The sequence below is a fragment of the Lontra canadensis genome, unplaced genomic scaffold, assembly GCF_010015895.1.
Source record: "Lontra canadensis isolate GAN:19392208 unplaced genomic scaffold, GSC_riverotter_1.0 scaffold176, whole genome shotgun sequence".
In the NCBI taxonomy this organism is placed as follows: Eukaryota; Metazoa; Chordata; class Mammalia; order Carnivora; family Mustelidae; genus Lontra; species Lontra canadensis.
This window is the reverse complement of record NW_022631170.1, coordinates 1902607-1966967: the sequence shown is the minus strand read 5'-3', so window position 1 is coordinate 1966967 and position 64361 is coordinate 1902607. Positions and strand designations below refer to the sequence as shown.

The following is a 64361-nucleotide window of genomic DNA, read 5'->3' as shown; positions in this document are numbered from 1 at the left end:
CATCTCTGAGGTAGGAAATATACTCACCGTGGTCACTATCACTGCCAGCCCATTGTTGGGGTCTCCCATGTACTATTTCCTTGCCTATCTCTCTTTCATTGATGCCTGCTATTCTTCTGTTAATACCCCTAAACTGATCATAGATTCACTCCGTGAAAAGAAGACCACCACATTCAATGCATGTATAATACAAATCTTTGGGGAACATTTCTTTGGAGGTGCTGATATCATCCTACTTACTGTGATGGCCTATGACCGCTATGTGGCCATCTGCAAGCCATTGCACTACACGACCGTCATGAATCGGCATGTGTGTGGCCTGTTAATGGGAGTGGTGTGGGTGGGAGGCTTTCTTCATGGAGCCATACAGATCCTCTTTATCATCCCTTTACCTTTCTGTGGCCCTAATGTCATAGATCACTTTATGTGTGATCTGAACCCTTTGCTCAATCTTGCCTGCACTGATACCCACACTCTAGGGCTCTTTGTTGCTGCCAACAGTGGTTTTCTCTGTGTCTTCCTCTTCCTCCTCTTGATGGTCTCTTATGTGGTCATTCTGCATTCCCTAAGGAACCACAGCTTGGAGGCAAGGCGCAAAGCCCTCTCCACCTGTGTCTCCCACATCACAGTAGTTATCCTATTCTTTGTGCCTTGCATTTTTGTGTACATGAGACCTGTGACTACTTTATCTATTGATAAAGCAGTCTCAGTGTTCTACACTATGATAACGCCGATGTTAAACCCGTTAATCTATACCTTAAGAAATGATCAGATGAAAAACGCCATTAGGAAATTGTGCAGTAGAAAAGTTATTTCAAGTGAGAAATAAATATGCCTGGAGCTCAGAACTGATTCAATGAAAACAAAGGTCAAAAGGACATTTTGGAAGTTCTCAGAAAGGAATACCTACCAAATAAAGAGTAAATAAACTACTGTGAATGCTAACTTCTGAACTGAGTGGAGCAGAAATGTGTGCAAGAAAGAAAAAACTAACCATAGTTTTTCATATATATATATACACATATACACACATATATGTGTATATATATATATATATATATATGTGTATATATATATATACAGCATGTACTATAGGCATATATATATTCATTCACTATGAATTTTCACTATATATAAAATCTAACATATTTTATTAAGAATTCTGCTCATTGTTATATACCATAATTGATGATAACATGCCTCCTATAAAATTAGAGTCTAAAATGTCTATAGCATTGCAAAAGTGAGCCCTTTAACCTCTGAGGGGTAACTAAGATTACCCCAAGTTTCCAAATTCACTTGTAGACTTCACAGTCATATTGTATTGTTCATATTACCTGTCTTAGGCTGCTAACCAATTAGAAAGAATTATGACCCAAATTAATGAACATCTTATTATCTGAGAGGAATTTTTATTAAATAAAGTCACACTCCATAGAGTACTTGACTGTTTGTTAAAAATAGTTTCTACAAGTCAGCACAATGTCTCAGGCACAATAAATATTGAATGAGTGAATAATGGCATGAAGGAAGTTGAATAACATCAAGAAAATTTAGACCAAAGAAATAAGAGTGGGGACAAGGGACTTTCTTTCCTACTTTTATCTGATTCAGACTGAGATTTCTAGCAAGATCTCTTTGAGAAATGACAATTTTTTGAAGTCCTGATTAAATTATGTGCTTACAAAGACTGAAACTGAGATTCTCAATGAAGGAACAAATATCTTACATTGATATTTTCCCTGCTTTCAGCAAGATTTCATCATCATATGAATGCGAGCTCTTCGTGACATTTTTCTGTTAATTAGATTATTTCTAGGTAACATTTCATTATGAAAAGTTTTTAAAAATATGTAGTTCCATCTATACACAAAACAACTTCAGGAAAAATATATTCCATTTATATATCTCTGTGTGTGTATGTGTGTGTGTGTGTGTGTGTGTGTATTATTCCCTATTCATTAATCATTAGATATTTCTAGACAGAAAATATATTACACACATTGATGATTGCTGGGCCTTCAGTGGTGAATAGAGCAGAATAAAGTTCTCGCCATCAAAGCTTCAGATCTACTGAGAGATATGCAGAGGTGAGCAGAATATGATAAGACCATGTTACAAATGGGAAAGTAGTGGCAGCACAGGGGGACTATGAAATCATGTTTGAGGGACACACAACAAAGACCAGGGGGTCAGGAATATTTCCTAGATGAAAACATCAAAAATGGGCACAAAGAAGGAAAGGGAATCATGAGATAGACATATGTTAGGGTGAGAATATTCCCTTTATTGCATAACAAAGTCCAAGGGTGAAAAAGAGTATGCAGAAAACACAATAATTTCAATAGGCTTGTGGCTATTGGCTCATCTCTTCATTTAATAATTAATTATTTAGCTTCTTCTGTGTGTCGGGTTATAAGCTGGACACTGAGCTCCTAAAAGTCTAGTTAGTAAGACATGAAACTAGGAAATTAGTGACAGGGAAGATCAAAAAGAGTCTCATATTTGTGACTGAGCTGAATGCCAAGTACCATGGGGAACACATTGGAAGGGTCTTCATAACTTTTCATGGCCTGGAACTCATTTCTCTTGGCAATGAATAATACTCCATTGTCTGATGTTGCAGTTTACCTATCCTCACCTATTGAAGGACATCTTGGCTGCTTCCAGTTGTATGGACAATTGTGAATAAAGATGCTGTTAAACATGTGTGTGCAGGTTTTTTTGTAGACATAAGTTTTTAATTCCTTTGGGTAAATGACAAGGAGTGGGATTGCTAAATTGTTTAAGTTCTGTAACAAAATGACAAAGTGTCTTTCCAATTGGCGGCACCATTTTGCTTTCCCATCAGCAATGAATGAGAGTTCTTGTTCCACATCCTCACCAGCATGTGTTGGTGATGATGTCCCATATTTTGGCCATCCTAATGGATGTATTGTTAAAACCTCCTTTGAGTCATTTGCTTATCCAAAATGTGCAGATTAAGTAATTCAAGAAGGCCCATGGACTTGAAGCCAATTGGTGTAAACCTCCCAATTAAAATATCACAGGTTCAGAATCATTGGCATGCATGTTTGACCTGACATAAAGATATGAAGCCCCACATATCACTGAGAATTCTAAGATGGAAAGAGTGTGCTCTGGTCAACTTACAATGAATTCTACATACAACAAATGCTTACGTAAAGTTAGATGATTCCAGGGACACTGGGTCATTACCCACAGTTACTGAGGTGTGAACGGAATCAGAATTGTCTGTTAGAATACTGTTTCCTTTGTTCTTCAAGTCTAAGGACTCACATGTCACAAGTCAACCCTTTACCATTCAGAGAAAAATGTGAATGACAGTTTTGTGGGTGGGAAGGAGTGACATAACAGACAGGTGTTCCCACATGATAAGATAACAAAAATGGAAAAGAAAGAATCATCTCTTTCATCTCTGGACAGCTACTAAGGGAAGAAGAAGTAGAGGGGATGAGATTAAAAATGTTGGGTAAGGGGACCTGGGTGACTCAGTCATTAAGGGTTTGCCTTAGGCTCAAGTCATGATCCCAGCGACCTGGGATCAAGCCCTGCATTGGGCTCCCTGCTTGGCCAGAAGCCTGCTTCTTCCTCTCCCACTCCCCCTGCTTGTGTTCTCTCACTTGCTGTTTCTCTGACAAATAAATACATAAAATCTTTTAAAAAATAAATAAAATAAAAATGGGGGGTAAACAGCTGAGAAGAAATCTATACATTTACCAGGAAAACTTTCATTTCTGAAAGGAACTAAGAAAGGAACTACAAAAAGGAACTAAGGATCCAAGTTTTATGCACATTGACCGCTACTGTTGGGACATAATGAATTTGCAGAGCTTTGGGCAGAGATCTAGGGAATCTCAAGGACACCTCAATTTTTCCTTGATCCATTTATGATACCACATGATATAACCAGGAGAGAAATAGACTTTTTAAAAACAATACTTTTAAAAGATGATACTATCTTCTCCCTTTATCGTACTGTTTTAGAGGTTTATCACATTGTATTATTAGCAGTTTGTTCCCCCTTAGAAAGAATAATATCTCACTGTATGGTTTGTATACTTATTTGTATACTTATTCACTAGCTGGTGGACATTTGAATTGTGTCCATGTAAGGACCATAGTGAATTATCCTACTGTGAACACTAATGTAGAAGACTTAGGGTGGACATAAATTATCATTTCTCTTGGGTTGATACCTAAGAGTGGAATTGCTGAGTTATAAGTGTATGCTAGCATTTTCAGAAACTGACAAAGTTTTTTCAAAAATGGTTGTGCTATGTTACATTTCCACAAGCAATGTATGAGCATTCCCATTTCTCCACAACCTCAACAACACCAGGCATTTCATTTTAAAAAATATATATTTAGCATTTATTTAGTATTTATTTATTTATAAGGAATATTGCTAGCATTGTTACAGTTAGGGTTTTTTTTTAAGTTTTTATTTAAATTCCAATTAGTTAACATAGAGTGTAATATTAGTTTCAAGTGTAGAATTTGATGATCCAACACTGATATTCAACACCTCTTGCTGTGGCTAATCTCAAGTGTAGTAACAATTAGATGGTAACAAATGTTCTATTGATGTAATAACGTATTTTGTGTTTGAACACAAGCTAGAGATTTACCTCTAAGCATTGGCATACTTTTTTGACAAATAGTGTTTGTATTAACTTTATTTATAATTATTCTCTAATTTCTATTATGATTTCTTTTCACTTTTTATTTAAAATGTTTCTAAATTAGAATACATTTGCAATTGAAAGTTATCCTTTTATTATTGTTTCATACCTTATCTGCATTGTCATTAAATATGTTGCCCTAAGTGACTCAGATATTTTGACACTTTTTGAGAATATACTTGTGGCATTAAATAGGATGAATTATTTTAAATAACCCATACTCACTCAAGAGCTGATGAGTGTAGTGTTTTTATATATCTATTTATATATATGATATATATTATATCAATATATGCCACTTCCTGGCGGCCCACGAGAGAAGAATGTGTCACAAACAAGTCAGCTGCAAGAGAAAGGGAGCAGGGGACAACAGTAGAAAATAGACTGTTGCCCTGAACAACTCCTCAGTCCCGTTTTTGTTAGATATAGAAAGTAATCAACAGAAGAGCCGAAGAAGGCTGAACATTAATTGTATGCCTTGTAGATAAACAAGAAGGAAGGCAAAATATGTCTGGTCAAGGGGTGCCTGGGTGGCTCAGTGGGTTAAGCCTCTGCCTTCGGCTCAGGTCATGATCTCAGGGTCCTAGGATCGAGCCCCGCATCAGGCTTTCTGCTCAGCAGTGAGCCTGCTTCCCCCTCTCTCTGCCTGCCTCTCTGCCTACTTGTGATCTCTCTCTCTCTCTGTCAAATAAATAAATAAAATCTTAAAAAAAATGTCTGGTCAAACAGTATAAAGTTTATAGTTGTACAAGCACATTCAAAGGACTTATGTAATTAGCCACAGGTGCTCTCGGGGTGGGTGGGGGAGATAACAGAAAAATGAAGCAGGCGGCGTTCTGCCCTGAGCAGGCCTGGCATTCCCAGCTGCTCAGCTTCCATGAAGCAGGCAGCACTCCGCCCTGAGTGAGCCAGGCATCCCCAGCTGCTTGGCTTCAAGGCCCTATGTCGTCCTCTCCCCAGAGGCCTGTTGCCAAGTATGTGTTTTTCTTGAGGCTATATCTAAACATGCTTGGTAACTAGTAAAATTTCCCATGAGTTATATTTTAAGTAATACATTGTTCTGAGAGACAGTTACAAATATCTATATCTATATTTATAGATATAGATATTTATATAAATAAAAGATATAATAACAAAATTACATATGTATATAATTTTGTGTATATATATGTGTGTGTGTGTGTATATATATTCTGGCCACTTCCAACACTCCTGCATTTTGGGTGCCTGGGTGGCTCAGTTGGTTGGTTAAGTGTCTGCTTTCAGCTCAGGTTCTCAGGGTCCTGGGATCCAGCCTGCCATAGGTCTCCCTGCTCTGCGGGAAACCTGCTTCTGCCTTTTCCTCTACCTGCCACTTCCCTTCTTGTGGTCTCTCCCTCTCTCCTTCAAATAAGTAAATAAAATAAATCTTTTAAAAATAAAAATAAAATAAAAAACAAATACAACTGCATTTTGACTATCCTATCTTTTTCATGCTTTCAGTTAAAATTTTTTCATGCCCTAGGAGTTACGTGTATTACGTGTATGTTTTGTAAAAAGCACGTATCAAGAGATGATGTACAGTCAACAAAAGACATGTTTTAAAATATTCAAAGCAACTGTACTCACAATATCCTTGCAAACGAAATGCCTGAATGTCTAGCAATGAAGGAATGGGTCAGTTGTCACATATCCATGCAGTGAGATACCCCAGATCAATGAAAATAATCAGGAAATAGATAAATCATAAAGAATGAGTCTCATGAACATACTGAGAAAACAGACACTGAAGAGTAAAATCTGCATTACTGATTTTCTACAAATTCAAACACTAGATAAACTTCATCTGTTTTATAGATAAAGATAGTGATTACTTTCCAAAGGTGGTCATTTTAAAGAAGTGTGAAGAGGCCTTCAGGTGTACTGGTAATTTGTGACTGTTTGTTTTTTTTTTTAAGATTTTATTTATTTATTTGGCAGACAGAGATCACAAGTAGGCAGAGAGGCAGGCAGAGAGATGAAAGGAAGCAGGCTCCCTGCTGAGCAGAGAACCTGAAGCAGGGCTAGATCCCAAGAGCCTGGGATCATGACCTGAGCCAAAGGCAGAGGCTTTAAGCCACTGAGCCACCCAGGTACCCTGTCGTTTTTGACTTTTAACCTGATTGCTGATTCCACGATATTGTTCTGCCCATTTATTGATCTATCCATTCTACACATGAAGATGATCTTTATTCTGGTAACAAAGTTGGTCATTTTAAGCACATCCCCTTTCAAACTTTAGACTGAGAAATGTCTTATGATGTATTTTCCAAACATAAATCTTGCAATAGATCTGCTTCTCTATTATGGGGTGCCTGGGTGGCTCAGTCATTAAGTGTCTGCCTTCGGGTCAGGTCATGAGCCCAGGATCCTGGGATCGAACCCCACATCAGCCTCCCTACTCAGCAGGAAGCCTGCTTCTCCCTCTACAAATTATGTGCTTTTGTTCCCTCTGTTTCTCTCTCTGTCAAATAAATAAAAATACAATATTAAAAAAGAATAAAAACGATTCACTTCTTTATTAGTAGCTGCTGAGAAGGCAGTTTGCCCAATTTCTCTTTGTTATAAAAACTCTGTATCCAAATGTTCCTAGCAGCAATGGCCACAATCACCACACTCTGGAAAGAACCAAGATGGTCTTCAACAGACAAATGGAAAAAGAAAATATGACCATATAAACAATGGAATATTACACCCCCATCAGAAAGGATGGATACCCAACTTTTGTATCAACATGGATGGGGCTGGAAGAGATTATGCTGAGTGAAATAAGTCAAGCAGAGAAAGTCAATTATCATATGGTTTCACTTACTTAAGGAGCATAAGGAATGACATGGAGAACATTAGGAGAAGGAACGGAAAAGTGAACTGAATAAATTGGAGTGGTGAAGAATCTTGAGAGACTGTGGAATCTAAGAAACAAACTGAGGGTTTTGGAAGGGAAGGGTTAGTCTGGTGGTGGGTTTTAAGGAGGGCATGTATTGCATGGAGCACTGGGTGTGTGTGGTGCATAAACAATGACACTTGGAACACTGAAAACATAAAAAAAAGTTAGTTTATATATTATTATCTCTTAAGTATATAAACCTATATGTTCTGTTTTATGATGCTAAGAAGGAATAAAATTTAATCTGTAAACATAAAAAAAAAGAAAGAAAGAAAGAAAGAAAGAAAGAAAACACTGTTTGATTTTTCTTCCGCATTACTTTTTCCTGTTATTCATGTTTCTTTGCACAGTGCCTCCAGAATGCCTGTAGTTCCTGTATCGCATGTGTATAGCACTAAACAGTTTCAGGGACACCTGAGTGATTCAGTCAATTAAGCCTCTACCTTCAGCTCAGGTCATGATCTCTGGGTCCTGGGATCAAGTTCCACATCTGGCTCCCCACTCAGTGGGAAGTCTGCTTCTCCCTCTTCCTCTGTCCTCCACCATGCTTGTGATGTCTCTCCCTCTCTCTCTCTCCCTCTCTCTCTCTCTCTCTCTCTCTCTCACACACACACATATACTCTCTTGCTCACTTTCAAATAAATAATAAAATCTATAAGAATAAAAAATAAGAGTCTTAAAAATGATATTTTCTACTTATGATGGGTTTACTGGAACATAACTCCCTTGTAAGTGGAGGAAGAACTCTAGTTGAAATCATACAAAAAGGGGCCCCTTCACATTGGCTTCTTTCACTCTGAAACATGTATTTAGGATTCCTGCATTATGTGTACATTTTGGATTATGCTATTTATAAAGGAAAAGAACCTACCATATTTTATTTTTTACCTTTTAAAAAAAAATTAACTTCTTTTCAGTGTAACAGAATTCATTGTTTATGCACCACACCCATGTTCCATGCAATACGTGCCCTCCATAATACCCACCACCAGACTCCCCCAACTTCCCACCCCCTGCCCCTTCATAACCCTCAGATTATTTTTCAGAGTCCATAGTCTCTCATGGTTCATCTCCCTCTAAAATTTGCCCCAACTCTCTTCTCCTCTCCACCTCCCCATGTCCTCTGTGTTATTTCTTATGCACCACAAATAAGTGAAACCATATGATAATTGACTCTCTCTGCTTGACTTATTTCACACAGCATAATCTCTTCCAGTCCCATCCATGTTGATACAAAAGTTGGGTATTCATCCTTTCTGATGGAGGCATAATACTCCATATGGACCACATGTTCCTTATCCATTTGTCCGTTGAAGGGCCATCTTGGTTCTTTCCACAGTTTGGTGAATGTGGCCATTGCTGCTATGAACATTGGAGTACAGATGGCCCTTCTTTTCACTACAGCTGTATCTTTGGGGTAAATACCCAGTAGTGCAATTGCAGGGTCATAGGGAAGCTCTAATTTTAATTTATTGAGGAATCTCCACACTGTTCTCCAAAGTGGCTGCACCAACTTGCATTCCCACCAACAGTGTAAGAGGGTTCCCCTTTCTCCACATCCCCTCCAACACATGTTGTTTCCTGTCTTGCTAATTTTGGCCATTCCATCCATTTTTTGACATGATTATTTGTTTTGTGTGTGTTGAGTTTGAGAAGTTCTTTCTAGATCCTGAATATCAGCCTTTTGTCTGTACTGTCATTTGCAAATATCTTCTCCCATTCCGTGGAACAATGTTTTGTTTTGCTGACTGTTTGTTTTGCTGACTGTTTCCTTTGCTGTGCAGAAGCTTTTGATCTTGATGAAGTCCCAAAAGTTCATTTTTTGCTTTTGTTTCCTTTGCCTTTGGAGACATATCTTGAAAGAAGTTGCTGTGGCTGATATCAAAGAGGTTACTGCCTATGTTCTCTAGGATTCTGATGGATTCTTGTCTCACATTGAGGTCTTTATCCATTTCAAGTTTATCTTTGTGTATGGTGTAAGAGAATGGTCGAGTTTCATTCTTCTACATATAGCTGTCCAGTTTTCCCAGCACCATTTATTGGAAGAGACTGTCTTTTTTCCATTGTATATCTTTTCCTGCTTTGTTGAAGATTATTTGACCATAGAGTTGAGGGTCCATATCTGGGTTCTCTAGTCTGGTCTATGTGTCTGTTTTTATGCCAGTACCATGCTGTCTTGCTGATCACAGCTTTGTAGTAAAGCTTGAAATCATGCAATGGGATACCCCCAGTTTTGTTTTTCTTTTTCAACATTTCCTTAGCATTTCGGGGTCTCTTCTGATTCCATATAAATTTTAGGATTATTTTCTCCAGCTCTATGAAAAAAGAACAACATGTTCCTCTCAATTGATGCAGAAAAAGCATTTGACAAAATCCAGCATCCATTCCTGATTAAAATGAATGTATAAAAATCAAAGTATAAGGATAGAAGGAACATTCCTGAACTTCATAAAATCTATCTGTGAAAAACCCACAGCAGATATCATCCTCAATAGGAAAAAGCTCACAGCCCTCCTGTTGAGATCAGCAACACAACAAGGATGCCCACTCTCCCCACTCTTGTTCAACATAGTATTAGAAGTCCTAGCAACAGCAATCAGACAACAAAGAGAAATAAAAGGTATCCAAATTGGCAATGAAGAAGTCAAACTCTCTCTCTTCACAGATGACATGATACAGATGTCATCATCATATGATGACATGATATGGAAAACCCAAAGGATTCCACCCCCAAACTAGTTCTCATACAGCAATTCAATAATGTGGCAGGGTACAAGGTCAATGGACAGAAATCAGTTGCTTTCTTGCACACTAACAATGAAAACACAGAAAGGAAAATTAGACAATCAATTCCATTGACTATAGCACCAAGAACCGTAAGATAACTGGGAATAAACCTAACCAAAGAGGTAAATGATCTGTACTCGAGGAACTACAGAACACTCATGAAATAAATTGAAGAAGAGACAAAAAGATGGAAGACCATTCCATGCTCTTGGATCGGAAGAATAAACATTGTTAAAATGTCTATACTGCCTAGAGCAATCTATACTTTTAATGTCATTCTGAAACTGCCATATTTAAAACAAGGTTCTGCCCACACATTCAAACTTTCCCTTATTATAACAGAATATAGAGTGCTATAAACTTACCATGTTTGACTCAGAAGAAATTCTCTGTTTTAGGAATACAGATGATTTGAAATATTAGAAGTCTTTGCTATTGTACATATTAAAGTGTTTACTGGTCTTTTAAAAAAAGAGTTCATTTATTTACTTGACACAAAGAGAGAGAGAGTGAAAGAGAGGGAGAATAAGCAGGGAAGCAGTAGAGGGAGAGGGAGAAGCAGGCTTTCATCAGAGCAGGGAGCCCATATGGGACTCGATCCTAGGACCCTGATACCATGACCTGAGCCTAAGCCAGACACTTAACCAACCGAGCCACACAGGCACCCAAACTAGTCTTTTTAAAATAGGAATATAGAGGACTGCTTATATTGAAGAGTTGGGGAAACAATGAAATTCACTGCCTACTTGAAGACTGTTTATCTAACTCTACTGTTTTGCTCCACAAAAGGCAGAATTTTGCTTATAACAAATGTGCCATTGAAACTAAGGTATGGTAAAACTTCTTTAGAGTAATAAAATTTTCATATGCTGCAAAAGAAGTTAGATGCTTTAGAGTGAAACTATATGAAATAAATATTTTAAAAACCCACATAATTAGCCTAGCACATGTGTGGTGGGACCCTTCCCAAACCAAGGTGACAAAGGTAATTCACTAACCATAAGTTCTGAGTGGCTGTCTGGTTAGATTTGGGACTGCATCAAGAAGCATTTCATTCTCAGATACTCACTCTGCCAATTTGTCTCTAGTACCAAAACCTGGAGTCAAATGCAGAGAGTTACAAACCCAGAATTCAAATAAATCCACATGAATTCTCTGGAAATATTTTCAAATATCTTAATCTTTCTACAGTTTATAAGGGACGTGGCTTCCAATAGTCACCAAGACTCGGTGGTGCAAGAAGTGGATCTTCATCCCTCAGGAAAGCAGCCTGAGAATTTCAAAAGCTGATTTAGCTGCTTAATGATAGCTCAGAAGGAAAATAAGCAAAATGAGTTTTTATATTCTTGCAAAAGCTAATATGAGTATAACGGTTCTAGGAATCATCCCTTTATTTTATGCCTATTCCTGAAGACAATTTTGTTCAGAGGAACAGAATACAAATTTATATGACTATGTGAAAATTAATAGGTCTTTGAAATATTTATGTAATTATAACCCCAAAGACATTTCTAGACAGGTCTTGGCCCAAGAGTTGCAAAACCATTGTCATATTAATGTGCTTGGTGCTCTGGGGTATAAACTTTCTGCAGTTGCCTCTATGGGACAAAATTGGTGCCTTTTCCCTGAAGGCCTCAAAAGGCTATAGAGTGTGACTGCCCTGTGCTCCAGCTTTCTGAAGAATAGAAGGGAAATTGTAGCCTATAATAGCATCAGGCAAGTGCAGGAAAAGCTGAGATGAAGCAGGACAAGGAGACAAAGATGACAAGTTTCAGTCCTTTTTTAGGAAACTATCGAGATCTTTGGTGTGCAGGGTAGGTAGATAAAAGAAATCAATGACTTGTGATATTTTATTGGTTTGGTGTTAACACTGATGAATGAGCTGATGGAAAACAGTAGACCAAAAAATAAAGAAACAAAGATATAAACAGCTCTTCTCCAAAATTTGGGAGGGAGGAAATGCACAAATAATGTGGAAATATCAGATGAAAGAAACCAAGTACAGCAAAGCCTTTACTGTGTTTCCCATCTGGTTCCTTCTCTGCTCACTCATTAGTCACAGATAGTTTAGACTCAGCCTCATCTGCCTGCACCGAAACCAGTCAGTCTCTCTCTTCCACATGCCAACCCATGCAGGTGACATTTTTGCATGCAAGAAGGGTCAGGAAATAACATTTTATAATATTTAATCTGTTTCAGATCAATCTACTTAGCCAAAGGATAACAAAAATCCGCTGAGAGATTGTTCGTTGGATTAAGCTCATTATATTACTTCTTGTTCATGATAATGCATATTTCAACGCACATATTATTAGCTTTACTATGTAGATAAAAACACAGAAAATTCTAAAGTTTGAATAACTAGTTCAAATAACCAGTAAGCAACTGGAGCAAGAAAATATTTTATTCTAGTTTACTGCTTCCTTTGGGGCTGAGGAAATGAGAGATTCTAGCACTTCTAGCACTTTGTCTTAAAGGACATGATAACCCAGTGATTTAGAGCTTATCTATACCAGTGTCATGTCCAGTGTTGACCAAGCTACGCTCCAGAGCTAGCCTGCACAGATCCACCACAGGAGACAGCTGGTCATATCTCTAACCTTCTCCTGTGCACACACTTGGAAAACACTTAGAGAAGGATACCAGTTAATTCACATCCTCAACTGTTCAGCTCATCCCTCTTTGTATACTAGTTCTGCTGCATAGTTGTAATTTTGGTGAAGTGCAAATCATCATGTGTTATGAGCACTTTTTTTTTTTTTGATATATTTATTTATTTTAGAAGGGGAGAGAGATAATGAGCATGGTAGAAGGGCAGAAGGAGAAAGAGAGAAATTCTCTAACAGACTGCACCCTGAGTGCTGAGTCCAGCAAAGGTGCTCCACCTCAGGACCCTGAGGTCACCATCTGAGCCCAAACCTGGATTCTGATGCTCAACCAACTTCTTCACCACTAAGGCACCCCTATGTGGGCCACCTTTGTTCCACATGTTTAGAAAATTTTTCTTGTAGTCCAAGGCCATGAAAATCTTTCCCTGTGTTCACACCAACATTTTTTAACGTTTACATTCCACAAATAGCTCTAAATCCATTTTAAATTAATCTGTACAGTTATGATATACAGATAAAAGTTCATTCTGTTTTGTTTTGTTTTGTTTTGTGCAGTAAAGATGCCCAGTATTTCTACCCTCATTTTTTGGCAAAAATATTTTTTCACCACTCAATTGATTCCAGACTTTTGCTAAGAGTAGTCAAACGTATAAGTGTGGGTCTACTACTGGGCTCTCCAGTCTGCTTTGTTGGTCTTCTCAGGTATTTTTATGAAAATACCACATAATTTTGAACACAGCAGTTCTGTAACATCACTAGAAATCAGATCATGTAAGTTCTCCAAATTTTTTCTCTTTTAATGTTGTGAGACCTAATTTAGGGCCCTCGTATTTCCACATGAGTTTTAAAGCTGTTTGGAAAAGTTTTGAGTATGTTCCTGTAATTATGCTTAAGAAAATGGGAATCTGGAAATGCCTTTGGGGAGAAATCACCTCTTAATAATGTTGAGACATCTGTCCACAAACAGTATTTCTTCTATATAGTAAGGTGTTTATATTCTCTTGACAAATGTTTTGCTTTCAGAGTACATTTTCCTTTTATCTTGCTACATTTATTCTCTTTTAAATTATTTTTTAAAGATTTTATTTATTTATTTGACAGACAGAGATCACAAGTAGGCAGAGAGGCAGGCAGAGAGAGAAAGGGAAGCAGGCTCCCGGCTGAGCAAAGAGCCCAATATGGGGCTCAATCCCAGGACTCTGGGATCATGACAGCCAAAGGCAGAGACTTTAACCCACTGAGCCACCCAGGTGCTCCTATTATTATTTTTATTAACATAATTTACTATTAGCCCCAGGAGTACAGGTCTGTGAATCATCAGGCATACATTTTCACAGCACTCACCACAGCACACACGCTCCCCAATGTCCATAACCCAACCACCCTCTCCACAAGCTACATTTATTCTTAATTATTTTATAATTTTAAGACAGTTCAAATGGATTTTTAAAATCCAATTTATATTTGTTAGTTACTAGTACAAACTATTAAATTGAACTGTGTATATATTGATGTTTTGTCTTGAAATTATGCTAAACTCACATTATCAAGTAGGAGAGCTAAAATTGTCTGTACTCATAGTCAAATGATTACCTATACAAAAGTTCTAAGTGTCTATGCGTGTGTCTGCTAATGTAATAGTGTTATATACACTTGCCTCCAAAGTAGTAATCAAGCAATTATAATTATTATGGTTATGTAAGAAAGAGATTACTAGTTCAGTGTTGTTAATTATAACAATATATAGCATGGTTAAGAACTTCAAGGAAAATCATTAACTATTATAACCTGAAGGAATCTTGGTTCTGCCCTTAATTAGCATCTTGATCTTCCCAGGATCTTTAACTTCTCTATCTTTCTATTGCATAATGTATAAAATAAGTATGAAAACAATAGCAGGAATTACCTTAAAGGTTTGTTGTTGGGATTAAATCAGCAAACGTCTGCAAACCATTCAGAGCCACTAAATATTCAATTTAATAAATATGGTCATTGTTATTATTACCATTAACCTAAGTCTCTGACACTGTTTTCTCATCTCACAATGGATGGAATAATGCCAGCCATAAAGGATATTATCAGTATTTAATGGGATCCTGTGTACAGAGCACTTGTTACTATGCCATGAATATAGCAATCAGTTATAAATACATACATATCTATATATCTATATATACATATATTTATATCTATATATATAATAACATTATGTATTTAGACAAAAGCATTGTGATTTATTAACGGTCACTTTTGTGTACTTTCTTTACAGATCCACCACCAATGCCCTGTAAGTCTTCTGTTAAGTATTAGAAAGAGCATCCTAAATGGGGTTTCTTTCTCCAGCTTCCGTCCCCTTCCTGAACCTCACCCCACTTCATCCAGACACATGTAGATCTTTATTAATATTATATTTCTTATTTCCCCTTCCTCATATTCTACTTCACTTTTCCATCGATAGTCTCAATTTCTGCCATTTGTCCCCTGTTCGTAAGAAGAGGGAAAATTCCTTAACCTTGCATTCATAACATTTACATCAGAAACTACCCTCCCTTTTCACTCAGCTGTCATTATGTGTAGGATCCACTACTTCATGTTAGGGTTAGTCACCACAGATGATGACGTGTACACACATGTTCTCTTGCCTCTCTGTTTACAAAGTTCCCTTGGCCACACTCAACAGAAACTTCATCAAGGAGATAATTTTAGTAATCAGCAAACACTTAATTTCTGTCTCAAAAAATTACATGAGATTCCACAATTCACTAGAATCTAGGTAATTTTTATTTTCTAGATTAAGAAGCTTAATAAATTCAATGTCACATTAATCAAAAGTTGTTGTTTTTTCTTTTCAGGTAATGCAATTAATCCTAAAATGACATAATGGAGAAAAGGAACAGTGTGACAGAGTTTGTTCTACTGGGCCTCACAGAGAATCCAAAGATGCAGAAAATCATATTTGTTGTGGTTTTGGTCACCTATATTGTCTCTCTGGTGGGAAATGTGCTCACTGTGGTCACTATCACCGCTAGTCCATTATTGGGGTCCCCCATGTACTTTTTCCTTGCCAATCTCCCCTTCATTGATGCCTGTTATTCTTCTGTTAATAACCCTAAACTGATCATAGATTCACTCCATAAAAGAAGACCATCACATTCAATGCATGTATAACCCAAGTCTTTGGGGAACATATCATTGGAGGTGCTGATGTCATCCTACTCACTGTGATGGCCTATGATCACTATGTGGCCATCTGCAAGCCATTGCACTACACGACCATCATGAATTGGCAGATTTGTGGCCTTCTAATGGGAGTGGTGTGGGTGGGAGGTTTTCTTCATGGAGCCATACAGATCCTCTTTATCATCCCTTTACCCTTCTGTGGCCCTAATGTCATAGATCACTTTATATGTGATCTGAACCCTTTGCTCAATCTTGCCTGCACTGATACCCACACTCTAGGGCTCTTTGTTGCTGCCAACAGTGGTTTCATCTGTCTGTTAAACTTTCTCCTCTTGATGGTCTCTTATGTGGTCATTCTGCGTTCCCTAAGGAACCACAGCTTGGAGGCAAGGCGCAAAGCCCTCTCCACCTGTGTCTCCCATATCACAGTGGTTGTCCTATTTTTTGTGCCCTGAATATTTGTGTACATGAGACCTGCAGCTACTTTATCTATCGATAAAGCAGTAGCAGTGTTCTACACTATGATAACACCAATGTTAAACCCCTTAATCTATACTCTGAGAAATGACCAGATGAAAAATATTATTAGGAAATTGTGGAGTAGAAAAGTTATTTCAAGTGAAAGATAAATATGCCTGATGCTCAACATTGATGCAATGGAAGCAAAGGTCAAAAGGACATTTTGGATGGACTTAGCAAGGAATACTTACTGTATAAAGAAAATAGTAAGCTGCTGGGAATGACAGATTCTGCACTGGGTGGAACACGAAAATGTGGAAGAAAGAAAAAGCCTAGTCACAGACACGCACACACACACACACACACACACACATACACATTCACTATCTATAATTATACATCAAGGTTGATGTAACAGGTTGCCTATAAAATTATGGTATTAAAGGGAAATAGCATTATAAAAGCAAAGAGCCATTTAACCTCTGAGGGGTAACAAAGGCTCTCCCTCTGAAGTTTTCAAATTTCCTTGTAGCCTGAAGTGTCATTTTGTAATGCTCATGTCACCCATCTTAGGCTGCTAAACGTTCAGAAAAAAATGATGACTCAAATAAATGAACATCCTATTATTTAAGAGGAATTTCTATTTATAAAACAAAGTCACACTCCATAGAGTACTTGTCTACCTGTCCAAAATATTTTCAACAAGGCACTATAATGTCTGGAGCATAAAAAATATTGATTGAGTGAATAATGTTATGAAGGAAGAGAGTTATAGTCAGGAAAATGTAAAGAAAAGCAATAGTACCAGAGACCAGGGACTTATTTCTTACATTTCACTGGTCTAGGCTCTGCCAATTCTAGCTAAATCTCTTTGAGAAAGTACAATTTTTTTAAACTCTTACTTAAACTCTGTAATAAGAAAAAATTGAAACTGGGATCCTTAGTGTTGGAGAAAATAGCTTACCTTGATACTCTCCCTGCTCTCAGCAAGATGTTATCATTATATGAATTTGAGCTGTTCATGTCATTTTTCTCTGTTAATTACTTACTTCTTGGTAAAATTTCATTATGAATTGTTGTTTTAAAAAATATATACTGCTATCTACACACAAAACAACTTCAGGGTAAATATATGCCATTCATTTATATTTGATCATATATCTCTCATTCATTCACCAATAGAAATTTCTTGAGCCCAACAAATGTATCAGACACACTGATGGTTGCTGGTCTTCAGAGGTGAGTACAGAGGAACTAGGGTCTTGCCTTCAGAGAGTTTCAGATCTACTAAGACACCCAGAGGGGAACAGAAAATGATAAGACCATGTTATAAGTGGGCAGGTGGTGGCAGCACAGGGGGCAATGAAAGCATGTTTGAGGGACACACAACAAAGAACAGGGGGTCAAGAAAATTTCCTAGATGAAAACATATCAAAAAGGGGCACAAAAATTGATGGGGAATCATCTGAATGAATAAGCATATGTTGGGTGAGAGGATTCCTAGGAGAGGATGCATACCAAAAGCCAGAGGGTGAAAAAGAAAAATCTAATAGTTTCAGTACATTGTGGCTACTGGCTCATAGATGAGCCATGAGATGTATCTATCTATTATTCATTCAATAATTATTATTGAGCTTCTACTGTGTGTTGGGTTATCAGACAGACACTGAACTCCTAAAAGTCTAGTTAAACACGAAACCAGAAAGTTAGTGACAGGGAAGATCAAGAAGAGCCTCATGTCTCTGATGGAGCTGAATGCCAAGTACCATGGGGAACACATTGGAAGGGTCTTCATAACTTTTCATGGTCTGTAGCTCATTTCTATTGTCAATGAGTAATACTTCGCTGTGTGATGTTGCGGTTTATCTATCCTCACTTTCTGAAGGATGTCTTGGCTGCTTCCAGGTGTATGGACAATTGTGAAAAAAGCTGCTGTTAAACATGTGTGCAGGTGTTTTTGTGGACATAAATTTTCAACTCCTTTGTGTAAAAAATCAAGGAGTGGGATTGCTAATTGTTTTAGTTCTGTAAAAGCTGACAAATGGTCTTCCCAAATGACTGCACCATTTTGCCTTCCCATCAGCAATAAATGAGAATTCTTGTTGTTACACACCTCACTAGCATCTGTTGGTGATAGTGTCCCATATTTTGGCCTTTCTAATGGGTGAATTGTTAAAAAAAAAAACAAAAAACAAACAAACAACAACAACAACAAAAAAAACCTACTTTGAGTCATTTTCTTATCCAAAATGTGCAGATTAATTAATTCAAGAAGGCTCATGAACTTGAAGCCAATTGGTCCAAACCTCACAATTAAAATATGACAGGTTCAGAATCTATGCCATGTTTGACCTGACATAAAGATGTTGAGTCTCATCCATCACTATGAATTCTAAGATCAAAAAAGACTGCTCTGGTCAACTTATGTTGAACTCTACGTACAAAAAGTTCTTACATAAAGTCCGATTATTCCAAGGGCATGGAGTCATTTCCCACAGTTTCTGAGGTGTGAGCAATGGAGTCAGAATTGTCTGTTGGAATATTGTTTCCTTTGTTCTTTAGGCTTGAGGACTCACATTTTACAAGTTGACCCTGACAGTTCAGAGAAACATGTGAATGCCAGTTTTGTGGGTGGGAAGTAGTGACATAACAGACATGTGTTCCCACATGATAAGGGAGCACACATGGAAAACAGAGAATCATCCCTGAAGGGTCTGGGAAGCTACTAAGGAAAGAAGAACTAGAAGGAATAAGTTTCAAAATGGGGGATATTTACAATTGTTAGATCTTCTTGATGGATAGACCCTTTAAGAATTGATGTAGTGTCCTTCTATATCTCTGACTATAGTCTTTCGTTTAAAATCTAATTTATCTGTTCCAGATGTATTCTTAGGTTCAAAATGGGTCTCCTGTAGACAACATATGGATGAGTCCTGTCATTTAATCCAATCTACAAATCTGTGCCATTTTATGGGTGCATTTAAGCCATTCAGGGTTTGAGTGATTATTCAGAGATATGTTTTTATTGAAATCATGTTACCTGTGAAGTTTTTGTTTCTATAGATTGTCTCCATAAATTTCTCTTTAATGAAATTCTTGTTTTTTTTTTCCTCTTTTATAGAATCCCCTTAATATTTCTTGTAGTTCCGGCTTGATGGTCACATACACTTTTAAACCTTGCCCATCTTGCCCATGCATTTTGAATGTCAGTCTTGCTGGATAAAGTATTCTTGGATGCTTGTTCTTCTCATTTAGTGCCCTGAATACATCTTGCCAGCTCTTTCTGGCTTGCCATGTTTCTGTGAAAAGGTCTGATATTATTCTGATAGGCTTTCTTCTGTATGCAAGGAATCTCTTCCCCCTAGCTGCTTTCAAGAACTCCTGTCTAAAATTATAATTCAATATTTTCACAATAAGGTGTCTGGAGGTCTTACTAGATTCTGTGATCTTAGGGGGAGACCTTTCTGCCTCAGGAATTCAAATCAACACCACATTGAGATACCACCTTACACTAGTTAGAATGACCAAAATTAACAAGACAGGAAACAATGTGTGTTGGAGAGGATGTGGAGAAGGGGGAACCCTCTTATACTGTTGGTGGGAATGCAAGTTGGTGCAGCCACTTTGGAAAACAGTGTGAAGATTCCTTACAAAATTAAAAATAGAGTTTTCCTATGACCCTGCAATTGCACTACTGGGTATTTACCCCAAAGATACAAATGTAGTGAAAAGAAGGGCCCTCTGAACCCCGATGTTCATAGCAACAATGACCACGGTTGCCAAACTGTGAAAAGAACCAAGATGCCCTTCAACAGATGAATGGATAAGGAAGATGTGGTCCATATACACTATGGAGTATTATGCCTCCATCAGAAAGGATGAATACCCAACTTTTGTATCAACATGGATGAGACTGGAAGAGATTATGCTGAGTGAAATAAGTCAAGCAGAGAGAGTCAATTATCAAATGGTTTCACTTACTTGTGGAGCATAAGAAATAACAGAGAACATAAGGAGATGGAGAGGAGAAGGGAGTTGGGGGAAATTGGAGGGGGAGATAAACCATGAGAGACTGTGGACTCTGAAAAAGAATCTGAGGGTTTTAGAGGGGTGGGAGGTGGGAAGTTGGGTGAGCTTGGTGGTGGGTATTATGGAGGGCACCTATTGGATAGAGCACTGGGTGTGTTGCATAAAAAATGAATTCTGGAACACTGAAATGAAATTTTAAAAAATAAATAAAAATTAAAAAATAAATAAATAAAAATGGGGTATGAACCCAGCTGAGGTGAGTGGTAACAAATACATTTACTGTGATAATTGTCACTCCTGAGTACAGGATGGAACTGATGATCCAAGTTTTATGCACATTGACCACTACTGCTGGGACATAACGAATCCACAGAGGTTTGGTCAGAGATTATGGAATCTCAAGGACAACTCAGTTTATCTCTTGATTCATTTGTGAAGCCACGTACTTCACAATTTTCAAAAGAAAATATTATCTTTTTCTCTTACCATACTGTTTAGAGGTTTATCACATTGTATTATTGGCAGTTTCTTCCTCTTTAGTAAGAATAGTGTGCCATTGTATGGCTCTACCATATTTTGTATACTTATTTTAGCCGATGGCATTGGAATTTTCTCCAGTTAATGGCCCTAGTGAATGATGAAATGTGAACATCAATGTTTAAGCCTTCTTGAGGACATAGATCATCATTTCTCTTAGATTAATACCTAAGAGTGGAATTGCTGGGGCGCCTGGGTGGCTCAGTGGGTTAAGCCTCTGCCTTCAGCTCAGGTCATGATCCCAGGGTCCTGGGATCGAGTCCCACATCGGGCTCTCTGCTCCGCAGGGAGCCTGCCTCCACCTCTCTCTCTGCCTGCCTCTCTGCCTACTTGTGATCTCTGTCAAATAAATAAATAAAATCTTTAAAAAAAATAGTGGAATTGCTGACTTACATGTTGTGTATTTTATTTTTTAAATTTCTTTTCAGTGCAACACAATTCATTGTTTTTGCACCATGCCCTCCTTAATACCCACCACCAGGCTCACCCATCCTCCCACCCCCCACCATTCCAAAACCCTCAGATTGTTTTTCAGAGTCCACAGTCTCTCAAGGTTCATCTTCCCTTACAATTTCCCTCAACTCCCTTCTCCTCTCCATCTCCCCATGTCCTCCATGTTATTTGTTATGCTCCACAAATAAGTGAAACCATATGATAATTGACTCTCTCTGCTTGACTTATTTCACTCAGCATAATTTCTTCTAGTCCCTTCCGTGTTGATACAAAAGTTGGGTATTCATCCTTTCTGATGGAGGCATAATACTCCATAGTGTATATGGACCACATTTTCCTTATCCATTCATCCATTGAAGGGCATCTTGATTCTTTCCACGGTTTGGTGACCGTGGCCATTGCTGCTATAAACATTGGAGTACAGATGGCCCATCTTTTCACTACATCTGTATCTTTGGGGTAAATACCCAGTAGTGCAATTGCAGGGTCATAGGGAAGCTCTATTTGTAATTTCTTAAGGAATCTCCATACTGTTCTCCAAAGTGGCTGCACCAACTTGCATTCCCACCAACAGTGGAAGAGGAGTCCCCTTTCTCCACATCCTCTCCAACACACGTTTCCTGTCTTGCTAATTTTGGCCATTCTAACTGGTGTAAGGTGGTATCTCAAGGTGGTTTTAATTTGAATCTCCCTGATGGCTAGTGATGAAAAACATTTTTTCATGTGTCTGATAGCCATTTGTATGTCTTCATTGGAGAAGTGTCTGTTCATATCTTCTGCCCATTTTCTGATATGATTATCTGTTTTGTGTGTGTTGAGTTTGAGAAGTTCTTTCTAGATCCTGGATACTAACCTTTTGTCTGTACTGTCATTTGCAAATATCTTCTCCCATTCCGTGGGTTGCCTTTTTGTTTTGTTGACTGTTTCCTTTGCTGTGCAGAAGCTTTTGATCTTGATGAAGTCCCAAAAATTCATTTTCGCTTTTGTTTCCTTTGCCTTTGGAGACATATCTTGAAATAAGTTGTTGTGGCTGATATCGAAGAGGTTACTGCCTATGTTCTCCTCTAGGATTCTGATGGATTCCTGTCTCACGTTGAGGTCTTTATCCATTTTGATTTTATCTTTGTGTACAATGTATGAGAATGGCTGAGTTTCATTCTTCTACATATAACTGTCCAATTTTCCCAGCACCATTTAATGAAGAGAATGTCTTTTTTTCCACTGTATATTTTTCCCTGTTTTGTCGAAGATTATTTGACCACAAATTGAGGGTCCATATCTGGGCTTTCTACTCTGTTCCACTGGTCTACGTATCTGTTTTTATGGCAGTTGTGTATTTTATTTCACTTTTTTAAAAGATTTTATTTATTTATTTGACAAAGAGAGACAGAGCAAGAGAGGGAACACAAGCAGGGAGAGTGGGAGAAGCAGGCTTCCCACAGAGCTGGGAGCCTGATGCGGGGCTCAATCCCAGGAGTGAGACCTGAGCCGAAGGCAGAGGCTTAACCAACTGAGCCAACCATGAGCCCCATGTTAAGTGCATTTTGATATATTAGGAAATTGTCAAGTGTTTTCAAAGTAATAGTGCTATGTTATATTTCCACAAGCAATGTGTGAGAGTTTCTGTTTCCCTACAACATCACCAAAAACTGGCATTGTTAATCTTTTTAAATTTAGCATAGAGTTGTTCAAAATATTCTCTTATGACTCATACTTTCTGTAGGGTCCATAAAAATAATATTTGAATGTTTATAATTATATATGTGTGTATGTATGTATATATATATATATATATATATATATATCATACATATGTGTAATACCATATAGAACAATATAATGTATATATACACTTCAATAACTGATTGCTATATTCATGGCATAGTAGCAAGTTCTCTGTACACAAGATCCCATTGGATACTGATTACATCCTGTGTGGTTGGTATTATTCCATCCATTTTTGAGACAAGGAAACAGTGACAGAAAGTTAGGTTAATGGTAATAATAACAATAACTATATTATATTGAATATTTAGTGGCTCTGAATGTTTTTGTAGACATTCATTGAGTTAATCCTCACCACAGACCTATAAGATAATTCCTGCTATTGATTTATACTTATTTTATACATAATGTAACAAAAACATAGAGAAGTTAAGGATCCTACCAAGATCAAGATACTAATTAAGGGCAGAACCAAGATTATTTCAGATTATAATAGTTAATAATTTTCTCCCTGATTCTTATCCATGCCCTATATTGCTATACATAACAACACTGAACTAATAATCTTTTTTTATATAAACATAATAATTATAATTGCTTTAATACTACCTTGAAGGCAAATGTATATAACACTTTTACAGTAGCTGACATGCACACACACACACAAAACACACACACACACACACACACACACATCATTTGGCTGTGAGTACAGATAATTTAAGTTCTCCTACTTTGTAATGTGAGTTTAGCATAATTTCAAATAAGATCAATATATACATAGTTCAATTTCATAGTTTGTACTAGTAACTAACAAATAGAAACTGGATTTTTAAAAATCTATTTGTAATGTATTAAAATTGTAAAATAATTAAGAATAAACATAGCAAGATGTAAGGAAAACATGTACTCTGAGAGTGAAATATTTGTTAAGAGGATATAAAGACCTTAATAAGTAGAAGAAATACTGTTTGTGGACAGATGTCTCAACATTATTAAGAGGTGACTTCTCCCCAGAGGCATTTCTAGATTCACATTTTCTCAAGCATAATTACAGGAACAAATTCAAAACTTTTCCAAACTGCCTTAAAACTCATATGGAAATGCGAGGGCCCTAAATTAGGTCCCACAACATTAAAAGAGAAAGAATTTGGAGAACTTACACGATCTGATTTCCAGTGATGTTACCAAACTGCTGTGTTCAAAATGATGTGGTATTTTCATAAAGATACCTGAGAAGGCCAACAAAGCAGACTAGAGAGCACAGTAGTAGAACCACACATATATGGTCAACTAATCTCAGCAAGAGTCTCCAGTCAATTCAGTGGTGAAAAATAGTTTTTTCAAAAAATGAGGGTGGAGGGGCACCTGGGTGGCTCAGTGGGTTAAAACCTCTGCCTTCAGCTCAGGTCGTGATCCCAGAGTCCTGGGATCAAGCCCCGCATTGGGCTCTCCGTTTAGCAGGAAGCCTTCTTCCCTTCCTCTCTCTCTGCCTGCCTCTCTGCCTACTTGTGATCTCTGTCTGACAAATAAATAAATAAAAATCTTAAAAAAAAAAACAAAACAGAAAAGAGGATGGAAATATTGGGCATCTTTACTGCACAAAACAAACAAAACAAAAAAGGCAGAGAAAACTTTGATCTATATATCACAACTGTAGATATTTATTTAAAATGGACTTAGAGCTATATATGAAATGTAAAATTTTAAAAAATTTTGGCGTAAAACATAGGAGAAGATCTTCATGACCTTGGATTACAAGAAAAATTTTCTAAACACGTGGAATGAAGGTGTCCCAAAGAAGGGCAGCTTGGTGGTTGTGAAGTTGGTTGAGCATCAGAATCCAGGTTTGGGCTCAGATGGTGACCTCAGGGTCCTGAGGTGGAGCACCTTTGCTGGACTCAGCACTCAGGGTGCAGTCTGTTAGAGAATTTCTCTCCCTCTCCTTCTGCCCTTCCACCATGGTCACTATCTCTCAGTCCTTCTAAAATAAATAAATATATCTAAAAAATGTGCCCATAAAAAATTGTTGATTTGCATTTCACCAAAATTACAACTATGCAGCAGAACTAGTATACAAAGAGGGATGAACTAAACAGTTGAGGATGTGAATTAACTGGTATCCTTCTCTAAGTGTTTTCCACGTGTGTGCACAGGAGAAGGTTAGAGATATGACCAGCTATCTCCTGTGGTGGATCTGTGCAGGCTAGCTCTGGAGCACAGCTCAGTCAACACTGGACATAACGCTGGTATAGACAAGCTCTAAATCACTGGGTTATCATGTCCTTTAAGACGAAGTGCTAGAATCCCTCATTTCCTCAGGGTTATTAAACATTTAAAGTCCCAAAGGAAGCAGTAACTAGAATAACGCATTTTCTTGCTCCAGTTGTTTACTGACTATTTGAGCTAGTTATTCAAACTTTTGAATCTTCTGTGTTTTTATCTACATAGTAAAGCTAATAATACGTGTGTCAAAATATGCAGTATTTTGAACAAGAAGTAGTATAATGAGCTTAATCCAACCAACAATCTCTCAGCAGATTTTTGTTATCCTTTGGCTAAGTAGATTGACCTGAAACAGATTAAATACTATAAAATTTTATTTCCTGACCTTTCTTGCATACAAAAATGTCACCTCCATGGGTTGGCATGTGGAAGAGAGAGACTGACTGGCTTCAGTGCAGGCAGATGAGGCTGAGTCTAAACCACCTGTGACTAGTCAGTGAGCAGAGAAAGAACCAGATGGAAACACATTAAAGGCTTTGCTGTACTTGGTTTCTTTCATCTGATTTTTCCACATTATTTGTGCATTTCCTCCCTTCCAAATTATGGAGAAGAGCTGTTTATATCTTTATCTTTATCTTTTTTTTTTTTTTTTTTGGTCTACCATTTTCCAACATCTCATGCTTCAATGCTAACATCATATGAATTATTATATCACAAATCACTGATTTCATTTATCTATCTGCCCTGCACACCAACAATCTTGATAATTTCAAAAAAGAACAACAAAAATAAAAAGGACTGTCAGTGGCAGTCTTTGGTGCTCCTTGTCCTACCTAATTACTGATTTCCTGAAAACAAACCTGGTACTATTATTACTACAATTTCCCTCTTGTTCTTCAGAACACAGGAAGAGCACAAGGCAGTCACACTATAGCTTTTGGGGGCCTTCAGGGAATAAGGGCTACTTTTTTTTCCCCACTTAGGCAACTGTGGAACTTTTATACCCAAGAGCACCAAGCACATTTATGTGATGATGGCTTTGCAACACTTGGTCCAAGATCTGTCTAGAAATGCCTTTGGGAATATAATTACATAAAGATTTCAAAAACCTATTAATTCTCACATTGCCACATGTTTGTATTCTGTTCCTCTGAACCAAATTGTCTTCAGGTATAAGCATAAGATAAAGGGATGATTCCTAGGACCTATATACTTGTGTTAGTTTTGCAGGACTATATATAACCCATTTTGCTTATTTTCTTCCTGAACTATCATTAAGCAGCTAAATCAGCTTTTGAAACTCCCAGGCTGCTTCCCTGAGGGATGAAGATCTAATTCTTGCTTCAAAGAGTCTTAGTGAATATTGGAAGTACACTTCTCTTGTAAATTGTAGAAGGTTTAAGATTTGTTGAAATTTTCAAAATATTTGCAGAGAATTCATGTGGGTGTGTTTGAGTTCCAGGTTTGTAACTCTCTGCAGTTGATTCCAGGTTTTGGTATTAGGGATAAACGGGCAGAGTAGGTATCTGAGAATGAAATGCTTCCTGATGCAGCCCCTAATCTAACCAGACAGTCACTAGGATCTTATGGTTAGTCAATTACCTTTGTCACCTTGCTTTGTGAAGGGTCCCACCATACATGTGCTAGAATAACTGCGTGCTCTTTATTTTACTTCTATACAATTTCATTCTAAAGCATATAGCCTCTCTTGAAACATATGACAATTTGATTACTATAAAAATGTTTCAGCACACTTGAATTTTCATGACACATTAGCTATAAGCAAAATTCTGCCTTTTGTGGAGCAAAAGAGTAGAGTTAGATAAGCCATGTTCAAGTAGGCAGTGAATTTCATTGTTTCCCCAACTCTTGAATAAAGGCTGTCTTCCATTTTCTGATTTAAGAAACAGTCAAGTTTATGCTTGAATGTGTACTATAACGGAATTTTTTATATTTCAAAACATCTGCCTTCCTAAAACAGAGTAGTTTCATCCGAGTCAACCATGGTAAGTTTATAATACCCTACATTCTGTTACACTCAGGGAAAGTTTGAATGTGTAGTAGAAATTTTTAACTAAATATGACAGGTTCTATTCATTCATAAACAGCAAAATACAAAAGTACACATAATTTTTATTCAATGATATCAAAAGTAAGCATTTGCATACCTTTTTGTAGAGAAAAAAGTTGTAATAGTGATTAGCGTTTAAGAAATGGGTTAGTATAACCAACGGATTATGATATTAATAAGATTTCAGTAACGGATTGTTCAAATTGGAGTTTATCATGATCATACTTTGTAAACCCATATTATGAATGCTCTTTTTTATTTTCTTTATTCTTCCCTTGACTCTGTGTGTGTGTGCATGACAATATGTGGTCCTAACATGGTCACTCAGAGAAGAAAGACTGTAAAAGAAAAATGACAGTTTTGAACCATACATGTCACTGGCTATTTCACATTAGCTCACGTATTCCTCACTAAAATTCTGAATTTTGATTTGATATCTTACTTGTGAATTGACAAAGAGGAAACCTAAAGAGATGAATCCATTTGCTGAAGGATCACACTGGTCAGTTGATTTGAAATGCCTCAGCGTTTCTACCCCTTTCTGTGTTGCAGCTGTTTCAACCCCTTGTTCAGTGGTTGCCTCAAGTTCTTTATTTATTAATTGTGCCCTTAGTCTTTCCATGGGAGGGGTCCTAAGTATCACTATATTGCTTCATGAGAGTAAGTCTCCTCAATTGACTTTTCCCTCTTCCCTTTACCTCTCCTAACAGCACTGATCATAAGATAACTTTCCTCAGAATACAAGCTGGGGTTTTGTGCTATTGGAGGTGAAATTCCAAAGATGATCTAGAAAACAAGCAGGAATCCTGATGAGGAATTTGCATTTTTGTAAAACTGAGGGCAATTTATTTCAAATGTTTTAGAATCAGCAAATCCTAGAATACATGTATTCTATTCTGCTCAGAGAAGGAATCAAAAGAGTTTTTCCATACTGTCCTTCATGACATACCTCTCAGTGCTCTCCCATGAATGATAGCCCCAGAATGAGGAAGAAACAGGATTTCTGTCTCTTAATATTCATAGTGTGTTACTTTTCAGTCTTGAGAAATTACTTAAATTCTCTTGCTATGTCTCTTCTGTGTAGAATCAGAGATTTGAATTGGTCATGTGATTTCCATGTTTTTATTATTCATGGTCTACTTAGATAAAAGTTGCCTATAAATAAATTTGTTTTAGTAATTAGGTATATCTGAAAATATCAATGTTGTTTCTACCTCATAAACAAAGATTACTATTCATTGCAATAAGTAGAATATTGGCCAATGATTTTCACACCCTAAAGCTTTTCAGTACTCCTTAGTTACAATTAACTGCTGGACACTCCGTGACATAATTATTTTATTCTGTTATATAAAGGAGGACAGAGATCATTGTTAGTGACCCTGAAAGCAAAGTAGGAACAAATTGAAAGTTTGTCTATTTATGAGGTTAGAATTTTGAATAGTAATTTAAAGAGAATTGATGTCTTATGTTACCGAGTATTCTGAAAATGCCATAGTTGTCACCTATTTGCCATCTAAAATCTTTTAAGGAATATCAATAACATAGATATTAAATCTGGGAGTTTCTACAAATGGTGGTTGCTAAATCATATTGTAACATTTTGTATTTTAAATAGATACCTGGGGGCCCAAATATGTCTGTCACTTGAGAGTCAGACTAACGTAGAAAGTAGGCTACCTTTGTAAACCCACTAGAATCAGATAGTCCCTCTTCAGTCAGTAAAATAACTCTTGGACGGTTTCTTTTTATCCGACTTTCATTTTGCACAGATTAAATGATATCTTAACATATACATTAGATACAAAGTTGTGAATTCCTTAATTTTTCATTTATTCCTTATTGCAACAAATATCATTGAGTTCTAACTCATCAGAAAGAGTGTCTTCAAGTTACTTTCAGTATCATCCCCTTTTATTGGCATTTGATCTTTAGATTATATCTCAATATGAAATTTTCTGACAAAGCCATGACAAGGGCATAATTCAAAAATATATGGGCAATTTGACAATTTTATCTTTCGTTTATCAATTGCTATCACAAACATTAATGACAGCATATATTTTTGAAATATTTAACTCATGAAACAGAAATACAGCAGATGAATGGGTTTCTTGATTTTTCAAGATTTCAGTCATTAATTGATATTCTCTCTTTTGCTGTATTTTTTTCTCCTGCTTTGCTTTTTAATATGAGAGCAATTCCATTGGTTTAACATGACCCATTGACAATATCTGACCCGATAGGAAAGTACAGTATGCACAACATGACTTATAATTCAGTAGGTCAAACAAATGTGCAGCAAATTTCTTCAGGATTCATTCCCAGAAAATTAAGATAATTTCCTGAGATCATTTCAAAAGAAAGAAAGTTGATTTTATGTGTAAGTTATAAAAATTGGGATATATGGGGAAAAAACTTTCTTTGTTTTAGACTTAATAATGTAACTAGTAGTTCTTTATCTAAAGTATTTATAAAAGCATTAATAAAGTATTCATAGTATTAAAGTATTAATAGCATTAATAAAAGTGTTAAAAGTATTAATAGTCATACTAATAAAAAGTATTAATAGTGATAACAGGTATTTTCAAAATAGTAAATATTTAAATAATTACTAAGTAATATTGATAAAAACATGTAATTATCTCATTATTGCCATTATAAATTTTTCGTGATCGATTTACAAAAGACCTCATGAAACGAATAAGCAGCTCTATTCCATAAGCCAAAATAATTATTCTTAACCTTCTTTATGAAAATATGCATTTAATAAATTTTATGTATAGTGTTCCTACAGTTAATATTCACCTAGAATTATCTCTTTTTTTCTAATTTCAGAAATGTAAGTCCTTATGGAAGCCTACACAAAAGCCAAATATATGAAAAAACAGAGAAACATCTCAGAATTCATACTTCTAGGACTTTCATATGACCAGAACATAGAAATATTTTGCTTTGTGCTCTTCTTATTCTGTTATGTTGCCCTGTTGGCAGGAAACCTTCTGATCCTTGTCTCCATTCGATGGAGTTCCCTTTTTCACCAACCCATGTACTACTTCCTCATCCACTTATCTTCTATGGACATCTGCTATACCTCTACAGTTACACCCAAGTTAATTGCTGACCTGTTAGTGCAAAGAAAAACCATCTCCTATAATAATTGCATGTTACAGATCTTTACCATGCACTTTTTCGGAGGCATTGAGATCTTCATTCTTACTGCCATGGCCTTTGATCGCTATGCTGCCATCTGCAAACCTCTCCACTATGTGATTATCATGAACAGGAAAAGATGCCACCTCCTAGTCTTAGCTGCTTGGGCTGGTGGGGCCATCCATGCCTTACCTCTGTTTTCTACTGCAATTGGTTTGCCCTTCTGTGGTCCTAATGAAATCGATCACTACTTCTGTGATGTTTTTCCTTTGCTAAAGGTGGCCTGTACTGATACCTACATCACTGGTGTCCTTGTGGTTGCCTTTTCAGGTATGATTTCCTTAGTAACCTTTATTGTCTTGTTTGTTTCTTATGGGATAATATTGTTCACTTTAAGAAATCTCTCAGCTGAGGGAAGATGCAAAGCCCTCTCTACCTGTTGGTCTCATGTCACTGTGGTCATCTTATTTTTTGGGCCTGTAATCTTTATCTACCTTAGACCACCTACTACTTTTCCTGAGGACAAAATATTTGCTCTATTTTACACCATCATTGCTCCTATGTTCAATCCCTTAATCTACACTCTGAGGAATTCAGAGATGAAAAAAGCAGTGAAAAAGGTTTGGTGCTCATCATTATTTTCAAAGGAAGCACACTCTTAATTTGAAGAAGTTCATTGGCTAATCGACTCTGAGAAAGAAAAGAGGAAGATGTGAATGAAGAAGGCAGGGACTAGATCATGGGGATTATGGACCATCACTGATATGAGGGAAATGAATGGATGCAAGAGGACTACAGGATTTAAATGATCATTGAACAAGTACTGATGTTTGCATACCAAAATTAATTGTGAAATAAGTTAATTTTGTAGGGTATTAAGATGGTATAGGTAGGGGAACATTCATAAAAAAAACTGAGTGAAAGCAAATAAATCAATGTTATATTATTAGTGAATTATAAAGGGAAATATTTTAATGATAGTTTTCTTAATATATTGCACTAACAGACATTCTTTGTTAGTTCAGAAGTTGTAATGTTAAAAAAACAATAATAATAAAAAACTGAAACAATCAATTTAAATTTCTGATAGAACATTCCTTAGTTCATACAAATTAGTTATACAAATGAACAAATACTTAGAGTAGAATCTGTTTTATTTATTTTAAGAATTTATTTTTTTGAGAGAGAGAGAGTGAGCTGGAGCAGGGTTTCGGGGTGGCAGGGTAGAGCGAGAGGTACAAACAGACTTCCCACTGAGCAGGGCACCTGATGCAGGGCTCCATCCCAGGACCCTGGCAACTGAGCCAAAGGCTCAGCTTTTTACAGAACTAAACCCCATTTAGCAATCCTCTGCTTGGCATTTACCCAAAGGAGTTGAAAACTTATGTCCACAAAAGAACACACACGTGCATACTTAACAGCAGCTTTATTCACAATTGTCCATACAACTGTAAGCAGCCAAGACGTCCTTCAGTAGGTGAGGATAGACAAACTGCAACATCACACAGTGGAGTATTATTCATTGCCAAGAGAAATGAGCTACAGGCCATGAAAATGCATGAAGACCCTTCCAATGTGTTCCCCATGGTACTCGGCATTCAGCTCCATCACAGATATGAGACTCTTCTTGATCTACCCTGTCACTAACTTTCTGGTTTCATGTTTTACTAATTAGACTTTTAGGAGCTCAGTGTCCAGCTTATAACCCGACACACAATAGAAGCTCAATAATAATTATTGAATGAATAGATGAGCCAATAGCCACAACTGTATTGAAATGATTGTGTTTTCTGCACACTCTTTTTCACCCTCGGTCTTTGTTATGAATCCTCTCCTGGGAATCCTCTAAGGTAACACATGCCTATTCATCCTGATGATTCCCTTTCAATTTTTGTCCCCCTTTTGGTGTGTTTTCATCTAGGAAATCTTCCTCACCCCCCTGGTCTTTGTTGTGTGTCCCTCAAAGATGTTTCACCTTGTGCTGTCACTACTTTCAGAACATTTTTAACATGGTTTTGTCATTTTCTGCTAATAGATAAGGGACTCTGGGTGTCCCTTAGTGGATAAAATACTTTCTGAAAGCAAGACCCATGTTGCTCTCTATTCAACACTTTGCAGCCCTAGCAAGTATCACAGTTTCTGATATATTTGGGGGGCTCAAAAAATTTTATTGATTAGTAAGTGTGGGATGGAAGGAACAAATGGGGTGTATTTATCCTGAATTTGTTTTCTTTGTAGATGGAGACACATATTTTCTTAAAACAGTATTTCATAATGAAATGTTACCAAGAAGTAAACTATTTAACGGAAAAATGACATGAACAACTCACATTCTTAAGATGATGAAATCTTACCGAGTGGGGAGAATATCAAAATAAGCTATTTGCAGGGGTCTTTGGTGGCACAGTAGGTTAAGCATCTATTTTTGGCTCAGGTCATGATCCCAGGGTGCAGGGATTCAGCCCCACATCAATTTTCTTGCTAGGGATAGAGCCTGCTTCTCCCCCCGCTTGTGCTCTCTTCCTAGCTCTGTCAAATAAATAAATAAAACCCTTTAAAATTTATTTTTTTAAAAACTATTGTTCTTTCACTGATGATCTCAGTTTAAATTTCTTTCTCATTACACAGTTTAATCAAAAGTTAAAACAAATTGTGGTTTCTTAAAGACATGTAGCTAGAATTCTGATTCTCAATCAGTGAAAAGTAGGAAAAAGTTTCCTGTCTCCAGTCCTATTCCTTTGCTCTACATTTTCTTGACTATGTCTATCTTCCATTATACCCTTATTACTCATGCAATATTGATTGTGCCCCCGCATTATGCTGCCTTGTAGAAACAATTTTTAACAAATAATCAAGTACTCTATGGAGTGTAACTTTATTTAATAAATAAAAATTCCTCTCAAATAATAGCATGTTCATTTATTGGAGTTATAATTCTTTCTGATGGATTAGCAGCCTGAGATGAGTAACATGAGAAATACAAAATGACTGAGATCTACAAGAAATTTGGAAATTTGAGGTAATCTTTGTTACCCCACAGAGGTTAAATGGCTCTTTGCTTTATAAGCCTGTAGTCATTTTATATTACAATTTTAATGGCAACATGTTATCATCAACCCAGACATGTAAAAAAGAACAGAATTCTTAATAAAAATATATTAATATTTATAGATAGGGAATAGATGTTAGATAGATAGATGGACGTAGGAACATAGCAGGTGGTTAAGTTTTCTTTTCTTGCACACATTCCTCTTCCACTCCATGCAGAATCTGTCATTCATAGCAGCTTATTATTTTCTTTATTTGGTAAATATTCCTTCCTGAGATCATCCAATATGTCCTTTGACTTTAGTTTCCATTGCATCAATGTCGGACTTCAGACATATTTATTTCTCACTTGAAATAACTTTTCTACTACACAATTTCTTAATGGCGTTTTTCATCTGGTCATTTCTCAAGGCATAAATTAAAGGATTTAACATTGGTGTTATCATAGTGTAGAACACTGCAACTGCTTTATCAATAGATAAAGTAACTGCAGGTCTCATGTACACAAATAAGCAGGGCACAAAGAATAGGACAACCACTGTAATATGGGAGATGCAGGTGGAGAGGGCTTTGCGCTTTGCCTCCAAGCTGCAGTTCCTTAGGGAGCGCAGAATGACCACATAGGAAATGATCAAGAGGAGGAAGAGTAAGACACAGATAAAACCACTGTTGGCAGCAACAAAGAGCCCTAGAGTGTGAGTATCAGTGCAGACAAGATTGAGCAAAGGGTTCAGATCACATATAAAGTGATCTATGACATTAGGGCCACAGAAGGGTAAAGGGATGATAAAGAGGATCTGTATGGCTCCATGAAGAAAACCTCCCACCCACGCCACTCCAATTAACAGGCCACACACCCGCCGATTCATGATGGTCGTGTAGTGCAATGGCTTGCAAATGGCCACATAGCGGTCATAGGCCATCACAGTAAGAAGGATGACATCAGCACCTCCAATAAAATGTTCACCAAAGATTTGGATTATACAGGCATTGAATGTAGTGGTCTTCTTTTCATGGAGTGAATCTATGATCAGTTTAGGGTTATTAACAGAAGAATAACAGGCATCAATGAAGGAGAGATTGGCAAGGAAAAAGTACATGGGGGACCCCAGTAATGGACTGGTGGTAATAATGACCACGGTGAGCACATTTGCTACCACAGAGACTATGTAAATGACCAAAAACACGAAAAATATGACTTTCTGCATCTTTGGATTCTCTGTGAGCCCCAGTAGAACAAACTCTGTCACATTGTTCCTATTCACCATTATTTCCTAATATGATTAATTGCATTACCTGAAAAAAAAAATCACTTTCGATTAATGTGAACTTGAATTTATTAGGCTTTTTCATCTAGTAAATAAATACCTAGATTCTAATGATTTGTGGATTCTCATGATTTGTGGATTTTCATGAGTTTTTTTGAGATACAAAATGGGTTTTGTCTTCTTTAAGATTATTTTGTTTATCTCCTTGATGAAGTTTCTGTTGAGTATGGCCATGGGGAGATTTGTAAACACACAAGCAAAAGATCATTTGTGCACACTTCATCTGAGGTGACTAAGGTTAACATGAAGTATGGGACCATACACATTGTGGCAGATAAGTAAGAAAAGGGAGGTAGTTTATGATGTAAAGGCTATGAATGCAAGGTTGAGGAATTTTCCCTTTATCCTTAGGAAATGGGGAACCATGGGAAGGCAGTGAGAATATACATGAAAAAGTGAAGAGGAATTTGAGGAAGAGGTAATAAGGGATATAATTTAATAAAGATCTTCATGTTTCTTGGATGCAGTGGGGTGAGGTTGAGTAAGGGATTGGGAGCCAGAGACAGAAACCCCAGTTAAGAGATTTTTTTATATTAGTTGACATAGGAGTAACAGGGCATTGGTGGTTGATTTGTAAAGAAAGTATACAAACGTTACCATAAAATAAATCATAATGATTTTGTCTAAATACAATAACATAATAATTGCTAATGATATGTATATAAACTATATATATATATATATATATACTTTTTAAATTATTGATTGCTATAATCACGGGCATAGTAGCAAGTGCTCTGTGCATAGGATCCCACTGAATACTAATAATAACCTGTGTGGTTGGTATTATTCCTTCCATTTTGAGATGAGAAAACAGTGTCAAGGACTTAGGTTGATGGTAATAATAACAATAACAACATTTATTAAATTGAATATTTAGTGGCTCTGAGTGTTTTTGTAGACATTTGCTGATTTAATCCCTGCCACAGACCTGTAAGATAATTCCAACTATTGTTTTTATATTTATATTATACATTATGTAATAGAAACATAGAGAAGTTAAAGATCCTGCCAAGATCAAGATACTAATTAAGGGCAGAACCAAGATTACTTCAGTTTATACTTGTTCATGATTTTCCTCCAAGTTCTTACCCATGCCCTATATTGTTATAATTAACAGCACTGAACTAGCAATCTCCTTTTTATATGACCATGATTATAACTGCTTTATTACTACTTTGGAGGCAAGTGTATAAAACATTATTTCATTAAGAGACACACACACACACACACACACACACTCTGACACGCTTGAACTCCCAATTATCAAATAAAATGTGGTAATGTGGGGAGCCCGGGTGTTTGAGTTGGTTAGTGACTGCCTTTGGCTTGGGTCATGGGTCATGATCCCTGGGTCCTAGGACTGAGCCCACACCAGGCTCCCTGCTCCATGGGGAGCCTGCTTCTCCCCCTTCCTCTGCCTGCCTCTCCCCCTCCTTCTGCCCTCTGCTCCCCCTGCTTTTGCTCTCTCTCTCTCTCTCTGTCAAATAAAAAAGTAAAATCTTAGAAAAAAATGTGGTACCGTATTCATTGAAATATCTTTTTATCTTGACTTCTCCCTCAGACCTAGTTCTCCCTACTACAAACCATCTCCAAAAGCAAAATATCTGTTAAATGTTGAAAAGGATTTCCACTGTGGTTAAGTGTTTTGGTTTGAAAATCAAAAAGACAAGGTTAGAATTCTGATTTTTCCACTAGCATCCGCTTTTATCTGGAGTAGCTTTCCAACACATTATATCTGTGTTTCCTCATCTGTAAAGCAAGATTAATCATTTCCATATCAAAGGTTTTTATAAGAATTAAGGAAACCTACTTGAACATATCACCACCATGTTATATGCACAGAGGACTTTCAGCTATTTTGTAACTGTGTAGGCACCTAGGATATAGGAATTATTGACATTTTGAGTGATAATTACACAATCATTTAACTGTGCAAGAAGTTCAGGAAGAATCCTCTCCAATTCTACTTTTAAAGAAGTCACACAGACTCAATTATCCATACATAGCCTTTGTTATCAGAAAGAATTCTCCATTCATGCTTGGATAACACAGCTGATGCTATGTGTCATTTATTATTCGTACTTATGCTTCTTCTATGTGAGAAGTGTATTTCCATTGTGTTTTCACTCTCATGATTAGTCTAGATTATTAAACTAGCTGTCTCATGGCAAAAGCATGCTGTTTGGTGACAAAGAGCAGGGTCCTACAATTGGACCTACAAATTCAATTCCTTGAGTTTCAAAATTTGTTTCTGTCAGCTTAGGTGAATGATATTTACCAACCATCTTTTGAAGAAATGGGTGAGGATGGAATACTTCAATACTATATTTGAAGGGACTGAAACAATGATTAATTCAGTTAATCAATGATTAACTGAAACAATGATTAATACATATGGGAGGCAACAATATTTAAGATACATCAGCAATATTGAAGACTTACCTTACAGACTTAGAAGACCTTAATGATGTTTGGAGGTGTTCAGAAATAATCCCATCTTCAAACTGACCTCTTCTCAGATAGGTAACTTTCAATATGAACGGTAAGACACACCCAGTAAGATACTGGTTTTTGAGAAAGTGTTTTTATCAATCAAAAGCTTCCTTTCTAGCTTAAAGCCTCCAAAAGTTCTTACAGAACACTTGGGATTTGAATTTAGAATGGAGTATTTTGGAAAAAATAAGGAGACTTCATCTACAGGTAGCTCTGGTCCCATAGACAAGAGGCAAAAAGTATGGAGTAAACACATTCAAATATGTCATTCTAACCTTAATGAATCTTGCTCTGCAAATGTGATCAACAAAAATCATTTTCACCTTGCACTGCATGCGTATTTAAAGATGTTTCCATAAAGGTTCAATGACTTTGGTGCTGCTACTTTTTTCTCCCGGGAGTTAATTATCTCCTCTGACAGAAAGGCTTTGTCTTAGAAACCATGCTGAAGAGCCGTTTGACAAACATCCAGGTTTGGAAAGGGAATTGCGTGCCCTGTACTTGGAATCCAAGCATGTAGGAATCCATTTTCTCTACACTGAGTTTCTAAGAAAGTTGAATGTCAGGCAAATAGAAAAGTGGCCTAATTCCAGTGTGGTGACCTGTGGTTAACCTGTTGACTCATGTCACCAAGAGAACTTCTGCCTCCTTAGCAATAATGAAACTTTTCTGGAGCCTGCTACTGATTGTTTGAGAGCTAGAGCAGTGAGGGCAAGAAATCAATGGTAGCCATTTTAACGTTCTTGACTCCGAAACTGTTTTTTGTTTGTTTGCTTGTTTGTTTGTTTGTTTTTACATTCATCAAGAGGCAGGAAGTAAATAGAAATTTGAAAAGGTTTCCAGTTAGTTATTTTTGGGATTCTTGGTTTGGTCAGTACAGAATACTAGGCAACTTTAAAACTGTGGAGAGAGATCAAAACACAAGACGAGTCCCAGTTTTTCCACATTGTTTTCACTTGGTACTGTTATTTCCTTTGAGTCATTCTAGGAGACCTGTAGTGATGTATTGTTGTGTTTTTTTTTTAAATATTTTATTTATTTTTTGACAGACTGAGATCACAAGTAGGCAGAGAGGCAGGCAGAGAGAGTGGAGGAAGCAGGCTCCAAGCTGAGCAGAGAGCCCAGTGCGGTGCTCCATCCCAGGACCCTGGGATCATGACCTGAGCTGAAGGCAGAGGCTTTAACCCACTGAGCCACCCAAGTGCCCCTATTGTTGTGGTTTTAATTTGCTTTCCTGATGACTAATGATGGTGAGATTTTGTTTCTCATCTTATTATTGGCCATTTGTATACCTTCTTTTGTATACTTTTGTTCAAGTCCTTTGCATAATTTAACCTAAGGGTTCTAGTTTCCTTATTACTAAGTTATAAATGTTCTTTACATATAATACAGGTCTTTGTCATGTATATGTTATGTATATCTACAAAATTTTCACCTAATCCATGGATTGCCTCTTCATTTTTAAAAACGATGTTACCTGTCAAGTACTGAGTTTTAAAACTTTGACAAATTCCAATTTTTAATTTTTTTCTTATGGTTCATGATTATTATTTTGTGTCTAATAAATATTCATCTACCACCAAGGTCAAAAAGATTTCTCTTGCAATTTCTATGTATACATGTAGACCCCACAATCATTTTGAGTTCATTTTTGTGCATAGTACAAGGTGAGGTTGTGGTTTAGATCTTTTTTTTTTTTTCCTCATATGGATATCTGTTAGATAGATAGACTGGATTATACTGGATCTATTAGATCCAGTATAATTTGTGAAAAAGTCTATACATTCCCCCATTGAATTACTTGATATCTTTTTAAAAATTCATATAATTAGGCTTATTTCTGGGAATTCTATTGGTTTCAAGGTCTCAGTGTTTATCCCTGCACCAATATCACACAACACTGATTATGGGAGCTTAATAGCAATTCTTGAATTTCAGTACAGTAAACATCCAAACTGTATTTTGGGTTTTTTTTTTAAATGATTTAATCTTCTAGATTCCTTTAAATTTGTATATTTCTATATACATTTCAGAATATAACTGATAATTTCTTTTAAAAATACTGTTGAGATTATTATTAGAATTGTATTGAAAGAATAGAATGACATGGTAAAAGTGGTCTTTTAACCCAATGACAAGGTACATTTCTCCATGTACATTTTTCTATTTAATTTCAGCAGTGTGTTCTAGTTTTCATGTACAGGTCTTAAATATACTTTTATAATTTATTCCTGGGGCATCTGGGTGCCTTAGATGGTAGAGCAACTGACTCTTGATTTTGGCTTAGGTCATGATCTCAGGGACATGGGATCGAGCCCTATGGAGAGCTCTATCCTGGGCATTGAGCCTGCTTGAGATTCTATCTCTCCAGTTTCCTGTGCCTCTTCCCCCATTCTTTCTCTCTCTCTCTTAAAAAGAAAAGAAGAAAAAAAGAAAAAATATTCCTCAAATTTCATTTTAAAAATTTTATTTATTTATTTTGTTGTTTTAGAAAGAGAGCAAGAGAGCATACACAAGTGTGCAAAGGGAAAGGAAAAGCCAGAGAATCTTAAGCAGACTACTTGCCTAGCATGAAGCCCAACATAGGTCTTTATCTTACAACCACAGTATCATGACTTGAGCCAAAACCAAGAGTTAGACACTCAACTAATGGAATGCAACTCAAATTTCATATTTTAAAATAGTATTCTACATACTATTGTTTCTCATTTTAATTCTAATTGTTTCACTTATAGAAATAATATATGGTATTTTTATTTACATTTTATCTTATTACCTTGTTAAATTAACTAATTAGGTAGGCCACTTAACACTGCCTACCTATATAATCATGCCAACAGCACATCAATATATTTATTGCAATTTGTCTCTTCCTATCCATTCTGTATGTCTTTATTTCTTTTTCTCATCTCATTGCAATGATGAGAATGTAGGGGACAATGCAGGAAAAAAAATGGTAAGTGAACATGCTTGAATTATTCCAATCGTAGGAAGTATTTACTAATATAATGTGGTGCTTGTAGGTTTTGAAGATATGTTTCTTATCAAGTTGAGCAAATTCCTTTCTATTCTTCATTTGTTAAAGTCTTTTTAAATAATAAATCAATTGAAATTTATCAAATAATTTTTACATCAGTTGAAATGACTTTGTGATTCTCCTTCATTCTGTTAACTTAGTGAATTACACAGATTTTTATATGTTAAATAAGCCCTTTATGACTGAAATAAATTGCACATCATTGTGGTCAATTATTTGTTTTAGAAACTTTGATGGGTTTTTATTTACTAATGTTTTGTGTAACATCTTTGGGTGTGGATTCAAAAGGAATATTTGTCATACTTTTTTCATGTAATACGACTTAGCATTTAGGCAATGGTGCCTTCATATAATTAATTTTGTAATATTCTCTCAATTTTCTGAAAGACTGTGTAGAATTTGTATTATTTTTGTTCAGGGTTCCATGAAGTGCTTTATAAATTTTAGGAATCAACTTTCCCTCTAACAAAAACAACAACAACAACCAAAAGGATTTTTGATAGCTTCAAAGGATTGCATGGAATCTGCAGATCAATTGAGGAATATTGCCATCTTAATTATATTATAGTCTTCTAATCCATGAATACGAACTATGTTTCTATTTCAATAAGTCTTCTTTAATTTCTCTCAAAAGCATTTTGTAGTTTTTCATGTAAAAGACTTTAATTCTTCCATTGCAGAATTATTTACAAAATCTAAGATATATAAACAACCTTACTGTCCATCAGTGGGGAATGGATAAAGAAAATGCTCATTTACCATTCTGAAAATCCTGGGGCCCTTAAGAATTATGCTAAATCTACTCTGCTTATGTTCCATAAGTAGAACAACAAAGGCAAGACGACAACACATCTGTTTGCAACATGGTTTACTGAGCATTTTAAATCCACTTTTGGGACCTGATGCTCATAAAAGAAGAAGAAGAAGGAGGAGGAGCAAGCCTTTTTAAATATGACTTCTCATTAACAATGCACCTGGTCACCCAAGAACTCTGATGGAGATATCCAATAAGATTCACATGTTTATATCTGCTAACATAGCATTCATTGTTCAGCCCAGGGATCAAGGCATACTTTTGAATTTTAAGTCTTATTATTTAAGGAATATAATTCTTAAGACTATATCTGCTACAAATAGTGATTCCTTTGATGGATCTGGGTAAAGTAAACTGAAAACCTTCTGAAATGAATTCACTATTCTAGATGTCATTAAGAACATTTGTAATTCATGGGAAAAGATGAAAATATTGACATTAATAAGGGTTTGGAAAGAAGTTGATTTAAACTCTTATGAATGACTTTGAGGGGTTCAAGAGTCAGTGTTGGAAGTCACTGCAGATGTGACAGAAATAGCAAGAGAATGAAAATCAGAATTGGAGCCTGAAGATGTGACTGAATTGCCATAATCTCATGATCAAATTTTAATGTATAAAGAGTTGTTTATTACACATGAGCAAAGAAAGTGGTTTTTGAGATGGAATCTACTCCTGGTGAAGATGCAGCAAAGATTGTTGAAATGACAACAAAGGACTTAGAATAATGCATAAAATTGGTAGATAAAGCCATAGCAGGATTTGAGAGGATCGACTCCAGTTTTGAAGGAAGGTCTACTGTGGGTAAAAGGCTATCAAATAGAATCTCATGCTACAGAGACTGCATTTGTGAAAGGAAAACTCAATAAATGCAACAAAACTCATTGTTATTTTAAGAAATTACCACAGCCACCCCAACCTTCAGCAACCACCACACTCATCGCTTAGCAGCCATTAACATTAAGGCAAGACCTTCCACCAGCAATAAGATCATAACTCTCTGAAAGCTCAAATGATGGTTAGTAGCATTTACCAATAATGTGTATTATATTAAAAAAAAAAAAAACAAGCATCACGTTCTTGCACACTTTAGATTCCAGTATATCATAAATATAACTTTGATATGCACTGGGAAACCAAATATTTATTGACTCACTTTATTGTGATATGTTCACTTAATTGCAGTGGTTTGAAAATGAATCAACAATACCTGAGATAAGCTTGTACTTTGCTAGGCTCTTTAAAACTCTGCCTTAGCCGTCACTTCCTGCTTGCATAGAGCCTAAAGATCATGGAGTGGGGATCATTTTAGTGTCTTCTTAAACTTTTTTGAGTGTGCATCCAGCCCTGAGCATGTAGGGATGGTCCTCTAGATTCCCTGCTATAGACACAGGTGGTTCTAATAGCTCTTGTTCTCACACGTATCTCCTTCCCAAGCCTTATTCTTTTCACAGTTTTCAGTCTATTTCTTGGTTTCCTTATCTTATACCTTGCCTCAAGAAGTTATATTGAGAATATTTGACTCAAATGACTCAGACAAAATCTAACCTGAAGGCCTTTCCGGCCCTGGGAATTCTCCCAGGCAGATGAAACAAAGTCAAGCCAGTGAGCCAATTCTTCAGGAGCCACCAAAAATGCAAAACATACTATGATAATCCTTTGAGGTCAAAGTCTGTATTGTTCTGTCTGGCACCAACAAACCCATGAGGAATGTGGGCCACCATCCTCATGGATGCCACTGACCAAAAAGTAGGAAATGGTGGATAGATTAAAATTTTACATTGTTCTCTTCCCAAAATATATAAGCTTATTTTTTCATTAATCATTCCACTGGTTATCATTGCCTTTCCATTAGGTTTACTATTTCCAAATCTTTGGGAAATAGCTTGGCAGTAATTTAAATAGCTAAACACATCAGCCACAGAAACTTTTTTCAAGACATTGCTCTGGGGACACCTGGTTGGCTCAGTCAGTTAAGTTTCTGTCTTCAGCTCTGGTCATGATCTCAGGGTCCTGGGATGGAGTCCTGAATCTAGCTCCAGGCTCAGCGGGGAACCTACTTCTCCCTCTGCCTGTAGTTCCCTCTCCTTGTGCTTTCTCTGTCTCTATCTCTGTCTCAAATAAATAAATAAAATCTTTGTAAAAAGTCAGGTCTTTAAAGGCAAGGGAAACAAAAGCAAAAATGAACTTTTGGTATTTCATCAAGATAAAAAGATCCTGCAGAGCAAAGGAAATAGTTAACAAAACAATGTGGCTACCCATGGTATGGGAGAAGGTATTTGCAAATAATATTACAGATAAAGGGCTGTTATCAAAGATCTATAAAAAAATTCTCAAACTGAACACCCAAAAAACAAATAATCCAGTCAAGAAATGGGCAGAAGATATGACCAGATGTTTCTCCAAAGCAGACTTACAAATGGCTAACAGACGCATGAAATAATGTTCAACATCACTGGCCATCAAAGAAACACAAATCAAAACCAATGAGATATCACCTCACACCAGTTAAAACAGCAAAAATTAACAAGACAGGAAACAACAAATGTTGGCAAGGATGTGGAAAAAGGGGAACTCTTACAGTTTTGGGGAATGCAAGCTGGGACAACCACTCCAGAAAACAGTATGGAGGTTCCTCAAGACGTTAAAAATAGAAGTACCTTATAACCCAGCAATTACACTAATAGGTATTTACCTCAAAGGTGGAGAGGTAGTGAAAAGAGAGGGCACATGCACCCCAATGTCCATCTCAGCAATGTCCACAATAGCCAAACTGTAGAAGGAGCTGAGATGTACTTCAACAGATGAGTAGATAAAGAAGATGTGGTTCAGGGCACCTGGGTGGCTCAGTGGGTTAAGGCCTCTGCCTTTGGCTCAGGTCATGATCTCAGGGTCCTGGGATCAAGCCCTGCATCAGGCTTTCTGCTCAGCAGGGAGCCTGCTTCCTCCTCTCTTTCTCTCTCTCTTTCAGCCTGCCTGCCTACCTGTGATCTCTCTCTGTCAAATAAATAAAATCTTTAAAGAAGATGTGGTTCATATATACAATGGAATATTACTCAGCCACCAGAAAGGATGAATAACTACCATTTGCATCGACATGGATGGAACTGGAGGGGATTATGCTATGTGAAATAAGTCAAGCAAAGAAAGAAAATTATCATATGATTTCGCTCATATGTGAAACATAAGGAATAGCATGGAGGATCATAGGGGAAGGGAAACTGAAAGGGAAGAATTCAGAGAGGGAGACAAACCATGAGATGCTCTGGACTCTGGGAAACCAACTGAGGATTACAGAAGAGAGGGGGATGGGATAATGGTGTGTAACTGGGTGATAGGTATTAAGGAGGGCATGTGTTGTGATGGGTACTGGGTGTTATATATAATTAATGAATCATTGAATACTACACCAAAAATTAATGATGTGCTATATGTTAGCTAAATGAACATAATAAAAAATAAAATAAAAAACAAACAAACAAACAAACAAAGTATGTGCTCTTTTTGAGAAAAATAATAAATAAATAAATAGCCAAGCAGACATCTAACATTGACCAGAACAGTCCACTGGTATTTGTGCAAGAGTAATAAAAGCACATATACATACAAAGAGTTTATATGAATGCTACCAATAGCTTTACTTGTAAGAGCCAAAAATTATAAATAATCTCAAAGTTTACTAGTAGGTAAATGAGTGTGCAAATTGTGGCATAGCCAAACAGCAGAAAACTACACAGCAAATTAAATAAAATATTACTTACTTGATATTTCACTATCTAAAACTAGTGTGAATTATGTCTATTTTAATTACATTTCTTATTGTTTGTTGATGGCATATGGACATGTCAGTGAATATTGTATTTTAATTGAATATTGTATATTATTCTCATAGTCAGGCACTGTTCAGCTCTGCTATTTCTGGTAATATCTATGCAATCTTTGGATTCTGTATGTGAATGATAATGTCATCTGCAAATAATATCAGCTTTATTTCCTCCTGTCCATTTCTTTTTTTTTCCTCCTGTCCATTTCTTACAGATGAGATTATTTTTTTTTTCTCATTGTGCTGCATTACACTCTTGAATAGAAATGGTTATAGAAATGAGCATTTTATCTCATTCTTGGTGTTAAAGAGAGTATATCTTATTTAATCTAATTTAATTATTGTTAGGGTAATGCCTTAAGTAGGGCTTTTAAGAAATACTATTTTTAGGGGTAAGCAAGTTCCTTCATATTTTAATGTGTTTTTGAATTTTGTTACTGGTAAACATTTATATGATGAACATGTGAATTTATCACATACTTTTTCTGCATCTGTTGAAATAATTATTTGCTTTTTCACTTTTAATTTCCAGGTTGGTGGATATATTTATCAAGTTTATAATAATAAACTATGAAAGAATATTTAGGATAAAACTTGGTGATTTATACAAAATTAGTCTAATATTTTGTTAAGAATTTCGAGTCAATTTTAGGGGCACCTGCGTGGCTCAGTGGGTTAAAGCCTCTGCCTTTGGCTCTGGTCTTCTCTGGGATCAAGCCCCACAGGGAACTCTCTGCTCAGCGGGGAGCCTGCTTCCTCCTCTCCTCTCTCTCTGCCTGCCTCTCTGTCTGCTTGTGATCTCTGTCTGTCAAATATATAAATTAAAAAAAAAAAAACTTTAAAACATTCTTTTACACTATAATTTAAGTTAGAAATATACATATTTGGGGTGCCTGGGTGGCTCAGCGGGTTAAAGCCTCTACCTTCGTCTCAGGTCATGATCCCCCCCCCCCCCAATAGGGCTCTCTTCTCAGCAGGGAGCCTGCTTCCCTTCCTCTCTCTCTGCCTGCCTCTCTGCCTACTTGTGATCTCTGTCTGTCAAATAAATAAATAAAATCTTTTAAAAAAAAAAGAAAGAAATATACATATTTTTCTAATTATTTTTCAAAATTTCACTGACAAAAGAAATCTACTTTTTTAATATTTTCAACTATTTTTGCCTTATAACATAGCTAGCACGATAGGTTTCTCAAGCTCAATCAATAGTACACACCCCACACCCACCTTTATAGTTCAAAGAATATTATTTGCAATCCTAATCACCCAACTCACAATTTAAGCAGACATGTTTTTGTTTCTCTTTTTTTAAATGCAATTACCTTCCTCCATACTCTGTCTCCAGCCAATTTAGGAGGAAGTTCCATAACTTGTGGAGAAATGGAATTTTACCTGGAACAGAAGCCTGCCGTGACTAAAGAACAAAATGGAAAATGATATGTAAAATAAATATCCTGCATTAAGTTAATGCCACTACTATTTAAATGTTATAAAGAACAGTGGCACAATTTCCTCCTAGAATATAGTAATTTTTAAATCATTATATTTTCAAAATTTAATCAAAAGTACTTTTTAGTATTTCAAAATAAAAGAATATTTGAAAAGATTAAAAAATCATCCCAAAATCAGTAATGATTCCTAAAGGGAAAAAATGTAATAATATTAATTTATAAATTAACCATTGTGATTTGTTTAATTAGGTTCATATTTTGTTAGTAGGTTTTATATGATTGTGTTTATATTGTCAATGTTTTCATCCAAATTTTTTTTCTTTTTCAGATGCTCAGTTATTTGTGCATAACCCACAATTTATGGAAAGTCAGAGAAACATCTCAGAATTCATCCTTTTGGGACTTTCTTATAACCAGAACATACAAAAATTTTGCTTTGTTTTCTCCTTATTTTGTTATGTTTCCGACTTGGTGGGAAATCTCCTAATTCTTGTCTCTGTTCGATGCAGTGACCTTTTTTACCAACAGATGTACTATTTCCTCAGCCACTTATCCTTTATGGACATTTGCTACACCTCTTGTGTGACACCCAAACTGATTGGTGACCTGCTACTGGCTAGAAAAACCATCTCTTATGATAACTGCATGTTACAAGTCTTTGCCTTGCACTTCCTGGGAATGATTGAAATCCTCATTCTTACAGTCATGGCCTTTGATCGCTACGCTGCCATCTGCAAACCTCTCCACTACCTGCTTATCATGAACAGGACAAGGTGCCATCTCCTAGACTTGGCTGCATGGGCTGGCGGGGCTCTCCATTATTTTTCTCAGTTTTCTCTGATAATCGGGTTCCCCTTCTGTGGCCCCAATGAAATCAATCACTACTATTGTGATATCTTCCCTCTGCTGAAAGTTGCCTGCCCTGATACCTACATCATTGGTGTCCTTGTGGTTGCCAATTCAGGAATGGTTGCTTTAGTATCCTTTGTTCTCTTGTTTGGGTCTTATGTTGTTATATTACTGAGTTTAAGAAATCTCTCAGCTGAGGGAAGACGCAAAGCTCTCTCTACCTGTGGGTCTCATATCACTGTGGTTATCTTATTTTTTGGACCTTCAATATTTGCCTACCTTCGACCTCCTACCACTTTCCCTGAGGACAAAATATTTGCACTATTTTACACCATCATTGCTCCTATGTATACTAATCTATACAGAGATCAAAAAAGCCATGAGAAGCGTTTGGTGTCAAAGGATATTTTCAGAAGAAAAACACAATTGACTTGTCTTACTCAATAAATGCTAAAAACTTCAGGCAGGAGCAAAAATGAACTTAAAATCAGAGAGCCCTGATCATTCAGATCATTGAAACGAAACCTTTCACTTAATGAATGTTGGAGATGACAAGCTGAGGAATTATGAGTAAGGTGACAATTTTACTAGTGGAACTGGGATTGGGTAGGAACATAAGTATATTAAAAATATTCTAGGCTAAAGGAATGACAGTGGCCATGTCACATACAGTAAGTATTTCTGAAGCTGAGAGGCTGCTTGTGAACTTTAATATTTATTTGCATATGAAATTTATAGATTTGACAACATTTTTTGATTCTGTAGAGATGGAGATTAAAAGTGGTTTTCAGAAATTAAAAAAGATTTTTTTTTCATTATTGAACTTTATTTTCTGTAGGATATTCATCTAAGTCTTATGTGAAATAAATTATGTGATGAAAAAAAATCCATGCAGATAATTTGGTTCTAAACCAAAGAAAAAGCAAAGAAAAAGGGGTGCTCATATTTGCCCTGTGGGAGTTGCTGCACCCCCTCCCACCCCATCTCCCTTAACGTGTCATAGATAGGGACAAAGGGATAGGGGGAAATTTTCATTTCTGTTGTCATGTTTATTGCATCACAGATATTTACAATGTGGAAAGACAAGATGAGAAAAGTAGTAGAGCATATCCCATTCCAGTAGAGCTGGGTTAGTTGAGTGACCTCAAAACTGTGTGTTTGGGAGAAACTGCACGTATCAGCTTGCCTTGTCATGTAGACCTGAGAAATGCATTCCATTTCCAACCTGATGGACAAGGAATAGGGCCAACTGAACTTTTTCAAGATAGAAATTTTCCTTCAATATAATTCTTATATATATATATTTTTTTCATCTTAAAGTGAGAAAAGAAGTAATAAAAGAAAACACAGTTTTTTGTGAAATTAAAAGATATACTACCATCACCCATGAATAGAACATATTGTCTGTAGGTATTTTGGAGAAAAATTTTCCAAGAAAACCAGAAAACAATGTAAGAAAATATTTTTTATCATCAATAGAATGCAAATAATAAGGATCTTTATGAAAAAGAATTGACATTCAAAAGAAGATTGGTAATGGTATAATACTATCAAGGGAGTTATTTCTAAAACATGAAGAATATTTAAAAACAAAATGCAATAGAATTAAAAAAATAATTTTAACAGCAACATAAAACAAAGGAGAAAGTGGGGCACTTGGGTGGCACAGTGGGTTAAGCATCCAACTCTTGATTTTGGCTCAGGTTGTGATTTTGGGGGTGTGAGATCAACCCTGCTTTCAAGCTCCACACTCTGCATGGAGTCTGCTTGAAACTCTCTCGCCTTTCCCTCTGTCCCTCCCACTTGTACTCTCTTTCTCTCTAAAATCAATAAATCTTTTTTAAAAAATGAAGGGGCAGAAATGGGAGAGAAAATGATAAGAAATGCAAATTGTAGCACATTTATGTGTGAGAAAAATCACATAAATTACAACTTAGACAAATTATTAGGAAAAAATTAATATTGTGGTTGCTTAAACTACATCACTGGTACCACATAGTAAAAGACAGTGTAGGAATATCTACAGATTTTGAGAGAAAAAGAATGAGAGTGATAAGTCTTACTCTTAGTCCTATTGTCTTTCATTTGCAAAAAATAAAAAGATACTTTCATATCAGCTTAATATTTATTACCCATAAGTTCTCTTGGAGCAAATGTTTTACTTTATTAAAAAGTTTCATAACACCATAAGTGATTAATCTTTATAAAAATCTTAAAGGAAAGTCAGAATATAAATAATTGGTAGATTTTGTCTTCATCCTCAAGAATCATCTTAATGGCACTTAGGGAGAAGAATGAGCATCAAACCAGGAGTCCTACACTTTGATTCTCATGTCAGTCCACCATTTTGTAACGGCTTGACTCTTGTTCATATCAGCAAACAACTAGCATTTTATATTCTTCATTTACAATACAAAACTGGTAAGTAAAGTTATTAATGTCACTTAAATATGAAATGATAAATTGAAATTGCATTTGAGAAATTGATTAGTGACTAAGACTCATGGGATAGCTATTACTTAAGACATTAATCATCTACAACAGAAGTCATATGACTATTTCCATATTCTTTTTGCAATGGTGTTGTCTTCATGATGCTCTCTTCTTGACCGTCTTCTAAAAGAAAGGAACACACAGAGAAGATACTATGTTATTTAGAAAAATTTAATTTATAATAAATTCTCCCAAACTGCTAAAATCAACATTTAACTATACAAGATAGGCAGCTAGCAAATGCACATTTAATTACCTTTGGAGTTGCCCAGATTCTATCCAAACTTAATGTATCCAAAATGTATTTTGTGAATAAACACAGCTAGACTTTTTACAATACATCACAGCAGCTTTTATCAAGAGCATAGTCTTCTTTCAACAACTTTCTTCCTGCTGTGCTTTATGAGTGAATATTAACTCATTCATCATTTCTAAGTCATAGCCCATTTATGGTACATTGACCTCTTAAGTGCTACCATTATTATTAAGACTTTTGTAATGACACCTCCACATTGGAGGACAGTAAGTCTATGGGAGGAAATGCTCTTCCTTGGTGAGGAAGTAAAGCTAGAAAGATTTAGGGGTAGGGGTTGCAAGCAGAGCCTGAAGATGATGGCCTGGTTTGGAGGTGACTGGGAGCTCAATGGGCATCCATGGGAGTTCTGGGCTGAGAATAGGAATAATGGTGAAAATATGCCACAGACTGGGGAAGGTTTCTTTGAGTAAAGTGTTAGAATGCCTTAAATCAGGTTTCAGTGGGGCGACCTAGGTCAAAGGAGGAGAAGAATCAGTTCTGAGGACCTAACCACAATATGGTGATGACAGTTAATAATACAGTTTTGTCTACTTCAGAGCTGCTAAGAGTGGAGCATTCTTGCCACACACACAGAGTAGTGAACTATATAAAGGGATGGTAATAATATATTCATAATAATTCCACAATGTATATGCATATAAAATCATCACACTGTCCACCTCAGATATACACAATATATTTGTCAATGATTCTTCAATAAGGTTTAAAAAATAAACAAAAAAAACCCCAGATCTCCTTAGGAGAGTGGGAATAGAGCAGACCAAAATGAAACACCTAGACTTGCTTTCAAGTTAATTCTTTGAAGGCAAACCCAACTTCACACTCTACCCTGGGTCGCTTCAGTGCCTTGAATATGGTTTTAGGGTTGTCTCGCTATGTATTCTTCTCATATTTAACTTGTGAAATAGAATACACAAAGACACTTAGAGAGAGAAAGATGAAGGCTGGGGTTGGGGTAGAGAACTGAACAGGAAATACCCCTGTAATCTCCATATGAATCCAAAGTAGAACACGGCTACCACCTCCACAGTCAACCATCCTGTCCTCACCGCTCCCCTTCCCAGAACTAAATATTCTCTTGACATTGATCTGCAATATCCTCCTTGCCTAGTGACCTTAGTCAGTCAAGTATTTTTCTTAGGCATTACAGAGTTTTCTTGTGGGTCAAATAAGAACACAGTGAGTCTTTGTGAAGATTAAACAGAAGCACTTAGTGTATGACACCCAGCAAACCCTCATTTAAAGATTTTCAAATGCAAATTTTGTTCAAATGCAAATTTTCTTTTTCAAATAGCTTTTTAAAAATGTTCTAAATCAGGGGCACTTCAGTGGTTCAGTCCCTTAAGCGTTCAACTCTTGATTTCTATTCAGCTCCTGATCTCAGGGTCCTGGGATCAAGCCCTGGGTCAGTGGGGAGCCTGTTTGAGGTTTCTCTCCCTCTCCCTCTGCCCCTTCCTATACTCGTGCTCTTTTTCAGTCTGTTTTTAAAAATAAATCTTTAGTTTTCTCTAAGCTAAAAATAATACAAAATAATACTAAGCTCTATTAGTTTATAATTTTCCCAGAAATTTACCTACATACTTGGAAGTACTCTATAACTCATTGTCATTCTCTTACAGACTATAATAAAGATGGTATTAGAGGAGAGATGAAGATCATTACCTACCATGAGAGCCAAGGCTGTCTAAACTTCTGTCAGTTTATGGAGATCAGAGAAAGGATTAGGCCCTCAAGTTTGTTTTCATCACAGAATTCCTTAAGTGCAGGAAAATATGGTCCCTGGGGCCCAGGAGCAATTTCTAATAACAAATTCCTAAATGGCATGCAACATTAATTGTGGCTTGCACACTGTTTATAATCCGGATCCGATCCTAGCTGCACTTTGTCAACGTAGATCTAAAGGATATCAACTTGGTGAACTTCTATTTGGGAAGGTAAATCCAAACTTCTTGGAAAGAGTAGTGCTCTAGGATAAGAGAAATGTAATTTATAATGCACTCTCTATAAAGTATTAATTAATCATGTGAGCTTGGGCATCTCTAGGGGTAATTTTAATGATGAAAATATAGATTGTGAATTGTTCCCTTTGGATATAAAATTATTCCATTAGACTTCCAACTGTCGCTCTGAATATATGACTCATTGTGGGAATGTTGGTTGAGTGATGTCAGTTGTATCTAAAATAATACCAGCTTTCTGTGAATGGCTGATGAGTTGCACTGAGTGAAATGTGAATTCAAGAAGCTGACATGAAATGCTCTGGACAGTAGGTGAATGACCAGAATTTCAGTGAAGAAAGGGGGGACACTGGAAGGAAGAAGTAGGAATGGATCCAGAAAACGTGAAAGAACATGAGGTGAATTATTTCTCTTCCCTTCCCATTATCCTGCCTGACTGTGTGAGATCTGCTAAGTATATTTTTGCCTCCACTGTGCAGCTAGCTGACTGACTTTCAGTTAAAGTTGAATACAGGCATCTTCTCTGAATTTTGTAGACTAGCTTGTTTTGAGGTTGAGGCGGTGATAAATTTGAAGTACTGCCCATTGAAAGTGCCGTGCGACATTCTAAGAGACAGGCAGACAGCAACGGGGAGTGATGCGTAGGGGGATGACAAATTTCAAATTACAAAAACAAAAAAAAAAGGTCAAAAATAAAACTTTTTTAGAACTTGTGGGGGGGGGGGCTGAAAAAGAATTGATTAAAAAAATGCGATTCACAGGTTGCTAGGAAAGTGATAAAGCCCAAATTGAAAGGACCAACTCCCTGCACTAACCCTATCATGATTATTGATAACTCCTTCCTGAAAACAAGCAAACTCCAAGAATTCAAGAACTAAGTTAACCTATGACCCTACGCAGGTCACCCAAAAAATCAAATGAAAATATCTCGAAACTTGAGTCTCTGTTTATCTTATCTCTGTTTATTTTGTTGCCCGCCCTTGTTTCCAGGAATAAGCCTTAGGACAATAATTTCATTTATGGAGTATTTTATTTATAGACCATTTGAAATCACTGAAGCTATTTATTTTAATTATTTACAAACATTTGCTGGGTATTGGTTAAATAAATGGTAGCCTGTATTTGACAAGATATAGGACAAAGATAAAATAATTAGAAATATTTATCAAGTCCATACAATATACTGGGTGACTTTCACATTTCATCTCACAGCAGTCTCAAGAGGTAGATGTACCCACCAGTGATGTACTTATCTATTGCCAATACGATGATCTAAGAAAAACACAGTACATGCCAAAGATCATACAGATTGGGGATACCTGGCAAGAATTGAAAGCTTAATTTGTGTAAACACCTTTTAGTATTTCAAGACAGAATATAAGACTGTCTCCCTGTCCTTCGGAAACTTAGGATCACAAAACTTAAGACTATATTGGGTTTAGTTTGGCATAAATTAAAAACGAAAATATTGGGGTCAGTGAGGCAGTTGTTTAAGTCCTTAAGAGTATCCAATACCTATTGAGTATTCACTATGTATCAGTAACTATGCTAAGTACAGAATGTTTTGCTAAGTATGTTACTAAATGAGACATGTTGTTTCAGATTGTCAGACTCTACTAATTATGTCTGTGGTCTTGGGCTAATTACTTAATTTCTCTATGACTCAGTTTCATTTTTTTAAATGAGCTTATTAGAAATATTTACTTCTCAGAATTATTGGGAGAATTTAAAAAGTTTATGTTATGCATGTGGGATGCTCAAATTGCAAGCTTATGTACAAATTATTAAACCTACTGACAGTGTAGTAAAGTAATGAAATGAGGCCATACGCTCATTCATAACAAACCCAGAATTTATTATATTCATTATGATCAAGGTTTTTCAAAATTTTGACAATAGCAGAGAGCCCAAAGTTTAAGCAAAATCTTAACTGAAAGATATAAATCATCAAGACTAGATTTGTTTTTTAAGAAGGGGCCTCTAGAACAAGTGAACGCAAGTTCCTACGGTGAGGGAAGAACTACAGCAAGGGAGTAAATGATGACCTCTTTCTTCTAACCACTGCTCTTACAGAGGGACTATTTGTGGCTGGAGTAGCATATCCAAGGACATGACAAGATTTAGTGCATTTTATTCCCTAAGAATAAATTGCATTCTCTAAAATAATAGAGACTTTTTATTCTCTATTCTCACTCTTTGTAATTGGGCTACATATGCAGGAGAGAGGAACAGATTGAGATTGCAGTTTTGTTTGAATATTTTCTGCATTTTACAGACTAAAATAGTTTGTCAGAATTTATTATCTCATTTTGTCATCTGCATATCAAGATTAGAATGGCTGAAATGGTTTAAGGATCATGATTTTGGAGGTTATCTGGTTTTGCATGAAATAATTAGGTAATTGGAGGAAAGGCATCTTTAACATTAAATTTCTTCTGTTCCAGGTATGGACTCAGGCTCTAAATTCAGAAAACTCTGATTTCAAATGCTGGTTTGCTAAATACTAGTTAGGTGATCTAGGAAATCTTCAACTAATTATTCTCTCTGTAAGGTATTAGCACTCTTGTACGTGCATCACACTGATCTTAATACCATATTCATTTAGATAGTATTTTTTTCAAAGTTCTCACACATCTATTTCTAAATTTGAAACTCCTAACTCTGATTTATTTAGGGAACAAATAATTTGCTTATGTTTTAGACAAACAAAAGTGTTGAGGAAAATGAAGTTTGGACTTCACTGAAAATTGATGACTTCACACTTCAAAATTGATGACAATAGAAATCAGAGGTCCTCTTGCACTCTAAAATTAAGAAGACAGAGTGGCACCTGGTGGTTCAGACTTCTAAGCATCAACTCCTCAGTTTTAGCTTTAAGTCATGATCTCAGCTTCTGAGATCAGGCTCTGTGCTCAGTGGGAAGTCAGCTTGGGGATTCACTCCCTTTCTCTTTGCCCCTCCCCGTTCCTGAGCTCTTTCCTAAATAAATAAATAAATAAATAAATCTTTAATGAGATAATATTGAGAAGCTAGAAATATATGTGGTGGTTCCTACTTGATGAACCACACGATATTGTGGAACAGTGAAATGAAAAAAAAAGAAAAAAGGGCAAATGAAGCATTATCTGTGGACTCAAGTTTGGAGAAAATAGGAAATTGAACCACATATTTAGCATTACAGTTTTGTTATAAGGTTATACCACATTTCATCAGTTGAAAATTTAATTTTGTATCAAATGAAGACAGAATGATGGGCTTTACCTACATATTCTAACAATTAATTTGCATAGAGGGTTAATTTCAGGTATGTAGTAGAATTTTTTTGGTTAATTTTGGGAAAGGGGAAAAAGAACAATTCAGGTGGTTGTGTATTTCTATGCACATGATTGAGATAATGGTTTTATTTATGTCCATCCAAAGGAACAAGCAATTACTTTAAAAAACGACCAAACAAGTATTTCAAATATTATTTTTAAAATAGTGTGTTTATTTATAGGTAAGAAGAAATTTTCATGGCATCATTGGAGGCATGAAAACTAACTTTTCAATGATTCTCGCTAAGCTAATTCTAAATCTTAAAATTGTACCAAAAAAATAAATTAATTTGTTTTAAGGCCCCATTACAAAGGAATTTTATATTTGGCAGGTGATACAGTTAACTTAATCTCTAAAAGAGGGTGATGAGGGGAGAATTTAAAAATTAATTGATGAGAAACTGTAGCAACAAGATTAGGGCAGAAGATATATCAAAACTTCTAAAGGAAGATGGTAAATATTAATGATGCCTTTTGAGGTCAAAAATTAACAGAAAAACAATTGTATCATGGGTTACCAATTCAATGTTATTTTTTCATTAGCACTGAGACTTTAACTAAGTTAGCAGAAGCTATGGTCAACTGCAACTAAATTGCCTGTCTCTTCACATATCAAATCCTGTAGGTTCAATATAATTGGTGAATGATGAAGAAACTGAAGCTATCTTCATTAATTCTATGTATCTTCTATATACTGTTTATTTTTTTTTAATTTTTTAAGATTTTCTTTAAGTAACCTCTATGCCCTACATGGGGCTCAAATTCACAGCATCATGATTAAGAGTTTCATGTTCCACTAAGCCATCCAGGTGTCCCTGTATTTTCTACATACTTTTAATTAAAATCAATTCTATTTAGAACTAGGAGATTGATTAGGTTAGTACAGATCTCAAAGTTACCTTCCTGCTCAAAATAATTTTATGGCATTGAAATTTCATTTTCTGGGGCGTCTGGGTGGCTCAGTGGGTTAAAGCCTCTGCTCCTGTCATGATCCCAAGATCCTGGGATGGAGCCCTGCCTCCGGCTCTCTGCTAAGCAGGGAGCCTGCTTCCTCCTCTCTCTCTGCCTGCCTCTCTGCCTACTTGTGATCTCTGTCAAATAAATAAATAAAATCTTAAAAATAAATAAAATTTCATTTTCTAGAGGGAGCCATATTTACTTGACTTCATTATTGACAGCTTTACTGATTAGGTAACACTAGCACTTATATCCTTATGGTTGGTTAATAAAGCAAGGGTCATTTCTTGATTTTTTTGAGTTTCTCAACCATTTTGTGGCAAAGTTCAGTCAGATTTTTTTTTATTTTACAAATGAGTTAATTTAAATTTTTTTAGAAATTGGTATCCAAAGTCACACACTGGTATAATTAGTAATGGAGGATTGGTCCCAAATGTTTCTCTTCATATAAACATTTTCCTACATTTTTTCTTTGAATTATGCAGCATCAAGATTCTTTAAGGGTCTGGCAAAAGACATGATTTGGATAAATATCAAAAAGAACTCCATACTATAACAGACCAATGGGAAGAAATTGACTTGTGAATTATGGTACACTGAGTCAGCAGAAAAACCATAAAGGTAAACTGCCTTCCATTCTTCTTATTAGTTTTATTTTATTTATATATATATTTTTTAAATTTATTTTCAGTGTACCAGAATTTATTGTTTATGCACAACACCCAAGCTCCATGCAATACATGCCCTCCATAATACCCGACACCAGGCTCACCCAACCTCCCACCCCCTAACCCTTCAAAACCCTGAGATTGATTTTCAGAGTCCTTAGTCTCTCATGGTTTATCACCCCTTCCAATTTCCCTCAACCCTCTTCACCTCTCCATCTCCCCATGTCCTCCATGTTATTTCTTATGCTCCACAAATAAGTGAAACCATATGATAATTGACTCTCTCTGCTTAACTTATTTCACTCAGCATAATCTCTTCCAGTCCCATCCATGTTGATACAAAGTTTGGTATTCATCCTTTCTGAAGGAGGCATAATACTCCATAGCGTATATGGACCACATCTTCCTTATCCATTCATCCATTGAAGGGCATCTGGTTCTTTCCACAGTTTGGTGACTGTAGCCATTGCTGCTATAAACATGGGGGGACAGATGGCCCTTCTTTTCACTCCATCTGTATCTTTGGGGTAAATACCCAGTAGTGCAATTGCAGGGTCATAGGGAAGCTCTATTTGTAATTTCTTAAGGAATCTCCACATTGTTTTCCAAAGTGTCTGCACCAACCTGCATTCCCACCAACAGTGTAAGAAGGTTCTCCTTTCTCCACATCCTCTCCAAAACATGTTGTTTACTGTATTGTTAATTTTGGCCATTCTAACTGGTGTAAGGTGGTATCTCAATGTGGTTTTGATTTTAATCTCCCTGATGGCTAGTGATGATGAACATTTTTTCATGTGTCCATTAGTCATTTGCATGTCTTCATTGAAGAAGTGTCTGTTCATGTCTTCTGCCCATTTTTTAACATGATTATCTGTTTTGTGTGTGTGGAGTTTGAGAAGATCTTACTAGATCCTGGATATCAGCCTTTTGTCTGTACTGTCATTTGCAAATATCTTCTCCCATTCCGTGGGTTGCCTCTTTGTTTTCTTGACTGTTTCCTGTGCTGTGAAGAAGGTTTTGATCTTGATGAAGTCCAAAAAGTTCATTTTTGCTTTTTTTTTCCTTTGCCTTTGGAGACATATCTTGAAAGAAGTTGCTGTGGCTGATATCAAAGAGGTTACTGCCTATGTTCTCCTCTAGGATTCTGATGGATTCCTGCCTCACATTGAGGTCTTTTATCCATTTCGAGTTTATCTTTGTGTACGGTATAAGAGAATGGTCGAGTTTCATTCTTCTACATATAGCTGTTCAATTTTCCCAGCACCATTTATTGAAGAGACTGTCTTTTTTCCACTGTATATTCTTTCCTGCTTTGTTGAAGATTATTTGACCATAGAGTTGAAGGTCCATATCTCGGCTCTCTACTCTGGTCTATGTGTCTGTTTTTATGCCAGTACCATGCTGTCTTGGTGATCACAGCTTTTTAGTAAAGCTTGAAATCATGCAATGGGATACCCCCAGTTTTGTTTTTCTTTTTCAACATTTCCTTGGTAATTTGGGGTCTCTTCTGATTTCATACAAAGTTTAGAATGTTTTTTTAATGAGAATTTTATTTATTTGACAGAGAGAGAGATCACAAGTAGGAAGAGAGGCAGGCAGAGGGCTAGGAAGAAGCAGGCTCCCCGCTTAGCAGAGAGCTCATCAAGGGACTAGATCCCAGGACTCTGAGACCATGACCTGAGCAGAAGGCAGAGGCCTATCTCCCTGAGGCACCCAGATGCCCATCTTTTTAGTTTTAACCATCTCTATATTCTGTGGTTCATTTAAGTATATGATTTGTATTGATATCCTATATAAAAATAAATGTTTGATTAAAAAAAAGGTCAGCATCTTACTTTCCTAAATCACTACATAGAGATAAACAAGCAATCAAAAATTATTCAAACCAACTTAGAGGCCTCCTGCAGAGATTTTTTATCTTCCACTTTGTAAATATATTTCTATCATATAAATCTCTAGGTTCATTTTCTACCTCAACCTGAAACTATTTTGGGGAAGCATATAGTCCCCTAGTGACCACTGTCAAGCTTAACATTTCCTTCTATATCATTTAACAGTAACTTTAATAACTTATACTTGCCTCTTTAACAAATGTGTGTTTGTAAGGACCCAGAAAAATGTCCTTTCTGAGGACTTTGTTGTACGTCCTTTAGAATTGAAAAACATTTGTCAACTAATAATAATTTTTATTTTTTTAATTTATTGATTGAATTCATTCATAAACCATGTCAAGATTGAACATAATGTTCTAAAAACTGACTTATGAGAAATCATCATGAGACTAATCAGAAAAACTTATTAAATATCAGATTTTATTTTCTAAAATGCTGCTTTCATATCCATTAATTAGAGCTTTATGATGTCAGGGTCATCATCTATATTCTCCATGTACATGTCCGGCACTAACTTGTGCATTATGTCTTTTCAGGGGATTGTTAAGCATTTTTACAGCACTGGATCATGGAAAATAAGAATAACGTCACTGTGTTTATTCTCTTGGGACTCTCTCAAAACAAGAACATTGAAATCCTCTGCTTTGTATTATTTTTATTTTGCTACATTGTTATTTGGGTGGGAAACTTGCTCATAATAATTTCTGTCATGTGCAGTCCACTAATGAACCAACCCATGTATTTCTTCCTTAATTGCCTCTCACTCTCTGACCTTTGCTACACCTCAACAGTGACACCTAAACTAATGGCTGACTTACTGGCAGAAAGGAAGACCATTTCCTACAGTAACTGCATGACACAGCTTTTTATCCTGCACTTTCTTGGAGGGGTGGAGATCTTCATCCTCACAGGGATGGCCTATGACCGCTACGTGGCCATCTGCAAACCCCTGCACTACACTGTCATCATGAGCAGAGAGAAGTGTCACACAATCATCACAGCCTGTTGTACTGGGGCCTTAATCCACTCGGCCAGTCAGTTCCTTCTCACCATCTTCCTACCCTTCTGTGGCCCCAATGAGATAGATCACTACTTCTGTGATGTGTATCCTTTACTGAAGCTGGCCTGCACAAACACATACAGAATTGGTCTCTTGGTCGTTGTGAATTCAGGACTGATAGCTCTGATGACTTTTGTGATTTTGATGGTGTCCTATTTTCTGATATTATACACCCTTAGGGCTTACCCTGCAGAGAGCCGCTCCAAAGCTCTTTCCACTTGCAGTTCCCATGTCACAGTTGTGGTTCTGTTCTTTGTGCCTGTTCTCTTCATTTACATTCGGCCCACCACAACTTTCCCCGAAGACAAAGTGTTTGCTCTTTTCTACACCATCATTGCCCCCATGTTCAACCCTCTGATCTACACACTGAGAAACATGGAGATGAAGAATGCCATGAAGAAAATGTGGTATCATCATTTGTTTGGGGAAGGGAAGTAACTTGTATTATGAGCATTCTAGAATTTCATTTTAGGGTTCTATCTTGGGTCTTAGAATTAAGAAGAAATGACATCATGACTGCGAAAGCCAACCACAGGTTGGAGATCAGAATCTTTAGCATTTCCTCAGAACTCTCCTGACTGGATAAATTTATTATTTTTAAAGGTGTTTTTTTCTTCTTTTTTATTGAATTATTATTGACATACAGCATCCTGTCCACTTCAGGTATACATCACAGTAATTCAATATTTTATACACTTTGAAATTATCTTCACAATAAGTCTAATTATCATCTGTCACCATAAACAGCTATTATAATATTATTGATGATTAGACAATTTTCACTTATTTTTTCATTTCATTTTGTTTCTAATCTCCTCAAATACTAGTCTCAATTAATCTTCAATTTGATACTTTATGTTGAACATGTAATGAAGTCTTCTTTCTCCTCCTCTTGACTTCTATTTTCACTACAGTGTGCCCTCCAATTGATAGAAGTGATAGGAAATCATATGATTAGAAATACCCAACTTTTGTAGCAACATGGATGGCACTGGAAGAGATTATGCTGAGTGAAACAAGTCAAGCAGAGAGAGTCAATTATCATATGCTTTCACTTATTTGTGGAGCATAACAAGTAACATGGAGGACATGGGAAGATGGAGAAGAGAAGGAAGTTGAGGGAAATAGTAAGGGGAGGTGAACCATGAGAGGCTATGGACTCTGAAAAACAACCTGAGGGTTTGGAAGGGGTGGGGGTGGTGGGAGGTTGGGGGAGCCAGGTGGTAGGTATTAAGGAGGACACCTATTGCATGGAGCACTGGGAGTGGTGCAAAAACAATGAATACTGTTACGCTGAAAAGAAATTAAAAAAAAAAAAAAGAAAAGAAATATAGGTAGATTTTATTTCCAGCATCTCAGAGGAGAGCAAATAAAGTAGGTTTTGAGCTGAGAGTAATAGGTATGTGAGCTATTCAGCATTCATAAAACTTTTCTATATGATATTTGAACCTAGTCTCACTGTTTCCCTTCCAGAGAGGAAGGATAATATCCTCAACATTTGGACAAAGTTAATTTTATCTTAGTTTCTCTTCTACTTCAGGCTATAATCATTCCTGAAAAATATATAAAATTAAGAACAGGCTATAAAATTACTCAATATACTTTTACATTTCTAAAGGGTCCTTGTTTCTATAATTGGTCATGAGATTTTAGGTAATGTTTATACATTACTTTCTTGCACTGCCTACTCACTCTTCCCTTTGATTTAAGGTTAACCTTATTGAGGTTCATTATCTACTAATGTGTACCAAATTTTCATTTTTGACATTCTGAATCTTTAATGGTCCTGTCGGGTTTTTTTTTTTTTTTTCTTTTTCTTTTTTTAATTAACATTTACTATTAGTTATAGAAATTTTAAGAGATGGGCTGGGTTCCAAATAGTGATCATTCATGTCCCATTATGTCAAACAAAAAGATATCATCTTATCATCAATACCAATTCCTCCAGCCCTTTTTTATCTTTTGGTTTAGTAAAGGCATGAAGACACCAAACGGTGTCCAGGTGACAACTTTAATTTCCAGTTCAATAAAATAATTGTTGTGGCCCCTCATGAAACCATAACATCTATAACTAAAACCTAAAAGCCAGATGAGCTGAAAACTGTTAGTATAGGAAGCAGAACTATAAAGGACTTAAGTATAATTATAAAGGAGGTACTTGCATATACATCCTTCAATTCCAGAGGATCTATAACTCTTTATGATGGCTATGGGAGAAATATACTCATCTGTTGGTCAACACAACCTTGAAAATATAACTCAAGCTTTTCAGGGTGCTATTTCTCGATTGGCGGTCTGTTCAGTAAGCCATTTCTTCATTGTATCTAATCAGTTACCTAAGATAAATGGGGTATGAATGAGTTCACTAAGGCTACCATAAAATAATACCATAGGTAGAGTGGCTTAAACAACAAAAAATATATTTTCTGTCACTTCTGGGGTCTGAAAGACCATGGTCAAAGAACTGACAGGTTTAGTTTCTTCAAAGGTCTGTCTCCTTGGCTTAACTGAAGGCCGCCTTCTCCATATGTCCTCACATGGTCTTCTCTGTGAACACAAATTGCTGATGTTTTATCTGTGTGTCCAAATTTTCTCTTATAAGGATGCCTATCCCATTGGATTGGGGCCTACTCTAAAGGCCTCCTTTTAACTTAATTACCCCTTTAATGGCCCTATCTCTAAATAGTCACCTTCTGAGTTACTTGGATCTAGGTATTCAATATATGAATTTTCAGGAACTCAATTCAGCCTAGAACAGAGTATGTGGTAGGATCAATGAATTTTAGTGTGTATATCTACTACCAAGCTTCTTTACTGGAAGAAATACATTACTGGATCAGAATCAATACTAAGTGAAATAGTATGATGGTGAATAAGGCATTCCATAAATTAATGCTTTGTGCTGCTGGTACAAGTATTATAAGCAGGAAAGACAAATCTATATCCAGAATAAGTGTCTATTTCTGTGAAGACAAATTTGGTTTCCTCCATGATGAAAGGTTTCCAGTGTAATCAACTTGCTACCATAGGAGTTAGTGGACTCCCTGAGGAGTGTATATGTTGAGATTCAATGTTGGAGTGACAGAAAGTGACCAATCATGGCCACAGCAATATTTCCTAACTGGTCCATATGGAGGGACCATATGCAGAGGCCAGATATAGAATTTTATGGCAAAAAGTTCATCTGATGTCTGGACCCACAACCAGTGGCAACTGCCACACATGTAAGTCAAGATGACCCCAGATAATTTCAGTTGCTAGCTAGTGGGCATTCCCGGTCCTTGTGTTTTTTCAGTTGAGAACTCAGACATCATGTGGCATAGACAAGCCATCCTCACTATGTCTAAATTTCTGATCCACAGAGCCCAAATGCACAGTAAATTAGTTGTTTTACGCACAAAATTTAGGGTTATCTCTTGCAGTCATAATAACTACAAACATTTGGTACTCAGTAGTCACAGAAGCCAGATGAAATTTTAGAGGTAAATTTCATATTGTTCAGCCCTAGCAATAGCCTTCATAGGGATTACTTCCTAAACCACCTTGACCACTTGATTTATGTTTTATTTTTTTAAAGATTATTTATTAATTTATTTTAGAGTAGGCAGGGGAGGATTGGGGGAGAGGGCAAGAGATTTTCAAGCAGACTCCACACAGACAGTAGATCCAAATGCCAGGTTTGACATCACAATCCTGAGATCATGACCTCAGCTGAAACCAAGAGTCAGATACTTAACTTCCTGAGCCACCCAGGTGCCCCATCCATGGCTCCTTTAGCCCTAGACCAATGAGTTAGAACTTGGGTAGCTGGGAAAAGAGGATGGCTGAGATCCATGAAACATATCATCTCATCTACCACCACTGAGAATTTCCTCCACAGTGTACAACATGTAGTGTGCATTCATATGACTTACATTTTGTCCCTGAGTCTACCCATATAGTCACACTTTCTACCCACACAAAGTCCCTAAACACAAGTAAAACCTTTAGCAACTGTCATGAATTGGAATAGATCTAGGCCTC

At 36.4% G+C, this 64361-nt stretch overlaps 5 protein-coding genes and 1 pseudogene across 5 annotated transcripts; 5 read left to right on the top strand and 1 right to left on the bottom strand.

The window, feature by feature from the left end:
• Positions 1-4: 4 nt before the first annotated feature.
• Positions 5-829, top strand: LOC116860516 (olfactory receptor 4C46-like; the record flags this gene model as incomplete). Its single annotated transcript, XM_032846566.1, has 1 exon — positions 5-829. A coding segment is annotated over one exon (825 nt), but the record flags the coding sequence as incomplete, so codon positions are not given.
• A 15058-nt stretch (positions 830-15887) lies between these two features.
• Positions 15888-16816, top strand: LOC116860416 (annotated as a pseudogene).
• Positions 16817-30566: 13750 nt separating this feature from the next.
• LOC116860452 (olfactory receptor 4P4-like) lies at positions 30567-31502 on the top strand. Its single transcript, XM_032846506.1, has one exon. The coding sequence runs from the start codon at positions 30567-30569 to the stop codon at positions 31500-31502; it is 936 nt and encodes a 311-aa protein (XP_032702397.1).
• Positions 31503-34226: 2724 nt separating this feature from the next.
• Positions 34227-35156, bottom strand: LOC116860420 (olfactory receptor 4C46-like). Its single transcript, XM_032846473.1, has one exon. The coding sequence runs from the start codon at positions 35154-35156 to the stop codon at positions 34227-34229; it is 930 nt and encodes a 309-aa protein (XP_032702364.1).
• A 12035-nt stretch (positions 35157-47191) lies between these two features.
• Positions 47192-48110, top strand: LOC116860464 (olfactory receptor 4P4-like). The gene is given in 2 exon segments (XM_032846518.1): positions 47192-48030; positions 48032-48110. Coding segments are annotated over 2 exon segments (918 nt in total).
• Positions 48111-59846: 11736 nt separating this feature from the next.
• On the top strand, positions 59847-60776 carry LOC116860515 (olfactory receptor 4P4-like). Its single transcript, XM_032846565.1, has one exon. It carries the CDS (start codon positions 59847-59849, stop codon positions 60774-60776), a length of 930 nt encoding a protein of 309 aa, XP_032702456.1.
• Positions 60777-64361: the final 3585 nt, after the last annotated feature.

Excerpts from the sequence above, each read along its gene's own strand:
- LOC116860452 (XM_032846506.1), top strand. The coding sequence starts at position 30,567 with ATGAAAAAACAGAGAAACATCTCAGAATTCATACTTCTAGGACTTTCA.
- LOC116860420 (XM_032846473.1), bottom strand. The coding sequence starts at position 35,156 with ATGGTGAATAGGAACAATGTGACAGAGTTTGTTCTACTGGGGCTCACA.
- LOC116860515 (XM_032846565.1), top strand. The coding sequence starts at position 59,847 with ATGGAAAATAAGAATAACGTCACTGTGTTTATTCTCTTGGGACTCTCT.